This window comes from Vanacampus margaritifer, chromosome 9, assembly GCF_051991255.1.
Source record: "Vanacampus margaritifer isolate UIUO_Vmar chromosome 9, RoL_Vmar_1.0, whole genome shotgun sequence".
In the NCBI taxonomy this organism is placed as follows: domain Eukaryota; kingdom Metazoa; phylum Chordata; class Actinopteri; order Syngnathiformes; family Syngnathidae; genus Vanacampus; species Vanacampus margaritifer.
In genome coordinates, this window is record NC_135440.1 from 9,865,122 (window position 1) to 9,932,231 (window position 67,110).

Genomic DNA, 67,110 nt, shown 5'->3' on the forward strand with positions numbered 1-67,110 from the left:
AGTGGCCCATCGGGGGCTGGGACGCAGCTGGGCCAGCTGGTTGGCAGAGTAATATGCAGCACGGTTTTGGGCCTGAGGACAAACGCCAATATATGATGATCATCTCATTTATAACAGGTAACCCCCAACTATTATAAGACAATCAGCCACACAACACATACAAATCAAGATGCCAAAATGTGTCTCTCTACAGGACTCACCGGAGGTATAGCAGCCATAAAGTAACCGGAAGGTGGAGCTGGTTGGTAAGGGTTGAGAACAGGGTTGGGCACAGCACGGACAGTGGCCATTCTCTGCATGTACTGATTGGTTAGATGGGCCTGACGCTCTTCTTTGCGTTGAGCCAGAGCCACATACAACGGTTTAGTGGCAACTATACGCCCATTCATCTCAGTCACAGCCTTGGTGGCCTCTTCTGGAGAAGAAAAGCACACAAAGCCAAAGCCTTTGCTGCGACCACCCTCCATCATAACCTGGGGAGGAAGAAATTCAAGTCAGGTGCTGCTAAAGCATTGACTTAAACACTAAATGTAAAAATAAATTTAAAAAAAGTGCTCACCTTAGCACTAGTTATTGTTCCAAATGGTGAGAATTCTTTGCGTAGCCGCTCATCATCAAGGCCATCATCCAAGTTTTTCACATACAGGTTGACACCCTGGAAAACAAGGACGTCACAAGTTGTTCTTGAGTCTGAATTTTGAGTTACAGCATACAATGACATTTTTAAAAACAGTATTTCAAACATTTGAGAATGAACAAGAGTTCAAGTTTGAAGAAGGCAAAGACTGCAAGTGTAACATTTTCCTTCAAAACAAACCTGGTATCTGGTCATGCGATCCTGTTTCATCTGCTCAAATTTGCGCTTGAGCTCATTCTGGCGCTCTCCTTTTTTCTGTGCACGCCCCACATAAACTTGTCTGCCATTCAGTTCTTTACCGTTCATATCATCCACAGCCTATAAAGAGATAAATAAATGAGTCAACAAAAAAATAAGTCACCCGCAAACATTGGCAATTTTACCCCATTGCCAAGAGCACTTAATTTCGTCCTACCTTTTGTGCATCTTCATGTCTCTCAAAGCTGACGAAGCCAAATCCTTTGGATTTGCCACTCTCATCTGTCATAACACGGATACTGAGTGCTGGCCCTGAAGAAAAAAAAAACAAATGTTAAAAAAAATAAAGACCACGGGCCTTATGAGGCAGAAAGCATGCTTGTTAATAAATATGCCTGTGATAATCCTCATTCATCCAGGTCATTTCATTTGCAGGAAATTGAATCAATTGCTTCTGAACACTTCTTGTTGACTTAGAAGTGATGTTCTGCCTCTCATCCTAGAAGGCTTTTATCAGTTCATGCACAGAGTAGATAAGAAAGAGTGTTGGTGTACAAAGCCAACTATTTATCCCCTAAGTTAGAGGCACACCCATCACCATGAATAGTATGTATCACTCTTTTGAATGCAAAACAGATGTTAAGATATATTGAAGAGAGACCTCTGCCTGCCTAAGACCAGTCATTTTGGGAGGAATCTCACTCAAGGTTGAATGTTGTGTTCAACACTTACCGTATTTTCCAAACAACTCCTTGAGCTTTTCATCATCCATGTCCTCCCCAAAATTCTTAATATAAACATTGGTGAATTCCCTTGCGCGGGCTCCGAGCTCGGCTTCCCTCTCTTTACGCGACTTGAAGCGTCCAACAAATCTATTGACCAGAAAAAGAATACCATTAGCCAATCATATCAGGATTACACTTTAACCGAAATCTATAAAAATGTTCCTCTCAGTAGATCATACTGGGGTGTTCTAATTTTTACCACAAAGGGTTGCATCTAAAATGTGTTATGTTTTCATCTTTTTCATGTCAAAACTAATCCAGTCAACATATGTTCAGCAATTTGATAAATTTGAAAGCCCACATCTCAGCCTTGTTGTATTTGCCCTTTTCACACTGCATTGAGCATGGTGCATCGCTCAAACCCATTCAGTGTGTATGTGGCAAGGGGCGGGGCACACAGAACATAGCATTGCTGGGCGTACAAAGTGGCACAATAGGACTTCTGTCGCAAACGGCAACAAGATGCCTGGAATTCAAGAATTTTGTATTTGAGGGCATTGGCTTGATGTCAGACAAGCGTCGCTAATTGACAATTCCGAAATGACGACACAAGTCAATATGGCAGTCTTATGCTCTTTTGAATGTACTCTGAGTGTCCCAGTTACACCCTCAAAGTGTTTGATGCAAATGTAAATAATAAAGATGGCTGATTCTGTTACATTGTTTGTTGTTCTGAACATTTGCCTCAAATGCTTTGATGGTGAAACTGACAATTCCGAGTGGGATAAATCTGAGTACTCACTTTCATCAAATGCAGCATTTTTCGCTTTGGTGAAGTGATGTTCGCCGCTCATTGAAAAGCGTTGAATTTTGGATGATTGCAATTTGATTAGACGATTATTTTGATTTTAAAATGTTATTTAACTACTGTAACAATGTGCCTGGTTTGCATGCCAGTCACAGGCAAAAGCAATACGTGGAAATTTAGCATTGGATTAAGGAAATAGCAGAACTGGCTGGATGTTCAAAATTTACAATAAGGGGAGCTGGCGGCATGATCAAGTGTTATATGTTGGGTGCCTCAGCAATACTGTACAGTAGGTTAATTTCCGCAAAGTAGGGGTTGAGGTTTTATTTTATTTTGAGGAGATTTACAACCTCTACTAAGCCAATACAACCCCCTACACAGCTCCCACCCTACACACTTAAGTTGAACTTTTAAATGTTAAAATTAAGAATAAATAATAATAAAGCTGCTGATCAAGTGCCACCTCTGGAGCCTCTGCAGCGGGGGCTCTTGCCTGCCATATCCGACATAGGAGCGCTATGGGGCGGCCTTTCTGACCAAATTGGACCCCCCCCCCCAAATTTTTTCTAAGTCAACAAGTTTTTATTTTTAATCTTAAAATGGCGTACCTTAACCAGAACCGGTGTTACAAATGGTCACAAGATCTGTGATAGAGTGAATCAGCAATAACCGAACCGCAAAGTAGCGAGGGAACACCATCTTGGCTGCATTAAAGCTGCTCGTCTCCTCCCTTAACCGAGTAAAAGGCTTTATTTTACAACGAAAGATACATTTGATCAATTTGCAGTCTAATCAGTGTCACCCCCCCCCAAAAAAACTCCACTTTTACTTACGGAGATGTAAATATGAGCACACTGGCAACCGTGGCGCTGCAGTCATTTTGTGTTTTTGTGCAGTGTGAAAAGGCCTTTAAATGTGACAATGAAAATTGTAAATTATTGTAGTATTTTATTGATTAGTGTCTTCTGTTAAATTATTTCAGAATTAAGTCTACAGATACTTACACTATTCACAAAAAGTTAGGGATATTTGGCTTTCAGGCGAAATTTCAGGACGATGCATTGAAACCTTTGCAGGTGAACTTAATGTGGCGTTCATAACTTTTCCATAAATTTCACCTGAAAGTCAGATATTCCTAATTTTTTTAGTAGTGTATATTAATATGGGAGTAAATTACCTGTTAACTAAATTCACCTAAATTAAGCGACTAGAGAAATCAAGGAATTGACTGGATTTTAATATTCAAGTTTTGTGTACTGCATGTTTTTACTCACAGCAAACTTGACACATTCAAACAAGATACATTTCATAACATCTTGTTAATCATATTAAACACTCATACTGTAATTTCATTAGATTTAAAGATTAGTAAAACACCAGAGTCAATGTGTCAATCATAATCCCACTTACACTTTTCTGTCATTGAGCAACATGCCATTCATTTTCTCAATGGCCCGCTCAGCAGCCTCGTGGGTCTCAAAGTGCACAAAGCCGTAACCCTTTGAGCCATTTTCATCACAAACCACCTTGGAGAGGGAACATTGAGCACTTCAGTAACTATCACAAACACCATGCATTGCAAATACATTTGACAAACAATGGGATTTTGCTGTGGATTCTATGCCATGCAAAGTAGTGGTGAGTATGCAAAACCTTCAAGCCACACACCAGCGTGTGCACAAGACACACGCTGTTCCGCTTACCTTGCAGGACAGGATATTTCCAAATGCTGAAAACGTATCATAGAGGGCCTTGTTATCTATGGACTTGTCCAGGTTTTTGATGAAAATGTTGCCCACTCCGCTCTTCCTCAGCGATGGGTCTCGTTGAGACCACATGATGCGAAGTGGCCTGCCTTTGATCACGTCAAAATTCATGGTGTCCAGGGCTCTCTCGGCTGAAAAGATTTGACCCATACAATCAGTAAATGTATATTTACGGCAATGTACACTTGGCAAATCAGGAGTAATGCGTCCATTTACTGAATAGTGGTGAACATGATTCGTATACAACATTAACGTTTAGCTATCTTACAGTTCAAAATGGAGTCAATCAGTCCTCATTCGCTTTGGACAAACGTGAGACTCACCGTCAGCGGGTTGCTGGAAGTTCACATAGGCGTAACCGAGGGATCGACGGGTGATCATGTCCCTGCATACTCTGATGGACAAGATAGGCCCAGCCGGGCTGAATTTCTCGTACAGCATGGCCTCGGTTACGTCTGGATGCAGGTCCCCCACATACAGGGAGGCCATGGGATAGCTAGGAGCGCTGGGGTTCATGACGGCGACGCGTGGTCAGACACGACACGTAATGGCAACTGACGTTCAATGAAAGGTCGAATAACAGCCGTCTTCAATGTGAAGCGGTTATGTTCTTTATCCCGTCGTACACGACGAGGCGCCCAGACGAGTTGTTCCGTACGGTCCCTCCCAAAGGTGGCAACGTGGGCTAGCTAGCCTGATTAGCAAGCTGTTCGGAGCGTGGCCTAATCAACGCGGCTCGTGGGACAAACTGTGTGCCGTTCACAGGCAGAATTAAATGGTCCGTAAACTCGCGAGGATATGTGCTACAATTAACAAAATCGACTGACACTGTGGTTAGAAGCGTGGCAAACACAGCGATTGAATTTACCACCCACGCTTTCAATAATGGCGGTTATATCTTCACGTTAGCTTGCTTGGCGTCCGTCTAAGGTTCTTCTTCCTCTTCGCGTTGTTTGAATTGGCAAATGAAATCCTGCTTCACCGATTTTTTTTTCTTATAAAAATATGTCTGCGTGTGCGCTCTAGCTTTTGGTTTGTTTCATAATAATAAAATGTGTGCCGTGGCTAGCTACGGAGCACACCCAACGCAGACGGATTACAGGAATGAAAGGAAGGTCGGTGGAGGTTGTTTCCCGATACTAGTCAAAACCTCGGGGCGGTCGAGAGCGGGTATGACGTCACTAGTCTCGCGATATCTTATGTTGCCTTTCATTATTTTCAGCTGCTCACAGAAAGCCCATTGCAAAACTCAGTCCAAGTGCTCAGTCCCACCCAATTACTTTTTTCAATAGATAACACATGCGCTGATAATTGTTTGTACAACTTTGTTGCCGCCTTAATTTAATTTCTTCTAGAAAAAGATTGTAACAACGGTGAAGCCACACACTTTGCAGCATTGTAAATAGTTAAAGAGATACTTTACTCATTGAGCCATTTTCAGCAGTCAATAGTTAATATTTAGTCCTGAATTAATTTGACCAATGAGTCAAGTATCCCTTTCAAAGTTGCTCTTTATTTGCTTTGTCTTGTGTTTGTGATGTCTTGGGAGATGGGAGAGCAAATGAACATTTCAGATGAAAGAGTACACGCAAGGCCGCTTTAATGCACGGGCTTACCTGGGCTGCAGCCGCCAGGGGCCTATCATCACAATCATAAAAAAATAAAAATAAAATAAAATAAAAGACAATTTGTTGATTTTTCTGTTAATCATGCAGGAAATGACCAACCTGCAACCGCAGATGATTAAATGGTAACTATTTGGGATGAATGAAACTGTTAAGCCAATTTGAGCCTTTTATGAAATCCCACATGGAAAAATATGGAAATGTTGGAAGTGGAACACCCTCATGTTTATCTTTAAATGTGTGCAATTAATTTATCGATCTGATGGGTAAAAAAGTGCTATCTAAAATTGTTGGTAAAGTGAAAATGTTGAACTATTTCTCCATTAGTGTTGACATTTCCTATGTTGATCTGACGACATTAATACTAAGATTTGTGTCACCAGATGGTTGCATTGAAGAGCGCAACACACCTAATTCCAATGAACAGGATCATTATATCAGGCTTATGCAAAGCTTGCTGATGAGCTTCAGGTATGTTGGAGAAGGGAAACATCCAAAACCTGCAGGACTCAGGCCCTCGAGGACTGAGTCTGGACACCACTAGCCTAGATGTAGACGTGGAAAACAACTCAGGACAGAGTACCTTTTATGTAAACCTTAAAGTTAATAACATGTAATTGTTGGTGGCAAAATCCTTATTTGCAAGAACTGCATCCAGCTTGCCACAAACTTGCCATCCATTGCCATCAAGTCCTTGTGTTGGCAGTGTATTTTGGGTCATGTCTTGTTGCCACTGCAGAAGTTGCTAAAATAGCACAGCTGAAAAGGAATTTGTACATATTACTGTAATATGCCAAGCATATTGTTTATATAACTGTAGTTCCTACTGTACACATTTTTTGCCGTTTTGAAAATACAATACAGTATAGGACGTAATTAATAGGAATTCTATTTTCAAATTACCTGTGCCACCCAGTGGATATAAAATGAAATGCAGCGTAGCACTCTGCATATAGACAAGACAAATAAGTACGTTTTTCATGAAGTACGATCTCGACATTTATTTATAAAGATTATACAGTAATGTATTATATATTTTGGAGAAAATGTGTTTAATATCTTGTTTGGTTAATAGTCCAGTTGGTAAACGCAGCGTCATCTGAAGATGACTCGACAAGAAAAAAAAACGCATGATGATGTAAGAAGCAAGTTGAAATCAAATTTGTTTACTTCTTTGTATGCGCCATCCATTTATATAATTTAAATCAAATTCGTAAGAAGTGAAGCATGGAGTGAGAATATGCTTATTTTATACAGTATATATATAGATACATACACACGTATATATATACATACATACATATATATATATATATATATATACTGTATATATATATACATACATATATATATATATATATATACTGTATATATATATACATACATATATATATATATATATACATACATATATATATATATATATATATATACATACATACATATATATATATATATATATACATACATATATATACATCTCTATATCTGAGTTATATAATGCTTTCCAGTAGAAAAAGGTGGTCACAAGTTTTTATCTAAATTCTTTTTGTAGCCTTGGCTCATAGTTTGTTCAGGTGTGGTTGCGGCTGATTTTGTTTAGTCTGCATTTGGGTAACCAGTCTTTGATAAGTGAAACTGAGTATTCAACATTTTACATGAAACTACTGATGTCAGTGATGTTAAAATTTTCTGTTTCCAGTATTTTTAATCATACCATTAACTAAACTAAGTTTACAAATAATACACTAAATTACATAATGCAATGTACAACTGAAAATCCTCTTGATTTGAATACAATTATTCAGGTGGACAGAATACTGTGCAATAAAAACACTGCTCTAGTCAACCTTCTGAACTGTTAGTGTATTGGACAACTTAAAACTTAAATTATCTTTATTCTTTATTTTACTTACACATTACCCCTTGAAATAGTACAGGGATTGGTTGAGTGATTCCAAATCAAGGGACCAAAGTCAGACAAACTGACAAAAACATTTTTCTCACACACACACATCTCCACAAATGGCCTTACCAATATATGCAGTTTACATAAACAAAAGGCAGAGTTGTGAAACGTAAAGTAGAATTTTTAGTATTTAGTATTTTTTTTTCCTGTGACAGAAAGAAAACCAGTAAAAAGGTAGAGTCCAAACTTTGTAACTTCTACATTGAAATATAAAAAGGTCGATCATCCAAAAACAATTCAAAAAGTGGAAAGTTCAAGCATTTGACAGTGATGGAATGTAACCCGTGAGCTTTGTAATTTGCTGTTTTAGATTCAACATCTGACGTCTCCTCTTGTCAGAAGATAATTGTGATATTCACCTTTAGCACAAGATAAACAAAACAAAACCACTGACATGAATGAGATACAGCACGCACGCACACGTGCAAGCATGCATGCACACAGTCTAACTGCTTTTTTACTTTTAAGGGTTGAAAGCTTGCTATTGGACCCACCACCATAATAGCATAAAACAGATATCCCTCAGGCAAAAAAAAGTAGTCAGATTAGCAGCCAGTAACAAGCACTCGTTAAATTCCAACTGTAGCCCTCATCCTCAATTTCTAAATAAGAAAACATGTAAACCCTTAGGAGTGGTGAGTTTTAACAGAGATGATGTTATGGTGGTCTCAGTGTTTATGGTCCTGATGAAGAAGAATCAGGATGGCGGCAGGTGGACAGAAAGGACATACAGGGTTTTGCTCCATCTCTGGGTTTCTATACATCCTCACTCTGGCTGTCAGCATTCCACAACTGAGAAAAGAGGTAAAAGAAAATGGATGAAGGTAGGGGGGGTGGGGTGCATATCACATTACTACTAGTGATTTTATTTGCATTATTTTGTTTTACCTGCCTTTATTGCATGACAGATTTTTACTCCATGCACATCACTTGCAGTATGCAGTGATGGTTGTTTTAAAGTGTTCTAAAACTTTAGGGTATTTATTCCATTACCAAAACTACCATCATACCCTCATGTCTACTTACCTCTATAGCTCGTTTTTCAAAGATTGTGAAAAATGTGTGCCTTTGAGTATTGTTATATACCAGTAGTACCCGTCTGTATGTGTTCCTACAGCATTTACATGTGAATATTCATTATTTGAAGCAATACGAGTCCCGTAAGTCAATGCTAATTCCCTGTTAGCATGTCAATGTGATCCTACATGACTTTAGCATTAGCACGAGCAATGTTTCTAAAACAAAGCCCGTTTTGTATTTAAATAAACAATGTGTGTAATTCCTTGCATTGTGTAATTTGTTTTATAGGAAACGTCACCTGGGGTGTTAAACTGCTTAAATCACACTCAGGGAGGGCAGAATCTTATTCATGTCACACGCATGCTGCAAAAACAACATTGTGCGTCCACAACATTGAGAACTTGCAAACGCCCCTCGCTATTTTGGCACATTAATAGTTTTCTTTGATTACAACGTTCGTATTAACAATTTTTCTTCGATTCTAATGTTTTAAAATTGAAAGAAGCCAAAATCGAAAGCAGGATTCAATTTCTGTTAATTGCCCAGCCCTATTAAGTACTGCTGTAAATCACCGTATGTGTGTACTGTATACTCTATTTTTATGACTTGGCAGTGGCCGGCTGTCTGTCTTGCTTGCTTGCTTATAACCAGTTTGGTTGTAACCAGTTCCTTGCTGCATCACTTAAAGAAATGCCTACATCTGTCAACCAATCAAATGACAGTGATGTCACGGCCCTTGATTTAATATCCATTCATGTGTTTAACAAATTTATGTATGCCTAATAAATGCATCTCTGGGTTCAGCATTGCAAATTGAGAAACTCACCGTCAAGTTGTCTCTCAGTAGCTGCATGATAAGTGTACTGTCTTTGTATGAATCGTCATTCAGCGTTTTCAGCTCTGCAATGGCCTCATCGAAAGCCTGCAAGACAAAGCAGCAGTTGGAAGGGTCCTGAGGTCCTGTCAGGCATCAGTCAAACGCGAATGTCTAGGTTTAGAGCCAGCTTTCGGCTCATGCATGCATATTACATATTAGCAGTCAAGTAAACAGAAATCCAAGTCATCGCAATAAAACATTGGTGGGACTGTTGAATCACGTTAACAGCAACAAAACATACATCAGGAGTTCTTACCGTTTTAGCCAGTTCACAGGCCTTTTCAGGAGAGTTTTGGATCTCATAGTAAAACACAGAGAAATTGAGCGCAAGACCAAGACGGATTGGGTTTATGGGCTGCATGTTATCTTTGCTGGTTTCAAAAGCCTCTTGGTAGGCTTGTTCGGACTCTTTGATGATGTCTAAAGTTAAAAAAACAACAAAAACATGTGCATTACAAAACATTGAAAAACAAAATACAACATCACTTTATCATCAACACATTCAACACCACTCAAACAGCAAGGGATAAAACACTGCATCAAAGTCCAAGTTTATATCACTATTGTTTACAATATTACTAAAATGCTCCAGCAAACAGCATGGCATCCCATTTTTGTTATATCTCTATCATCTGTAAGATACAATGGAATTGAACATGCTAAACTGCCGCCTTATTGTGTGTGTGGTTGGTTGGTTGTCTGTGTGTGGCAACCAGCTCAGGGTGTAACCCGTCTAATGCCCAGAGCCAGCTTGGATAGGTTCCAACACCCCCGCAACGCTTGTGAGGTATAAGCGGTTGAGAAAATGGATAGATGAAACTGCCCCCTAGAGGTGGAAACCTGGATCTCCTTTCCAAGTTTTCTTTGGCTTTCCTCTCGCCTTAATCCTTATCAGCATCCAAATTTCTGTTGCCTCCAACACCCCCCCCCCCCCATTGTCCACACAACAGTACTGGTTGTATACCGTCATTTTACTTGTAGTCTTTATTTTCCTGTGTACCATAACACTTGACAGTTCTCTCTACTTTGCCCATGCTGCTGTCACTATTGCTCTTGCTGCTGTTTCAGAGCATCCTTCCCACCTTCGCCTGCTTTGACTGCAGTTACTATTATTCTTGATGTCAATCTCTTTTTATTTCTACTACTGACCATTACTTCTGTTTTGGATGTGTCAACATTTTGACTCCATACTGTTTTGCCAACCTTCTTTGTGACTATCAACCATCTGTGCCAAGTCATCATATATTAATATATTTTGTATTTTGTACTGTAGTTATATAGATTCAAATTCAGTTCAGTTACATTTTTTTCCGATTTCGATTCAATAAATTCAATCTGATATTGATTAATGATGGAACATCAATTCTTCTTAAATAACAAGGACGTGATAAAAAAATAATAATAATAAACTAAATTTCGCAGAGGCAGTAACTGGTTAAATTATTTATTTATTAATGAAAATAACACGTTATAATCACTTAATTGTTACACAAACATTGACATCAGCATGGATGAGATGAAAATGTTTTCATAATTCTAATTAAATGATCGTAATTATAAATTTAAAAAATTCTGAATCGTAATAAAACGCAACAAGTCAAGTCTTTCATAAACATGAGAAATTACTTTTAAATTCACGGAAACGGTATAAAAAAAAAAATTCTATTTTGTTAAGCCACCTGGGCTGATCCACTCCACATGCTGTGGTTCAAGCAATTTTTTATTTTTTAATCTGATGAACGCTGTGCCAAACGTTATCCTATGTCACATTACAGGCATCGTTTGACATCTGCTATGAGAGTGTCTAATGCCTTTTTTTCTTTTTCTAATTTTGAGATTTTTTCCCACCCTCTACATCTGCCCCTCTAAGGCCCCGTCCAGACGGAAGCAAAGCCGGCTTCGTTCCTCAAACAAATCTCGTACACACAGAAGCATTTCAAGACTTGCGCGTGTCCAAAAGAAGACGCTGAGAACGTTTAACGGCTGTAATGTATATGCCAAGTCCGGAATGATGCTGTAGCGCAGCCGCAGGGAGTTAACAGAAAGCGTAGAAGAAGAATCAGTGAAGAAGATGGACACTTAAAAAAAAAAAATACAAAAATAAAATAAAATAAAATAAAAACTATTGCAATCTACAGAACAAACATGGCTTTGCGCGTATCAAAACAAGAAAAAGACGAATACAGGAGAAGTGACAATGGCGGGTGATTCAAGTACAACACCGCTTGTTGAACGTGGGAATAAAGAAGCAAAATATTTTGCTGTATAAGCAAGCTAAGGAGGCTGCGCAAAACAACTATGACACAATTATCCGCCATTGTTGTTGACAGGCTGATGGTTTGCGCGCAGTCACACGAGATTATGTAATCAATCTACAACAACGCGTCGTCATCGAGCTGCAACTATTACATCATCGCTTGGTGAGTATCCTGGATAAGGTGACCAGATGGACGCGTACAGGCCGCAGTTTGAAATCTTTCCACTCTGGAGCCCGGTTTCAAGCTCTGAAACCACGCCGTCATGTGGACGAACGGCTTAAACGGTAAGAAACTTGGGGTACATTGAAACTGGCTTTCAGGTGGACGGGGCCTCAGTTTTTGGTGTGCATTTGCCCCTTTTTTACCCACAGCAAACACCGTATGCCATGCAGACACGAGTAAAACAATTTGAACATTGGATGTCAGCCTGACCACAGTAAGGACCATCCCGTCTCATGTATCATCCCACACAACCCAACTTTTACACACAAATGAATGTGAAATATGAATGTTTAAACAACCACATCCGCAGACGGTATTAAACGTGATAAATCCTCACATACCCTGCTTGTCATCCCCCATTGCCACTTCGGCTTGATAGCGGTGGTAGTCGCCTTTCATTTTCAAAAAGAAGACTTTGCTCTCGGGCAAAGAGGCTTTTGGAATGAGATTTTTCAAGAGATCCTGTGTACACACAAAAATAAACTGTTAAAAAAACAGTAAAATGTTTAAATGATCTATTAAGCATCTACTCTCACTTCAGAATTGAACAAATGCAATATTGATTTGTGCAAACTGAATGTTGTGGTGCTTTATCCAAAAAGATTGCCCCCAATTTGATGAACTAAATAAGCCAACTATCTCAAATACTGTATATTGTTTTGTGTACAGTGCCTTGCAAAGTATTAGACACCTTGAACTTTATGCTTTTTGCAGATGATGTGGTGCTGTTGGCTTCCTCAAGCCGTGATCTCCAACTCTCACTGGAGCGATTCGCAGTAGAGTGTGAAGCGGTTGGGATGAAAATTAGCACCTCCAAATCCGAGACCATGGTCCTCAGTCGGAAAAGGGTGGAGTGCCCTCTCTGGGTTGGGGGAAGAGATCCTGCCCCAAGTGGAGGAGTTCAAATATCTTGGGGTCTTGTTCACGAGTGAGGGTAGGTTGGAGCGGGAGATCGACAGGCGGATCGGTGCAGCGTCTGCAGTGATGCGGACTCCAAGTCAATGATTTGCGTTTTCAGATCTGTTTTGACGCCGTTTAGCTCCTTTGACTGTCCATTGTAGCGTTTGTGGGCATTCGTCTCCAATGAGCACTATTACAATGGCCTCAGAGAAGTTGCAGGCACTCAAAATCACACACACAAGAAGTTAAGCGGCAATGGTATGAAGCTCATTTCGTTGACAAATTTTCTAAGTTACCAAAATTGAAGCAGATTTGGTCACTTTTTCTGTTAACCCCGAATAAAGTCATAAAAGAACAAAATTTCATGAATGTTTTTTGTGACTCAGCTCCTGAGCCAAAAGACGAAGCTCTCGATTTACCAGTCGATCTACGCTCCTACCCTCATCTATGGTCACGAGCTGGGGGTCGCGACCGAAAGAACAAGATTCCGGATACAAGCGGACGAAATGAGTTTCCTCCGCAGGGTGTCCGGGCTCTCCCTTAGAGATAAGGTGAGAAGCTCGGTCATCCGGGAGGGATTCAGGGTCGAGCTGCTACTCCTCCGCGAGAGGAACCAGTTGAGGTGGCTCGGGCATCTAGTTTGGATGCCTCCTGGACGCCTCCTTGGAGAGGTGTTCCGGGCATGTCCCACCGGCGGGAGGCCCCGGGGACGACACGCTGGAGAGACTGTCTCTTGGCTGGCCTGGGAACGCCTTGGGATCCCGTCGGAGGAGCTGGTTGAAGTGGCTGGGGATAGGGAAGTCTGGGCTTCCCTGCTAAAGCTGCTGTCCCCGCGACCCAACCGCGGATAAGCGGTAGATGATGGATGAACTTTCTGACCTTTTGTCATATTTCAGGCTTCAAACAGATAAAAAATTTGATTAAAAAAAAAAATTGAAGGAGAAGAATCAACACCAAGTGAGACACAATCGTGAAGTGGAACTAAATTATGTTATTTTAAACTTTTTTTTACCCACTAATCAGTAGGGTATGCAAAATTATTCACCCCCTTTTCTCTCAGTGGAGCCAACCAACTCCAAAAGTTCCCTTTTGGTTTCTGAATGACCTAATGTTGACCTAAATGACTGATGATAATGTTCACCAATGTATAATCTAGTCTCAGTATAAACGCACCCGTGTCATTTTTCATTTTTAAGTACAGTATAATACTAAATTTGTTGTTTCGTTTTTTTAGCACTGGTTTCCTCATATTCAGTTTCGGCCAAGAATTTTCTAACCCTAACCCTTCTCCATTTTGATGCATCCCTGTTAATCATATTCGTATATAATATGTGAAGACACCAATTATGATAATTTCTCAAAATAATTCTCAACAAATGACTTCCTATCACTTGAGTGATTTATAAACCTGGCGGGCCTCCCAGGCTTTTCTTGTTGTGCTCTATTTGTTACTGGAAATATTTTTGTTGGACATCATGGACATCTTTTGGGTTGACAGAAATATATTGAACAAATTGGCTTGCCATACACGCTTAGTAATAAGTAGGGGTGGGCGATACAGAAATGATTACTGAACAATATATTTGTGAGTAGTGTTTCGGAATAACAGCATTTTTATTGCACACAATAAATAAGCTCTACTTTGTGTTCCCTCTCAATTTTAATGCTAACTGTTTTCCTGCATAATTTGCAAACTATTGTATTTTGCATTATATATGACCTCTTGTAAGTTAACCAAACAACCTCCACATCCCAAAGGTAGCTCTCACTTTAGGCACTAAATGCCCTTGAGGCCGAAGACAGAACTGGCTGCTAACACTCTCCGACATTGTTGTTATGCAGTAGCAAACAGCGCTTGTACGTAAAAAATGGACACAATGACATGTGAGGTTACAAATCACATCATCACATCCCTACAGTGTCAATTTCGCGATATTTCAATTTTTTATCATGCAAAAAAAATTACAGCTGTCAAACTATTACATTTTTAATCAGATTAATCACATCTTTGAATTTTGATTAATCGCTTAATTAAAAAGGCTTTTTATCAACATTTTTTGCCCACCAAATTTGAAGAGCACCTGTTGTGTTAATCTTTTCAACATTTAAATGTTATGAGGACACCGTCACATTTTTTTGATCCACTGCACACGCTCATCCTTGTCTTTTTCTAATCAGTTAATTGCTTGCATAATTTAAAATGGGAAAAAAAAGACCCCAATAGTTTGACATGAACAAATATTGTGAATGTCATACAAACATTTATTAAATGCTCTACTTTAATGCATGTAGTTATGTTTATTGCTCAAACAACCTGTGCTACCTTTAACGTTGCCCTCCGCTGTCAAAATAAAGGAATCTGTGGTCAAAATCAATAGTGCGATTAATCTGCGTTAATTTTTGTGATTAATTAGTTAACGCTTTAACAGCACTAAAAAAAAAAAGATACAACGGTAATATCATAGAAGGTATGATATGGCACAACCCTAATAATGACTTCTCATTCGCAGGAAAAATAAGACATTCATTTCAGAACCATACCAGGTCACAACTGTACCTTATTAGGGGTCAAGCAAAATCAATTTGTTGGCACGAGGATTGCAAAATAAAAATTGTACACCCCCTTTGAAAAGCAAGCTAATGAAATTTTGATTGTGATTCAGTCCTAAAGACCAAGATTTTTGGGGGGTGTATCATTTGTTGAGCACCCTACATACATTTCTATACTGACCACCATTTAACACAAGTTGAAACGTGATTAATTCTGAAAAGTGCCACACCCCAAAATAGACATTTGTATTTTTTTCTGTTCTTAAAACTAATTGTAATTAGAATACAATTGTTGTGGTTTGTATGATGAAGAGAGGTGGGACACCCGAAAAACTTAAGACTTTTTTTTTTTTTTTTTACACCAGTCTCCCTAATGGATTTTGACAGTTTATGCTCTGAAAAATGTTCTGGTTTTAAAAAGTGTGTGTTAGGCATTCATAAATCTCACAGAAATGTAATTTAAATGTTTTAGAAAATAAAGCTCACCAGAACATCCTGGCAGATTCCCTTCAGCTCTGCCTCAATTTTCTCCTGGTAATCTTTGGCCAATCCTTTTTGTCTGTCGCTTTCGGCCTTAGCCGCAATGCTGGCCACAACACGCCAAGAAGAACGACGGGCCCCAACTACATTCTTGAAGGCCACGGAAAGCAGGTTGCGCTCCTCACTGGTCAGTTCTGCCTCATTATTCTCCGTTGCAGACTTCATCGCTGCAGCCATGTCGTCATATCGCTCCGCTTGCTCGGCCAGTTTGGCCTTTTTGATAAAGCTCTCCTTGGATTCCCCACTCATGACGGCTTACTGGAAAAACAAAAGCAAAATAAAACAGAACGTAAAAACCTTATTAATTTATGAATCTAGTGAAATTGTATTGCTTGCCCTCTATTCCCTACCTATAATCATTTTGTTGAGAAGTAGCATGTCTCATATAGCACAAATACAACTGAACATATATTAGCCGAATGACCACCTAATTAACTAGTTTTAACGCTATACGCTAAATCAATAATAGATAACATGATGAGCACCTGCATAGGGTACAACTAATGACGGTGAAAGGAAGCCCTCTGTGGTCCGTGCTTTGAAAAGCATTGGACTTTGGATCACTGTAATTTGATTTGTGAGGATTACTTTGTCTTCAAAATGTGCTGAACTGTCATTGTGTCTGGCTTGTATTACGCTAGTAGTCAATCCAGCAATCCAATATGTTGTTGGTGGGCTAAACATTTGCATGGCCGGGGCTAAACATTTGCATGGCGTTGCATTGCGGAAATATCAGAAATGCCCGGATGTTTGGAATTGTCAATTTCCTGTGATAAGTACCCGTTTGCCTTTGTGTAATGATAACAGCCAGTCTAATTCATTCTCATTCCATTGGTCTGTTTGGTTACAATTGGTCTATTTATTTACTAATTGTAGCATAATGCCTAGAAAGGAGAGGCTGAAAGGGCGGTAGCTACAGCAAACAGCCATCTCTCTGCTCTCTTGGATGAAACCAAAGACACAAAGTTGAAAGGTCAGAGTCAAGGCCAGAGAGAGTCATGTTAAATAGTGTTTAGCACCTTTTAAAGCTCCCATTTTAATATTGATTTGCTCCTTAAGGTTAATTTTATTGAAAAATCTTAAAAGCTGTTCACATTTTATTTGTAAGTGGTTTGTACTAAATCAGCAGGCATGAAGTTATTAGCTATTATTTTGTACAAACCCGAACTAAGTTAGTTCTATGCAGTTATGTTGCCCTAATCGGCTGTTATTAAAACTAGCTGTGGGGTATTATTAATAATAATATATGTGTGTGTAATTTTTTATTTAGTTTTTAAAAAAAACTTCTATTGACATTTTTGAACATCCGGGCATTTCTGACACTTCACTAATGCAACGCAATGCAAATGCTTCCTTTATACGGTAAAAGCAAACAAACAGATTGTATATGCTTTTGCCTGTGACTATCATACAAGTCACAGCGATCGTTATAGTAGTCAAATGACATCTTATCACATTTTGAAATCAAAATAATCCTCACAAATCAAATTACAGTCCAATGCTTTTCAATGAGCGGATAGATTTCGTTCACCAAATTGACCTCCATCTTGACTTGTGACGTCATCTCGGAATTGTCAATAAGGTTTCCTACATGCAAAAATGCGCCCTTTTTTCTCCCCAGAGCATTTGCCCCCAAAAATGTCTGTGCACGCCACGGCCAGAGGCCACCGTGCTGCTGCTCTTAAACATGTTGCAGCTTGCATGTTTGTTGAATTACTTGCAATCACAATTCGTCAATACCACTAAATTTTTGAATCGTGTATGGCCGATGGGCCACATCCGAGCGGCACATCTCGACCGTCCCTCAAAGTCAAGATCAAATGTAAAATATGGTGCTGGTCCTGTAGGATGTTGCGCACTCTACTCAAACAGCGAGTGGAGTAGATGGTGCAAATCTCAGGGAGAGTCGTTCCCAATGATTCTCCCAGCAGTTTTCACCACCCGCTGGAGAGCCTGCTGGTCAGCCTTAGTGCAGCTGGAGAACCATACTAAGAACCCATATGTTAGAATGAGTCCCATTTGTTGGAGCTTGGACCGGAGTTTGAACGGCTGGATGGTATTAAAGGTCGAGCTATAGTCCACAAAGAGGAGCCGTGCATAGTTGTTTTTATGCTCCAGGTGCTCTAAAAGTAAATGCAGCACTGTAGCAACAGCGTTCTCAGTTGACCGGTTCGTTCTGTATGCAAATTGGTGCGGGTCCAGCGATGGCGGTAGGGCAGCTTTAATGTGTTTGATGACCAAGTCTGTAGTCATTCAGACATGTGACATTGGACTGAACAATTGCAGCTGCTTTAAAGCAGGCAGGCAAATGAAAGTTTTGAAAGCTATGAAACAACCAAAACATGGACAAAAGTAGTCAAGGTCGATTAAAATATTGAATGATGAAATTTGCAGGGATTTGCAGAATATATTTAAAATAATTTAGAATACTTTGTCGAGTTATTTAAAGGGGAAGCCAAAAAAACCAACTCTTTACAATATATTCTATGTAGCCCCACTAGTCTAAACACGGCATCCTGATTAATATTGTATCTGTGGAATGTAAATTAATTAGCAAAAGCCCCCCATGTTTATTCATCTCAGGGGGCGGCCATTTTGCCACTTGCTGTCACTGAAAATGACATCACAGTTGCTCAGGTAACGACCGATCACAGCTCACCTGTTTTCTAAAGCTGAATCATGATTGGTTGTTACCTGAGCGACTATGATGTCAGCGGGGACAGGCTGCATTTAATATGAAGGCTGCATAACGTGTGCTCGCCAGGTTCGGCATGAAGCATTCACGCGTCATGCATAATCCAACCTTTATTTGGTCCTGACCTGGGAGCTGATATTATTCATTTACCTGATTTATAGAGCATATGCCTGTGAAGTGTTGTATGAATGCAACATGACAGTTTGCTCAAATACCTTACTTGCATACATGCCATATACATCCTCATTCTAGTTCTAGTCTTCCTTACAAACCTGCAGGGCAAACAGACCTTCCCCCGCATACATCACCACACCCTTTTCCATACCTGCATCTCTTGCCCAACAAGCCATACGTGCCAAACAGAAAACGGTCAGGATCAGGCTTTAACCTGCTCGAGGGATAATTATCAACGATTACACCGCACATACCTAAACTACCCCCCTGTTCAAAAGCAAATTCTGAAAGTCATCGATAGTGTAACGTACGTGATAATATTAGCCCACGTGAAAAGTTTTCAGAACTGCACCGGCATATTTCCTGAAAACGTTATCTAACCATTTCAACTACTGCCAAAGCAAGGTATTCATCAAAACGTAACAAAGGTTCTAGAGTGCACTACTTTCCTGTTGAGCTGGCGTTAGAATCCCCACAAATAATACTAGAATAATTAAAGCATTAACGAGGCAATGCCATAAACCACCACAACCAACTTTGGTTTTCTTTGTAGTTAACTACTGTTGGACAATGAGCAAACATAGTCCAACAGGTTTAAGTTAGTTGGTAAAGACACATTATATCAGTTTAGTTTCGACGTGACACGCCTTCCTCGAGTCCTATATTGTAGTTGAAAGCAGCTAATAGACACATTTCATTGTAATTGAGCTAGCCATTGTTCCTGGTCTGGTGATTGTCGGCATTATCAGCAAACCCAAGGTCAATTGCAATTTGTAGCTATATGTGTTACACGACTAAAATCGAGCTAACGCGACAGAGCAGTTGTAATGCGTTTCTGTCAATTCCTACCTGTGCAATGGTAGATAGCAGCGCCTTTAGCTTTCAACTTCCAGCTGATTCTCTCCGCGGTGTCAGCGTGAACGTGAACAGTCGACGGGGTTTCCTGGTTAGTGGCTAAAGGCGCTGCCCGTGCAAGGGTGGATGACGTCATCGTCACCATGGTAACCACTGGTAGACATCATGGGAGTTGCAGTTTCAAAGAAGGGAGCCACTTCACGTTATTTATGAAACGTGATTTAAAAAAATCACGATGCTGTAGTTCAAGTAGATTAAATGTAAGAAAAACATCCTTTGTGTTAATTTTAAGAATGTGTGGTATCTTGTTACATTCAAATAAAAATATAAATTGAATAAACTAAGTGTGATACCCTTTTGCTTTCAAATGTATTCAAAATTTTTTATTTAAAAAAAAGCGACCCCCCCATTACATTGGACCCCAGCCTACTCGCGGTTTAGCACCCGTAGAATCATCATTTATTCACAGCATTCCCCCCAACCCAACAAACTCAGTTTTTGTTTTTATGACGGCAGGGAAGAACCACATCTGAGATTTGGGTCTTGAAGTGAAATATTTATATTGAAGATGAAGAAAAAGCATTTCAGCATTATGTCTAACCTGTAAGGAGAATGTGAAGTTAGTATTTGCTATATACCATGTGCCTCCCACCTCCCAGGCAAATATTTAAATGCAGCATCTTGGGTGTGTGTTTTTATTAAGCCGGTAAAATAACCCCTACTCTCTCTAGTTTTCTTTTCAAGGTGTGGTTCCATGAGAAAGCAAAGGAATTTCAGATAGCAGCAAAAAGGTTAAACTCAGGTAATGAGATGTCTAACCAGTTAAACCAGTTAAACCAGTTAAAAGAGAGACACTCAAATTACTTTTATTTCCCATTTTATTATCAAGTTAAATATACTGACTAATTCATGCATTACATGTATGGATCTTGGAAAATCTGAGTTGCAGGAAACAGTCACTGAAGCACAGCAAGAGAAATAGATGGGGTGACAAGCAGCAAATAGGTAAAGTTTGCTCATCTAACTTTATTTATATAGCACTTTAGAACAACTGTTGCTGCATACAAAGTGCTGTACATGGAGTAAAATGGAGTCTGTTGCATTACCAAAATTGTAATGGAAAGCTTCACGTCTTTTTGTTGTTGTTGTCTTTTTGTCCATAAACATTGAAGTGAACTGTCCAGGCCACACCTAATATAGTAACTGACACTTGTTCATTTTTTAGGTTATGGTGGTTGCTTGCAGGCTACAAAAAAATCAGTCTAAATTGGTTTAATTTTCAAGTTGTGATTTTTATCATGTGGTAAGAGGTGTAAGCAAACGGCATTTGTCTTCAGGGTGAAAGAGAAAATTGCAGTTCTTCGCAAAACCTGTTTGTCCACTTGCACATCTGCAGAGCAGATTGATTACATTACAGTCACAAGATGAGCTCAAGGTTTTTCTTATCAGCTAACACTGTATGTTGGTACACAGAACGACGATGAATTGGCTTGTGACTGTGACAGCATCTGCTTTGTCACTGGTTACAAACACAAAATGACATTATTCGGTTGATAGCCCGTGTGTTCAATTACCATCCTCGTACAGCCTAGTCAACATATTTTCACAGCTCCCAATGAGGATATGGGCCCAGAATAAAGTGTAGATCCACATTTTACTGATTTAAAAAAATATACAGTAGGCCTACATAATTTGTCCTCATGTCCGTGTTTTTCTTCCATTTTGAGCTGTTTGAAGGTAGGACTCTCAGCACTGGCCGTGGAGCATGAACTCACATGGGCAAGTACCTACAATCACGGACAAAGGTGGTCTCCAAGTGCCCACTTCACTGAACTGTTATCTCCTTGGTCAACTTTATATCATCCACCGGTGGATGTCTGCTTGTAACGTACGTTACGTGACCTGCCGCAGGACACAAGTAAAACAGTTTATTCTTTCGCCATATAAAGGACTAGTACAGCTCCTGTGTGCAGCATTTCAAGGGAATGAGAAGAGCCTCGATTGGTGGCACCTACTTGCACGGACGGGACAGCGAAAATACCAAGAAAGCGAAAATACCAAAACTTACTTCAGCCCGCCACTGTGCAGATGTAGACCCTATCCCGTGCCAGATGAGCACTGGGCATGAACATATAGCCCTCAGTTAAAAAAACAAGTTGGTGACCCCTGCTGTAATTGTACTTTCTGACATCGACCGGAAGAGTAATAAATTGTTCTGCCTGTCACTAAATGTCACTGATAAAGTTGAACAAATGTGTTGTAAATAAATAAGGATTTTTTTAGACCAATTACATGAAAGTGGATACTTTTTTTTAGCACACCTAATGACCCCTCACAGCTCAGTGGTTAGGAATGCCAAACATTTAGTACATTTAGTAAATGTAGACTGCACGGGTGGAGATTAACTTAATCACTCTATAGTTTGTGAAAATTGTCCTTGGTCTTGAGGAGTTGCACGCTGCAAAACCTAACACAAGCGCATGAAACTTTGTCGTTGATTGTGGCCACAATTTTTATCCACCATGTCATGTATGGGGCTCGGTACAAACCTGTCAAGGAACAAAATGAAACCTGAACAATCTGTCAAAATGGCAGGACTGAAATGACGTCAAATTATTTTTAGACGTAAATCATATAGAAGTTGATAAGACTCAAAGTCTTAGAAGAGTCTTAGGGATTGCTCTCAGGGTTAATCACTACATATTTGTTTGCTCTCAGCAAAAATAAAGCTGATCAAAGTATCAACCGAGAAAATGATAATTTATTATTGCCATTTGTTTCCAAAGTGCCATCACATCTATTAAAGCAGTTACACTGGCCAGATAAACTTTCATGCATTGGTTTTAATGTTTTTAATAGGGCAACAAAGTCAAAACAACCAATTTCAGATAATATTCTTATTAGGTCGAATTTCTGGGAGAATGCCCACAAAGAGAATACACAAACTCCTCACAGGAAGGCCAGAGCCTAAATTTGAACTCTTTAACCAGTTCATCGTGCTGTCAGCAACCCTTTGTATATCCTTGAATTTAACTTCAAACAGGAAAAACAAAACAAAAAAACCCCACCATTCTCTCCTTTTTAGAAGTTTCAACTTCACTTCATATTCTTCACTCTAAATTGACTGACACTTTAAGTCAGCTAAAGTGAATTCTTATGTACTTGACTATATTAAGTGGCTTATTTGTCAGGTCAACAAAAGGGCCCAACTATTGTCATGGTCTGATAAATTCTTCCCCAAAAGACCAAATTACCCAAATAAATGTCTTTCATCTCACGTATTTCGGGTTTGCACACACCTGAACCATTGTTATTTGACTTGTTTAATTTGTCGATTTGAATTGTACAGGTTATTGGTAACATTTTTAAAGGTCTTGAATGAATGATCTATTTATTTTTGGGCTTACTCACGTTGAAATAAAGAATCTTAATGCCCAGTGGCCAGTGCAGTTCCGCCTGATTGTGCTGCTGTCCACACTAGAGGGCGCACTTGCTTTAAATTGCTAGCTATACGACGCTGTGATTATAATTGTCTTTGTTTGGCAGCATTTCCCAGTATTCACATGTAACATTAGAGGTAATTGTAATTGGCAGAATTTTGGGGAGCAAACGTGTGCATCAAAACAGTATGTGCATGTGACTTTTGCTGAAACAAGTTCGAATTGATCTTTTTCTCTCTGGGAGGCGAGTGAGACCAGCCTGGAAAGGTTCTACATACAAACCAGATATTTTGCCACGGATTTTCTGTTACCCAGCAACAACCGTTAAAGGGGCCCTTCATTGGACTCAACATTGGCACTTATGTAATGGGTGTGTATGTAAAAAAGATGTCAGCACTAGAACCCCCCCTGACATATTTCAGCACATCTGTTTGATTGACACTTCAGCCAGTTGTCAGTAATAAGATGACGGCAGCATTTTACTAGTGTTTCCTTGCTTGCTTTGTCCGCGTTCTGTTTTTGAACACATTTTGAACATTTAAGCAAATATGCCTAACAGTTGCATTGCGCGTTGGTTGACTCACAATTTGGAAAACAGCTGTAAGGATTCCGAGATCAGTCCGTAAACAAAATCACAATAAGACCAGACACAAGAGACTACATTAAATTGTAAATTTAATTTTAAGGCTGACCAAATTCAGAATCCTGTATTCCTCCAACTTTATCCATTTAACACAGGATACCATACAAAACCTACAAAAATGCAACAACTACAAACATTCCATTGAACAAATCACAAATATACAGTATACATTTATACAATACTGCTTTTGTTGATAATTTGGTACTTGACCACATTTTTTTTTTGCATTTAAAAAAAAAGTTACACCTGATGCAGCCCTGACAAAAAAAATAAAATCTCACAAATACAATAAAAGCAACCCATTGGGGTTATCATTGCAGTAGTTTATGGAGTAATTGTTTTTTTTTTAAATCTGCATGGTATGAAATAAAAACAGCAGTTCTTCAATATAGGACCCAAAGCCTAGCCTTACTAAAGTGGCTCCTCCATGATGAAGGGAGCCAGGCGCCACTCGGGGTCCAACTTCTTTTTAAAAAAAGAACTCAAACAGTGGTTTCAATAATACTGACTAGTGTTAGTACTGATCCTGGCAATATACAGTACTTGAGAACCGAAGCAAAGAACTGCATGTGTGACTGGCCATTCAGCCACTCATCTGCACACGACAGTCATACAGTAAATACACACAAGCATTTAAGCTTCATGCATATGTGTTTTGAGTAGTGATTCCATCTGACATGCGGCATTTAAAAACATCTAAAATTAAGTGTCGTGTTTTTTTGTAATGCTGGAAATTCCACATAAGCAAGAATACAAAGATGACAGATACTACAATCATCATGGGCTGGATCTGCTTTACAAATTGCTCTTTTTTTATGTCCCTACATTGTAATCAAATAGTAGAGAGATCAAAAATTCATTTGTGAGAGCTTGCAAGTGCTGGAAATGCAAATAGGAGCATTTTGGTTTTGGTTTTTGCAACCAAACACAAATCTGTGGAAGTCACCATATACATCAATATACATTCTCACACAATGTAGCAAAGAAGAAATCAAACAATACGTGTTCTCAAGTCTGCTCTGGAGATTAAATTCTCCTGTCATTTTCATCCCAACGCCGCTGTGGTTCTCATTATTGTACACCCTTGTGCAGTCCACTGATACGGAAACACCAGTGTATGTACAACCTAGTGGAAAATCTTCTCTATGAGCGTGTTGATAGCAATCACTGGGCTTTTCAAAAGCAGGCGAAGGTCTGGCAGTTGGAGTTTGCCTGGAATTAGAAAAAAACTGCAAGTGGGTCGAAAGTTGTGCGCAGCTTTTGACGTCTTCAGTGGATACTGAAGGCCTGTCGTCTTCATCGTCACGTGCTTGACATTCTTCATCATCAGTCTTCTCCGTAGTGGAGGGTGAAGGACATTATGGATCATCACCCAGAGAAGTTCTAAAGGAGACACAATGACCTGCTGAGAACTGACAGTGTGAATAGTTTCATCAAATGAAAAATTGGATAGGCTTAATGTGAGCCTTACAAGTCAAGTGGATGCTTCTTCTTTAAAACTGGCCAGCGCTGCTGGGGTCACATTGCAACAGGCGTACGATGGAGGGGTCACTTTTTGCCCCCTTGATGAACTCCTCCAGGGACAGCTTTCCTAAAACACAGTAGGGGTTAGAACAGTCAGTTTTAACGTGACTATGGCATGAATTTTCAGGTGATGCTTTTTTAAAAGCAAATTTCAGTACTGTAACATTTTGAATCCACTCACCAAGTGTGGGCAGTTTAACTAAAAAAACTTATTTTAAGTTCACTAAGCTTGTTCGATTTCACTGACCGGGTAGTAACAAGTTACATTTACTCTGTTATATTTACTTGAGTAACTTTTTGAAAAAAAAATGTACTTCTGAGAGTAGTTTTACCACGCAATACTTTTTACTTTTACTTGAGTAGATGTGTAAAGAAGTAACGCTACTCATACTCCGCTATCTTGGGCTACACTAGAGTCGTTACCCGTCGGCCGATTCATACATTTGATTTGGCGTATTTTCACGTAAGCGCTCCGCTTGACTGACTGTGTGGGAACATTTCCGCGGACACTAGTGATGTGGCGTTCACGAACGAATCGAGTCTTTTGAACGGCTCTTCAATGTGAGAGCCGTTCAACAACATAACGCCCCCCCGACCCCCCCCACATCCCCCACGCGCCACTGTTCGCTTTTGGAGGGAGCGTCTCCTTCGCATATTAGCGTCAATCAAACAATTAACTTGCCAGCTTTAGCACCATGGCAGAAGATAGAACACAACAGGTCACGGAGAGTCGGAGCAAAGAGGAGAGGAGGCGTAAGTTTTGTCCCATTCAAAATTTCCGTGGGAATTTTTCTAGGTTTTGTTGTTGTTTTTTTTAAATGATTTGAAGATGCCAGAATTTGCATATAATTGAATGTTTTTGTCTATCTGATGACATTGTTTTAAAAAAATAAATCAGACTTTATGTTCTAGCAGTTACTCAGTACTTGAGTATTATTTTTAGCGAATACTTTTTTTACTTGTACTTGAGTGATTAAAAAAAAAAAACTTGAGTAATATTATTTTGAAGTAGCGCTACTCTTACTTGAGTACAATTTTTGGCTACTCTACCCACCTCTGATTATTCAAACAAAGTGTTGAATGTCTACCCTCGGATTCAGATTTGGAATTTGCTTGTGAAGACTACATTTATTCTAGAATCAGTTAAGTACTTGGAAATCAAATCTAATCTCTTGTCTCATATTCATCTTTTGATGTTTTAAAGCCAAATGTTTTTAGTTTACAGCAGAAATAAAATAATCCGACTGTTCCAATACTTTTGGTAGAGAGTGAGTTTCCCAATACTCTCCGTGTTAGGTTCACACAGAAGGTCTTCAATGCTCAATTCGGATCTTTTGGTAAAATATGATTTTAATTTTTTGTATAATCATTCACATTACATAATTGCAAACTTATTTTGTGTTTACAGACTTATCTTTTTATCTTCTCATATCTACAGAGCAGCGATGCGGCAGGAGGTAAAAATATCTTCGGGAAATGAAGCAAGGCTTTTTGATTTCATCTCATGGAGACGTTTACTAAAGATGATGTCATGTCATTGCCGTGTGCAATAAATGAACCGTCTGCGTGGCTGAATGACTATTATCAGCACAAATGTCCACTTTATGCTTCAAGTGGGATTAAATTCGAGTCAAATATGAAGCCAACACTGTTACTCGAAACAATTTAGCAGTTTCACGGGGATTGACGGTGCAGTAGTCTCTCGAGTACTCTCCCCTGCCCACACAGAGCACATATTCGGCTTTTGATGACGTATAGGTCGGATACATGTGACTTGGCCGTTCGGACAGATGTCCAGATGTCACAATGCAAAAATCGATATTGAAATATATTGTTGTGCTCTCTGTTACAATAAATATATCGATACACTAACGGCAGTATCGATATTTTATAATGGCACACCAGCGCAAAGCATAATGGTTTACCCCGTCATTCAAACATGTCAATGAAGCTGTAAACATATTCAACGTAACGCGCCGCCTACACTAGGGCTAACTTAAAAAAATAAAGCTTTACCAAACAATACATTGATGCCAATGCAATTGCCTTGTTGGGCTTTTACTTAGAAGTTGGCCTGCATGGCACCGTGACTGCCAGCTTGACTTCCTTATTCGACGTGTTGGCTTACATATCTAAGTTTTTATTTAAATTACATATTTTCTACCAACATTTTCACAATGTCATCCTGAAAGTATATTTAATCGCTAATTTAGGATGCTAAGAAACCGCTGGTTAATTGTATGATACGCCGCAAGTCTCCGACGTTAGTGGCTAGCAGCTAGTGTTAGCATTAGTGCCTGGCTGGTACGGTGGCCCTGAAGTGCAAAAAAGGGCTGGCAACAGTAATGAGTGACACCTACCTGGTTTGCTTTCGTTAATTTGTCAATATCCTGGGCCTAAGCTACTTAGTAATTCACTTTCCATGTTTAAAGAAAGGGAATGTGCCTTAAATTGCACTTTGTCTTTTTCATTATATATAAAAAAAGATAATAGAACTTTGTCTTCATTTATTTTATAAAACACATTTTCCAATAAATAAGAACATTCAACTCAAAATGTCAAATATTGATGTTTAGATTTTAGGAAAACAACTTTAAGCCATTAACACCTTGTTATTTTATACATGGAGCAGGTATAAAATAAGAATGTAACTGCCTCTTCTTGCACTTAAAGTTGTGTCCCTAAATCCTAAACGACCAAATTAGACATTTTGAGTTGATTCATTATTATTATTATTTCATGGGCAAAAGTGTTTTATAAAATAAAACAATTTATCTTGTTTTGTTTTATGATCCAAAAAAAACGATTCAATCTGTGCCTCAAATTCGTGATCCAATCCGAACCGTGACTTTTGTGATCCTTTGCTGTCACAGTCAGTACTTGATCTCTCCTGTCCTGTTTGTGGGGGCGTTTGGTATGGTTTGGTAAAGCGCTTGAATGCAACAGATGAGTCTGGTTTCCAGGCTACACAAAGGCAACGTGAGACTGTTTTTGTAAGCTACATATCGGGTAGTAGGGGTGTTAGAAAAAAATCAAAAAATTTAGCGCGCAATTCTCGAATCGATTTGATATGCGGACGAATCGATTTTTACACATACATTTTTTATGGAAATATTCAACAAAATGTCTTACTTAGGGTTAGGATTCACACATTAAGCATGGAAGAATGTTATATTAATGGAACATTAAGCCTTAATATTTTATTTTAGTGCTGTTCAAACATGAAACAGACTGCAACCTGTTTGTGGCTCAGTTATAAGCCTGAATTTTCAGATCAATAAATACATTTTCAAACAAATCTTACAGTGTGCATGTACAAGTTTACTGATTAGTATTTTCTAAATGTGAGGAAAAGAAAAATCGCAATAATCAATTTATAGATTCGTATCGGGATAAATCGGTATCTAATCGAATCGTGACCTATGAATCGTGATACTAATCGAATCGCCAGGTAGTAGGCAATTCACACCCCTACCGGGTAGGGTGTTGTTGTCGTCTATGGCTGACATTAATTGTTAGAAATTGTCATTAGAGAGTTGTTGCTAGCTCGCCCGCCGCTTGCCCTGATTATTTGTACAGCGCTGCAATACTTCATAATTATGTTACGAAGCCAACCGGAATTTGTTTGCTGACGTTGGCACAATTAGCGACCATTAACTAAACAGATTTGCGGTGGTCGGCGCAAGCTACATAATAAGTCTAACATTAGTGATGGTATTACCGTACACCCCGGTGTAATGAGGGGACGATAAAATGGTGTCAAAAAAGTTGAATACCGCCCAACCATAATGTATTACATGCGCATGCCTAAACAATACCATAGTGATAACAAAAAAAAGAGGTAACATTAAATTAGACCATATTTAAATAATTGTGTAATTATACACTACTGTGCATAATTAGGCACATTTTGCATGCATCACATACACTGACTTAATTAACAGGTCTAATTTGACAGCTAGTGATGAATTGCTTTCTCTGCCTTTTGGGGACTTCGCTTCGCAGTTGCTTTTTTTTGTGGCTTGATACGTGATCTTCGGAGGTATTTATTTTTGACGAAAGCATGTCAACACCTGGGAACTTTGTTTCCTTAAAAAAAAGAAGAAGCATCAAATAAAGCAATTTTACCATCTCTGTTGGTGTCCATTTGCCTGAAGATCTTCTCCGTCCTTTTCTCAGGCGTTGACTCATCCTCAGGCATCTTCATCACAGAGGACACCATCTTATAAATAGCCTGCATGAAGGCAAACACACCATTGGGTGGTCATTAATTTTCCCAAATCACTTTGACCAAAGTAAACAGTTTGCTTGTTTATACTAAATAAGCAATTTACAACACAAATGAAACTTTGACCAACTATTCAACTTTTGGGATTACATTTTTTTCTCTCAACCAAACTGATCCTATTCATACAGAGCTGGAGTCAATCTCAGCTGACTTCAAGCAAGATGAAGAAAAAAAATCACTTAAAAGGAACAATCACAAAATATTTTAGTTTTTTTATTAGGTAGGAATGCGTTTTAATATCTCTCTCTATATGCTTTTTGAATCGAACTACACTTTTAGATTTGCGAAGCACTTGTCTGTGCAGTATGTGTCAGCTTTCTTGTTTATCTCACAAAAGATGGCTGAGGTCACTGCTAATCAGTGTCTGCAATAGATGCCATTTGTATTCAAAATGGACAGCCCTTACTCAAAAGAGGTTTTCCTCTACATCAAGATAATTGCTGATAACACGCACAGTACACACACACACACACACACACACACCAAACTATTCGCTGTTGTCTGATGCAGGCAGCTCGGTGGTAAACACTGAAATCATCATAGCCGCACTCTTGCTGTCTCTAATAAGGAGGCGGCCTTGAGGAGAATGAGAACTGACGTGAACAGAAGAGGGCTGATTGTGATTACAGTGCTTTAAATAGGTGATGGTTATGCTTCCCTATTACAAAGTGTCAGGGCAGCTCATCTTCTGGGTCACAAAAGATCTGATCGGCAGCACATTTGCATCATCTGTTGTAAACAACTTGTTTCGATATTTAGCCAGTAAGACGCATAGGCGTAATTCTGAGCTACACAGAGTGCCAAGAAAAACTAAAAAGGTCAAATGTACAATTCCATGTTCCGCCATTGACGAGGCCACTGCTTTTACTCAATTTTTAGGTTTGTGAATGTCTATGTTACGGTGTGGTCACGGAGCGGCGTGATGTCTGTCGGCGTGTGAGGTGGAGGACCCAAAATGCAGGGAGGCAGGAGAACCACAGCAGGAGTGCAGGCGAGACTGGCGTGCTTTATTTTACAGAAAACACTAACCGAGGAACTGGTTAGTAGTGATGTGCCCAACTGTGCCGAGGCGCCGATGCGTGTGCCGAGTAAACCGGAAAAAGAATCTGCAAAGCGCGCATCGAGGCATGTGTTGGTTACGCGTTGGTTCAGAAGCCTCGGAACGCTTGTGGCCACGCCCGAAGCCTCGGAACGCGCGTTGCTAAGCGTCGCGAGACGGGCTTCCTACGTCATCGCCAACACATAGTTTCGCGGGTGATTCGACATAAAATGGCGCACCGAGACGACAATGAGCTCACAGGTGACACTGACACAACTCGCATCTTCAAACCTCAATTCAATCGGATTCGTTTTGCAATGTCCAGTCCACAACGAAAAAGAAGAGAACATCCCCTGTCTGGGATCATTTTGAGCAGATCTCTCCTAAAAAGGTACAAATTATAATAACCAGTGTGAATAAATATTGTAAATTATTGTGACAACACAGTATATCCCTCGTTTTAATGTCTTTCTTCTACTTAAAAGGTGAAGTGTAAACTTTGTTCTAAAGAACTTGGGTACCAAGAGAACACTCTTTAGCCCCAATAAAGCACAAGAGGCTGAGAGGAGGCTCACAGCTGAATGTGCGACAGTGATCCGGCACAGGGCCTCCTCCTCCTCCTCCTCCTCCTCCTCCTCCTCCTCCTCCTCCTCCTCCTCCTCCTCCTCCTCCTCCTCCTCCTCCTCCTCCTCCTCCTCCTCCTCCTCCTCCTCCTCCTCCTCCTCCTCATCATCATCAACACAACCGGACACATCAGAAGCTTCCCAGCCTGTGGAGCAAGGTAATATTCAATACATTCTTTTTTTTTTTTCCTTTTTCTTCTTCTCCAGAAAAATAAAAAATATTCGATACATTCTAATGGTGTTAATTAAGCAATAGGAAATGAGCGGCAGTGCATTATTGTGGGATAAGGCATTCTTTTGTTCCCCTCTCTACGATGGGCAGCCAGAACTGCCTGTTGGCTGTTAGTCGGTTTGTTGTGTCTTAGGTGACAAACTGTGGCGGCGATTGGACCACACAGTCATGCAGAGGAGGACCCAGAGTGAGACCGCAGATGCGACTGTGGAGGTCCACACTTACCTGGGGGAACCCAACATAAGCAGGATGTCAAACCCCCTGGACTACTGCTAGCTGCACAAACATGTTTACCTAAACCGCTACAAACTAGCAATAACCTTTCTCTGTACCCCGGCCTCATCCGTCCCTTGCGAAAGAATATTTTCAAAAGCAGGAGAAATCCTATGTAAAAGAAGAAACCGTTTGAAGCCCAAAACTTTGGAAATGCTAGTTTTCCTAAATAAAAATGAATGAAATGTGTTCCTTGTTTATATGTCAATGTCTAAAAAACAAAACAAATAGAGAAATCATTCTTTCAAGTACCACACGCACATTCATTCACATCACAACTCCCTGCCCTTTTGACCCCATCAAATCTATGGTATCATTTTAATCACTCTGTCATGAAATTTATTGTCCACATGATGGCGCAATAGAGCAAATGAAGCCTCATGATGCTTCGGCCCAGGAGCGAAGCAGTTGGATGGAAGGCCTCATTGCTTCATGATGCTTCATTTTCCCATCACTACTGGTTAGCATAAAATAAACAAGGAACTGAAAAGGTACAAAAATCAAAATGACAGACAGAACTCCGGGGGTGACCGTGGCAAGCGGCAATGATCCCACACGGACTGATCACCACCCGGGAACTAAATGCACCCACACTAATTGGGTAACTAGCCACACCTGGGGCCAGGCACAAGTGGCTGAGGGCCCGGATTGGTCAACCCGCGGAAGGGCGGGAACCCACTCAGGGCCCTCAACCAAAGCCAGATCTCCCCAGACATGACAGTCTAAACATTTATAAAAGTATTGTATCAGAGTTAGAATTGTGGTATTGTGACAATGATTGAAAGCACAAATGAATAAGTTCCTGTTCTGTTTTTTAATGATTTGGACCCCCAAGCAGCAACAGAGCGTCGGAAAACACAAATAGTCTTTGTTACAAAAAAAACTAAAGGGGCAAACAAAACTGCAAAGTACAAAAGAACAAAAGGTGCTACCAATTGGGTCGGACCATAAATTACAAAGTACAATCAAATCATGAATAATGATGACAAAACTAACTCACTGCCACAAACGGGAGGACCGGACTGCAACCCAAGAAGACAAAAACCAGAATGCAAACTGCAAACAGAGGAATGATCCGGCAACCTGCTGGTATGCTGGGGGAGCCTTAAAACAAGGAACTAAAAAAAAAATAATAATAATAATAATAATTTAAAAAAAAGAGAGAGAGCAATGATGATGACATGTCAAATCGATAAAATTACCGAATGAACAATACTGAGCTCTCCAAAGAGAAAACAACAACCAAAAAAAAGGAACTAATTGCCAATTGCCTACAGGTGTGCACCTCCGTGCTCAGCTGCCCTTCCTATGGGCCACTAACAGATCATATGAAAAATGCTGTCGACGGTGGGGAACTGATTATTGATTAATTTTACTTGGAGTAACTGAAGCAAAATGGAGTCAGAATCACTACTGATTCACTTCCAACACATTTTCTGTCAAAAGAAGACACATTTTGTACTGTAAAGATGTGTACTGAGCTCCCTTACTCTTCACAACTGGAACAACAATTTTGTCCGGTACTTCAGTCTTGGCTGCACCCAGGCATGCTATTGAGCTAGCCGGCCACACAACATAACCTCCATGACAGAAACATTTATATTAACAACAAATAATGTACAAACACCAAGACTAAGTCAATGTTCCTCTGACTTGGAATGTTAAAGTAGACCTACTTACCTTTCCTGTATGTTTATTGTTGTCATGGTAACTGCTTTGCATTTCCATCTAGCGATCAAGCCTGCTGATTTAGCCTGCTACATCGTCATACATAGTCCGAATGACAAATCTGGCAATAGATCATTACAAGTAACCCTGGCATAGACCTATCTTATGAGAAAAAGATTTTCCGGTCATAAAGACTAAAAAAGTGGCCTGGGGAATGAACGCTTTGCCACCAAGACTGCTTCGCAATGTTTACAAAACACTACAGACACTTATGTTCATGCTTTATGGTTATGTACTCCGGTTATGTATTTCTGGACTAAAGTCTTAGAAAAACTTTCCGCTATTTTGGACTGACCTTTATCTCCAAACTTGTGTTTGCTAGGTGACCTAACAACAACTGACTTACCACATAAACAATTTCAATCTACACTTGTAGCCCTTACTATCGCTAAAAAAAACAATTCTTGTTAACTGGAAAAATAAACAAACTCTGAATATCGACCAATGGTCTAACCACCTCATAAATCACATTTTAATGAAAAAATATCTGCCTCAAATAAAAACCAAATATCAAAATTTATACAAACATGGTCTACGTATATAGAATTTTTTAACCTAATTCTGGTTACTTAATTCTGTCTGTTAGCGAGAGCCACTATATCGTGATAACTTACATTGATGTTTCTGCATTTGGCAATTTATTATTATATTATATTATTAGTATGGGATTTTTTTTAATGGGCTTTAGGTGAACTGATGAATATATATAATATATTCATATTCATATATATATATATATATAAAATGACATGTCAAATCGAATGGACAATACTGAGCTCTCCATAAAAATGTTTTTAAAAAAAGACTGCTTCGCAAGACTGACACGAATACGCTTCCGATGTGAGTCACTATTGAGGAACGTATCAGTGTATATCCCATTAAATTCCAGCCAGAGGTTTTTACACCATGGCTGCCATAGTAGTGATTAGTAAACTCAGCCATCTTTAAACAAGTGACTAGTAGGAACACTGATGCGGCTGAAATATCAGAATGACGTGCTTTTCCAGAAAAACAAACCATCTTTGGGCACGCTAGTCCAAGATCTCAGTGACTTGGCCTAATTGGATGTTATTTGGGCTCATATGACATTCTGCCATCAAATGCATCTTTTCAGCTCAGCTCTCCTCTCGCCCCCGAGGCTGTGTGGAGTCTTATTTGTATTCAGCTGCTACTTCTTTTGTCCCGTCTCCATTTTCTATCTTGGTCTGTTTTCACCAATAATTACAGTTCATAAAGGTATGTAAGGTACCATATTTGGTGTTGAACTTAATTCCACTAAAGGGGTCACAACTAATCGATTAATCGACTAATTACTAATCGTGATCACCAAATTAATCAAAAGCTATTTTGACAATTGATAAATCATTTAGAGCCGTTGTTAACCTTAGCAAATCCAAAACCTTAGCGTTCAACCTCTCAACAGCAAATATTGCCTGATTTCTGTCATCCTTCATGAAAGCAGACTCATTACCCTGGTCTGCATAAAAAATAAAACAAGAACATAAATGTTTTCTTCATCATTTTTTCTCAATGAAGATAGGGGTAACCATTGATTTTAGCACATATGTTCGAGTTTTTCTGTTACTCCGTACGCTATGTGCTATTTTTTTTAAGCTGTTTTGGGAGGCTACTAGGTAGCTTAAATGGAACACTGGCACTACTAACGTTTAAGATGGGTTCCAAGAACAACACCTGAAGTGCCAAGGGATTCATACAACAGGAGATTTCACCTCACTTTTTTTCTGCAAGCATATTTGTAGTTAAAAAAAAACAAACACTTTTCCTCACAGTCAGTGGCTTTGAAACAGGCGAATGTTTATCAGGAGCTTTCAAGATTACTAGTAAAAAAAAACTAGTTTTCATTTATACAAGTGTAACTAGAATTCTTACATGCACACAAATAAGATGCACAAAAATACTAAGACTTAACAAAAGTATCACATCTTCCTTTTCATAGGTTACACGGGAATTGTGCTTAGGTTTCCTTTTTTTTTTTCTGGAGAGCTCAGTATTGTTCATTCGGTAATTTTACCGATTTGACATGTCATCATCATTGCTCTTTTTTTAATTTTTATTTTTTTATGTGGCTGAGTAAGTGTATGTGCGTGCGTGTGTGTGCGTGCGTGCGAGTGTGTGTGTATTCATTAGTTCAGAGTCGTGAGACTGTCAGGAGACCCGAGGAAGGACCAAAGAAAAGAAAGGAAAGTGAAATCCAGCACCGACCAGACACCGCCCACCAGGCCACCAACCAGAGTCCTTCACCAACCCCAGAGACATCTAAATTCCAACAAATCAGGGTTGCTTAGGTTTCCTATTCCCGCCCCTAACACAAACTTAAAAGGTCAATGAGAATGAATGAAATTCTCACAAATGAGCCTGATCTTTATAGTGGTCGTTTTGTTTTTACCAAAAGCAAAGAGTCATAATAGCATTGTGACAATTGTATTTGGATAATCAACATCATGTTTTGAGATGACAGCATTAAAAGTTTAAATGTTTATGGTAAACTGGTAATCATCATGAGGTTTGGTTTCTTGTATGAAAACCTTTCATCTTGCCATTAACTTGCACGCGCCAGATGGTAATGGAGTCCAAGATGGGCGAGTAAAAGGGCACCATCACTGTCACTGCCTTATTTAACTAGGAAAGAATGTAAATATTTTTGCTAATGGTTAATTGAATTAAGGCGAATTAATTAATAGCGCCACAACTGGAAATAACTTTAAATAGCCATTTATAATGTAGTTCATTTGTCACAAGGCTCAGCAGAGTTACTGCAGTTTTGATACAAAAAAAAAGACCTTTGGAATTCTTTTTTTATTTTTATTTTTTTAAGGAGAGCTCAGTATTGTTCATTCGATTTGACATCATCATTGCTCTCCTTTAAAAAAAATAAAAATAATTTTTTTTTTCTCTTTTCTTTTTTTTAAAAATGTTTTTAAATATATATACACATATATATACACACATATATATATATATATATATATATAATTTTTTTTAAATGTGGGTGAGTATGTGTATGTGCGTGTGTGTGCGTGCGTGCGTGCGTGCGTGTGTGTATTCATCAGTTCACCTAAAGCCCATTAAAAAAAATCCCATACTAATAATATAATATAATAATAAATTGCCAAATGCAGAAACATAAATGTAAGTTATCACGATATAGTAGCTCTTGCTAACAGACAGAATTAAGTAACCAGAATTAGGTTAAAAAAAAAGACCTTTGGAATTCATCCCTATGTGTACTTGCTGAACCATAAATCCCGCTCAATAAATGACGCATCCAAGGTTTGACTCAAATCTGTGCAAATGAGCGTAGCCACTCATTCATCAAGTAATTTACCACTTACTAAGTTGGGGGACAGTGTGACATTTTAGCTGTCACATGTTGGTATTTAGGGGTAAAAGTGCTACCATTTCACAGAGAGCGTGGTTTAATTATACTGGAAAAGGAGAGATATGCATGACATTTTCCTGTGTCACTGTGGTATAGGGAGACAAATTTAACATTGAAACTTTGTCCTGTATATATAAGGCATGATATTGTCAGTGGCTCAAGTACAAATAAAATGCACATCATTTCAGTTTCAAGTTCTGGCATGTGCAGTGCGGCATTGCTGCGGGGGCAGAAATTAGTGCTACATAATTTTTTTTTTTTTTCTTCTTTTTATTTTTATATTTTTTTTTCGTGGAGAGCTCAGAATTGTTCATTCGGTAATTTTACCGATTTGACATGTCATCATAATTTTTAGGTTTTCTAATGTGTAATGCTATGACATATCAATCATTGCGCCATTTGTATGGGGGGGGGGGGGGGGGGGGGGCATTTGTGGAGTCAACCTCTGTAGAAGAGATGCAGCATGCAGGTGACCCTTAGTTAAGTGAGCAGAGTAAGTAATAACCTCGGGAATTTGTTATGAACTGAGTGCTGGAAGTACTGAACAATGCGGTTAACAAATCTTTTCAATTAATCAATTGTAGTGAAAAGTACAAAAGAAGTACAAAAGAACCGCCATTCAAAGACACTGTTAAATTGACGGTACGAACAAAAAAAAAAGGTAACACACAGTACATAACTATAACTACTAGAAACATGAAATATAATGCTGAACACTGATGGGAAGTTTACAGTATGCAATTATGCACTAAGTGGAAATCGCTGATAACCTTTCATAATGTAAAGACGATTTCAAAGGGAATGAGAGGAGCAACTTTGATTGGCAGTGAATCAAGTCGGCTGTGTTCATACCCAGGATGGTGCAAAAATAGCCATTTTTAACTGCGCTATGGCATATGCATCTGCAAAAACACCAAAACCCTGTCTAACCTGCCCCTGCACAAAATTACACATCTCACTCGAGATTTGCACATGGCACAATAATAAAGCCCCTTGTGTCTCTTGACTTAATATGAAGCCAAAGTGGGTCACTTAGCTGCTGTTACAGTGTGTTTAATATGCTTTCGGGGAGGACTCTCACATGTGACGGTGTTTACATTTGGAGCTCAAGTGCAGGAAATGCCATTCAAGCTCTCTCCTTTCCTTCGCTTTCTTGATCAAAGGTGAGTGGAACACTGCTTTCTTAAGTTTCCGTATTAAAAAATAATAATGAAACACCTTGTAACAATCCAGGAATGTGAACGAGTCAGTACTGTACTTTGCCAATCATTTCCCTTTGGGACCCACAAGCCAGTCTAGAGGGAAACTTGGAAAAAATTGAACATCCCTGGACATTTACCTTCAGTATTATTTGAGCAATTACAATTGCTTTTCTAACCCCATATGGAATCGGTTTGTAAGACAAGAGCCCATATTTGGTTACTTCAATTTATGACAAAATGGAAGACATTTGCCTCATCATGGCAGGATAACCATGTGATTTATCCTAGCCAAATGAATGATTGATTCTAGTGTATTAATCGAATGCACTTCCACAGATATAAAATAGCCTCTTAGCATCTTGGTGCAAAACCGTCCTCTTTTATCATCAGCATTGTTTTTCCTAATGTCAAAAATGTTTTATTATAGATACTGCACTGTGGTTTACTATTGCTGACGCTACTTTTTAGGGGTGGGAATCTTTGAATGTTTCACAATTCGATTCGATTCCGATTTTTGGGTGTGCGATTCGATTTTAAATAAAATCGATTTTAGGACATTTAAAATCGATTCAGAATCACATTAAAAGAGAATCTCGATTTTTATGAGAATCGATTTTTGGGCACACCCTTACTACTTTTAGTGTATCGGTGAACTACGTCTTAGATAGACTATAATGAAATAGGAGCTGGGAATGCAAATGAAAATAGTAAATTCTGTATTTTAGCCCTTGTACACAACATAGAGACGGCTTACCTGTACAATCTCCAGCATCTCAGATTTACTGATGTATCCATTTCCATCCAGGTCATACATACTAAAGGCCCATTTTAGCTTTTGCTCCAGCTTGCCTCGTGACGTCACACTTAGAGCAATAATGAACTCCCGAAAGTCTATCGTCCCATCGCCATTAGCATCAAAGGTGCGAAAGACATGCTCTGCAAACTTTGAGGCATCTCCATAAGGGAAGAAGTTGCCATAGATCTTCTTAAACTCCTCCATGGACAGGTTTCCACTGGGGCAATCCCGCAAGAAGCCTTTGTACCACTCCTGGATCTCATGCTCGGTGAAGTCGGTGCTCTCCAGCAGGTCCTGCATCACTTCAGGACGAAGCTTGCTGTTCTGCTTCCCCATGTCTGGCAGTCCTTAAAGTCGTAGATTCACTGCTGGAGGACAGAGAAAAAGGATATCAACACAGAGGTTTGAAATATGAAATGTGAGTTCCTTGATCCCAGTTTTATGTGAGGCAGACTCAAGTACAGTACTGGGAAGTCTTTTTTTTTTTTTAACAACCATGTAAGCAAAGTAAGGTGTGCCAAAAGAGTGAATGACATACAATAAAGTTAAGTCAGGTCAAAGAGATGACTAAATGGAACAGGAGAATTGAACCAATCACATGCACTGTATGTGTCTATATGTATTAGGGGTGGGAATCTTTGAATGTCTCATGATTCGATTCAATTCCGATTTTGGGGTATGCGATTCGATTCAGAATCGATTTTCGATTATGAACCATTTTTGATTCAATCTATAGATGTGCAAGGAGTTGTAATGATCTACTCCAGTCTGACTCGCTAATGCTAATTAGCGCGCTACTCGCGGCACTTTTATCACTCAAAAGAACAGCTCCACGCTGAAAAAAAAAAAACTTTTATTGGAATAACTTGATCATGACATTTTCCTTCTACTCTCTAACGTGGCTACAACTTAACAGTGTATTAGACCACGTGGAACCACACTGCCCCTCAGTGGTCAAACCGGGTACAACATGAACAGCGCTCCTAATAAAGGCACACAAGACAAGACAGTATAAAATAATTTAAATAAAATCGATTTTGAGACATTTAAAATCGATTCTGAATCGTACTAAATGAGAATCGCGATTCTTATGAGAATCGTTTTTTGGGCACACCCCTAATATGTATGTATGTATGTATTGCTCGGGAAAGCTGTTAGACAACTATAGTTGTTTGTTTCCTTTCAAACTCATCTTGTGGAACACGTGAGTGACGTTATGCACGTCCTGATCGCAATATTACAATTTCAGCGTCGACATCCATCTACATCTGTGCTGCCGGCACCCTCGTAATAGTTGTTGGAATCTTCAATCTTGCTCCTCTTGCTTAACAGCCTCACACAATATGTGCAACTGAGTATGCAAGCACTCATTTTACATTGGCAAATGCTAATATAAAGCAAGCTCTTATGTGTTTTAATTGGAATTTTTTTTTTTGCGTTTTATGATTGTATTGTTATTATTATTATTACAATTTTTATTTGAATTAATGTATTTTATTTGTATGTATAGCAAATGTACAATATCATTAAGTAGCTTTAGTGAAGTACTGCCAAGCCAACTGCATGTTTAAAAAAACAAAACAAAACTTGAAAACAGTGAACTGGAAAGATGTCACTCCCGTCCTTTTTTATTTTAAATTTACAAACCAACTGCACATTACTTGGCAACTAGTTTTGTGTACAGAGTACACTTAGCACCATATGCCCAACACGAGCTTAAACAGTCTATAAAATCTCTTGACACACACTGCAGTGTTTCCCACACCATGTTAATACTTGGGTGGGCCACCCGAGTAAATTGGCCACCACCCAAGAAGTTTTCAAGAAAATTTAATAAAAATATAATTAAAAAGAAAAATGTGTCGCGACAGGATATATCGCATGTAACGTTAGTTCGCCGTCAGTCACTTGTGGATCGTGAGGCTAGAGGAGACGTAGTAACAGAACTGAGACCCACCTCCCGTCCAACCCGCCTCCGATCCCCACCGCCGGAGTCCACCCACCCAAGTAGATTTTAAATCTGTGGGAAACACTGCACTAATCTTGGGTTTAAATTTGTGATCAGAAGTTTACATAAACTAGTGAAGAACATAATGGCATGGCTCTCCCGAGCTTCCAGTTATTTCTATCACTCAGATATTTCTCTAATAGAGTAATTGGAAGGGATACTTTCTTGTCACAAAAATGATTCATAAATTTTTGTTCTTTTATGACTTTATTCAGGGTTAACAGAAAAAGTGAGCAAATCTGTTGGGTCAAAAATATACATACAGCAATGCTAATGTTTGGTTACATGTCTCTTGGCTATGTTCACTTCAATTAAGGCGCTTTTGGTAGCCATCCACAAGATTCTGGTTGAATCTTTGACCACTCCTCTTGACAGATTTGGTGCAGTTCAGTTAAATTTGTTGGCTTGCTGACAGGGACTTCCTTTTAGTTTGGGTCATTAGGCTGTTGGAACACCAAACAGTGTCCAAAACTCAAACTATGAGGTGATGATTTTTGAGTAGAAGAAGAAGAAACAAAAAGTTAATCCTCCCTCTTCAATATCCCATTTACTCTGTGTAAAGCACCAGTTCTATGGGCAGCAAAACAGCCCCACAGCATAATACTATCAACGCTTTTGGAGCAAGAGCTTCCTTCTTGCACGGCAGCCTACCAGTCCACGGCGATGCAAAACACGCTTGACTGTGGACACTGACAGATGTATCCCAGCAGCTTCTAATTCTTAACAGATCTGCTTTTTGGTGGTCCTGGGTTGACTCTCCTCCTGACCAATTTTCTCTCAGCAGCAGGTGATAGCTTGCATTTTCTTCCCGACCATGGCAGTGATAAGCAGTGCCATGCACTTTATACTTGCAAACAATTGCTTGCACTGTTGGTCTTGGGACCTGCAGCTGTTTTGAAATGGCTTCACGCGACTTTGCTCACTTATTCAAGTCAATGATTTGCGTTTTCAGATCTGTTTTGACACCGTTTAGCTCCTTTGACTGTCCATTGTAGCGTTTGAGGGCATTCGTCTCCAATGAGCACTATCACAATGGCCTCAGAGAAGTTGAAGGCACTCAAAATCACACACAACAAGTTAAGCGGCAATGGTATGAAGCTCATTTTGCTGACAAATTTTCTAAGTTACCAAAATTGAAGCAGATTTGGTCACTTTTTCTGTTAAACCCGAATAAAGTCATAAAAGAACAAAATTTCATGAATGTTTTTTGTGACTCAGCTCCTGAGCCAAAAGGCGAAGCTCTCGATTTACCAGTCGATCTACGTTCCTACCCTCATCTATGGTCAGGAGCTGGGGGTCACGACCAAAAGAACAAGATCCCGGATACAAGTGGCCGAAAAGAGTTTTTTCGGCAGGGTCTCCCTTAGAGATAAGGTGAAAAGCTCAGTCATCCAGGAGGGACTGCTGCTCCTCCGCGTGGAGAGGGGCCAGTTGAGGTGGCTCGGGCATCTAGTTCGGATGCCTCCTCCGGGCATGTCCCACCGGCGGGAGACCCCGGGGACGACCCAGGACACGCTGGAGAGACTATGTCTCTCATCTGGCCTGGGAACGCCTTGGGATCCCGCCGGAGGAGCTGGTTGAAGTGGCTGGGGACAGGGAAGTCCGGGCTTCCCTCCTAAAGCTGCTGCCCCTGCAACCCAACCCCGGATAACCGGTAGTAAATGGATGGATGGATGTTTTTTTTGTGACAATAAAGTATCCGTTCCAATTACGCTATCAGTGAAAAATTATAGTTATAGAAATAACTGGAAGCTCGGGAGAGCCATGACATTATGTTCTTTACAAGTGTATGTAAACTTTTAATCACGACTGTACACGGAGGTTTAGGCTTAGATGAGAAAATCAGAGAAGAAAATTGTATTTAAACGCAACAAACACCACTGAGGATTACAACAATTAGCCAGACAATTTAAAAAAAAGAGACAAGTACGTATTGTATGTCATGCCAATTTTTAATTGGATAGATTTTAGTCATGCAGTTTGCAGTGATGTGTTCAGAATAATGTGAAACATTTAAATTTATTAGCAGCCATTGATATGCTGTACATTTTTTTTTTTTTTTACAAATTACAATGAATAATGACTATCTTACTTTATGACATAAATATGGAAAGATCAACCGCTCTAATGCCTTGCAGACATACTATGTTACCACATTGGCATTTACAGAGAAAGTATTTTGCTCTCTGGGTAGTAAGTGAGTAAGGTCTTTAACTCATTCACTGCCGTTGACGGCTATAGACGTCAAAAATTAATTTGAACTATTTCTATTAGTTTAATGTTTTCCCACACTTTTGTTAACAAGAGTATGAAAACCTAGAAACAAATATACAGTGGTACCTCGGCTCACGAACGCTTCAGCTCACGAATTTTTCGCCTCACGAACATTAAATTCGCGAGCATATAGTCTCAGCTGACGAACTAGTTTTTGGCGGACGAACCAAATCACGCGACACGAGAAATCACGAGAAGCTGACAAACGCTCACGGCGTCCCAAGTTCGTCACCCCCTTTCTTTGAGTGCGGACGTGGTTTGTGTTTGGTAGACATTTTGGACCATTTTCGAGTGTACTTTTGCTATCATGGGACCTAAAAAGACCCCACCACAGGCTAGTGTTAAGCCTAAGAAGACATTAAAGAAAATTACGGTCGAGCAGAAGAAGGAGATCATCGAAAAACACGAACGAGGTGTGCGTTTGTGTGACTTAGCGTCCCGGGTATTATCGCCGAGAAAGCACGGCAACTTCACTCGGATATCATCAAGAGGCAACCTGGAAGTTCATAATGAGGTCCTCAACACAGAGGATTTGATTCGCCTTCAAGAGGACAAGCAGAAGGAAGCCATTCAGGAGTTGTCATGTGAGGACGAGGAGGAGGAGATGGCTGCAGCATCAAGTGAGAGCATCAAGACCATGTTAACTAAGTGGAGTGATGTGCAGGCTTTTATTGAACAGTACCATTCAGAAAAGACTGTGGCTATGAGAATCATCAACATGATGAATGATAATGTGATGCCTGAGTTTCGTAAGACCTTACAACTCAGAAAGCAACAGGTGTCAATTAAGAGGTTTTTAGTCAGCAACAAGGATAAAGAGTCTCCTAAGAAGCAAAGAAGAGAAGCCACACCGGAGGACTCGCCTTCCAAACAGTAACTCCCTCCCTCCCTCCTCCTCCCACTCCATTCCATCAAGCCTTCAACTACTGTACCATCACAAAGGCAAGTTGCAAGTTTTGCAAATAAAAACACTTTATTATACAGTACAGTGTATTTCTTTAATTACAATACAATAGCACATTTATTATACCTAAAATAAGGTATATTTTGTGTAGTTTTAAGGCTTTTTTTGTAGAAAATTGTGCTTTATGGGGACCTGGGAACGGATTATTCTCATTTCAATGGTTTCCTATGGGAAATACTTGTTTGGAAGACAAACTTTTCGGCTCACGTTCTCTCTGTGGGAACCAATTAAGTTCATGAGCCAAGGTACCACTGTATTACATTTAGAACAGATATAAAATGTGTGATTAATCGTGAGTTAACTAATGAAGTTGTGCAATTAATTACAATTTAAAAATGTAATCGCCTGACGCGATAAAAAAAGAGAAAAGATTATTAAAAATTAGGGGCGTCAGGCGATTACAATTTTTAATCGTAATTAATCGCATGACTTCACTAGTTAACTCACGATTAATGATAAATTTTATATCCGTTCTAAATGTACAATTAAAAAAATCTAGGTTTTCATACTAAACACACAAAAGTGGGAAAAAATGTTAAACTAATAGAAATAGTTCAAATGAATTTTTGACGTCTGTAGCCGTCAATGGCAGTAAATGAGTTAATGACAACTTACTAAGATACGCCCAAAGACTATTAGACTTGTATACAGTATAGTATTGACCTTAAAACTATACGATAAAAATAAAACTCTTTTGTAAGAGTAGGGTAACTCTTTCAAGTGAGCTGCATGCTGAAATGTTTTGTTTATCATATAGGGAGTGTTGGAAAGCACCCACTCCACAGTTTTGTTAGAGGGGCTGAGTCTGTGTACCTTACAGACCAGCTGTTTGATGCAGGGAAAAGAGAGATTTAATTGCCTCTATATAATCCAAACAAGTCTTCCAGAAGCTACTTTCATCTTGATATGAGCCTGACTACAGTCCTGGGTTGTGTCCTGTTACATTGTATAAATGGTCAAAAAAAGATGTTCCCATTGAGATTACTGGTTTGGAATCATTTGTTCAAGAATCCAAATTGTCCTCATCAGGACAAAACTTGTATTTACTTTGCAGACAGGTCTCTCCATCCATTTTCTACACTTGCTTACCCTTTTTCCTAGCCTACGCCAGCCGATTCGGGTTCAAGGCAAGCTGTAACCCGGAGTTCTGGACTAAAGTGACGTTTTCGATTCATTCCGGAAGTCGGGCTCATAATTCACACGACTCATGGTGCGTAGGAATAAGGTGGATAGCACTAATGATTGAAAAATAGAAATTGGCAGAACTGTTACGTGAGTGTGTGACTGTGTGTGTGAATTTGTCCGTCAATGTTTAATATAAAAAGAAAAACACTCATCTCTGCCTGGCGACCCAACATCTTCCTTTAACTTGAGTCATATAATTCAAAAGCAACAGTGCTTTTTACTTGGGTAAAATTTCTGGCTACTCTAACCACCCTCTGTATCGAATGCCACAGTAGCTGTGGTATTGAGGTAATAGGACAAAATAAATTGTTGGCGCCAGTCCGCAGCATAGTTTCACACGGGGTCACTACCATGATCAGCCACTACAAGGGTTACAAATGTGACAGCGAAGGATTCCTGGCACGTTTGAGCTAGCCCTTTTGCACCATTTCCTGATGTTGACTCACAGTAAGAGACACCCATTTGAAGAATAGGGAACTGGAGATTGTGCGATGAACTGTGCGGGACAAGCTTTCTGTTTGAAAAAGGCAGATGCCGAATGTTCATGCACAACAGTGAGGAAAGTATGGCTAGCAAAGAACTTTGAAGTGTTTCAACTTTCGGATGAGTTTATCGCCATCTAGTGAAACACTAACTTTCATCTGGAATATTTCTCCCAATTTGTGAACCTGAGGCTTGCATAGTGACAAGTTGCATTAATAGAATTGCATGTAGCTCTCTTGTGATCTTAATTCAGAAACAAATTACACATAAAATCCAAGCCAATGCACCCAGAGATAGTTGCATATTTGCCAAACACATCTGTTAGTCCTTCTCGGAAGCAACATCTAAAGGGAAATTTACTATTTGTCAAAGTGCATGCTAAGCAGCCAAATATGGTCATGTTTTTGTTGGTGAAATAGCTTCCAATGTTACAAGGGAAAATGTGATGTCATCGCAGCGCTGATAAAGTATGGGTAGTAGATCAGAACAGGACACTTTTATTTCTTTGACAAATACTTGTTAACAGAAACGTACCTGCTAAATCAATCACGATGCTTCAAATCAAAACGTAAACCGAATGGAATACCATTCCAACTGCGAGTTAGACTGTAAGAAAAGAAGGAAGATAGCATGACCTGACTGCTCACATTCGCACATTCACCGGTGAAGCTGATAATTTAAGGATGTGAAAATGATGGTAGAGCATGAATACAATTAGTAGCGTTCACTGTTGGCTGAGGATGTTAGCGTCATAGTACAATAATTGGAAAAATGTTAAATTCTCGGATTCACACTAAAATAACACAAATATGGAGGTTAAACTGTAAGCATGCATCATGTTGAATAATACTACAGTCAAACTGAACGCGAATTACAGAAATGTTTCACACTTGGTTTAACTTGACTTCACCTCACTTGAGCACAGTTCAGCCTGCATGAAATCATCAATAAGGCAAAGCTGACTCCAGTGATGGTGAAATGGAAAAGGCCAGACTGTGGGGTCGACTACTAACGTTTCAATCGCAAGATATAATGACATTCTTATCACTGTTTTATTTATTTATTTATCTATTTATTAAATCCAAAGAAATAGGAGGTCGACCAGCACCCCATAAAAGACAATTACAATTTTAGTTTACTATTCCACTGTAATGAAGTCACAGATGCGTCATTTACACATGGGACGAAAAAACAATACAACCAAATACACCTCCAAAACAATATTAAGAACATAGTGAAATGTGAATATAAGGCCAACAGGAGTACATAAGGCCTCTTGAACACAAACCATTCTAAAATCTCAATGCTACTCTTTTTTTTCTCACATCTATTCCGTACACTTTAGCCCCTTTACTGCAATGTACGCTCTCTTAAGAAGCATTAAAAAAAAAAAAAAGCAGTTACCATAGCAACATATTGCCCACATCACATAACCATTCTGGCCGAATGCACAAATATCCACTGTCCATCCACTTCTACATGGATACATACTTTACTCCAGATAAAACAGAGGCTGGGACTGCGTGATGCGTGTGTCTGCATGTGTGGGTGCTAAGGCGATGTGTGGGTGCTAAGGCGATGTGTGGGTGAAGGTACGTGAGGTGAGTAGCAGGCAGCCTATTGTGATGAATACAATACTTATGACAGCCGAAATGAAAAAAGGCTCTACAATGTGAGAAACTAAATGCTTAAGTGACAAAAAAAAAAAAGTCACGTTGTGTAGCTACATTAGTGTGTTTGCTAGAGCGTTAGCTTTTGCAGCATTAGCAAGCCATGCTAGCGACTGCTCACGGAGTGCCACGGGAACAGTGACACTTTCCAGTGCTTTATGACAGCACCATCACTTGTACTTTTCATTTTCACCATATTGAGGGCTAATTTAGAGACGGACAGTGAAGCCATGCTATGTCATATTTCAGCTTTTTGCGGATTTTTAAGTAAATGTTTTTACGGGTTTTTATAGTATAGAGGAATATAGCCCACTTCTAATTGACCTCCCCTACACACACTTACAGTTAAAAGATACGTTTACTCTTTACTAGTTTTATTGACCTTTTTAAAATATGCTAATGAACCTGGGAGGTCCCTGAACTTTTTGTCAGAATTTTAAAACAAAAATGTGTTTTGACTAAGATAAAAAAAAGCAAGCAAGCAAATCTTAAAAGTTTTTCAATAAACATGTGGTTAAAAAAATCAACAAAGTTAAGCGATGGAGTTAAATTTTGACAATATTTATATGAATATTTTCTTTTAGTGAAAATTAATATCGCTCTAAATATCGGTTATCGGTCTCCTTGACTTGTAATAATCGGTATCGGTCGATCTCTAATGCTCATCAAAAAAGCCAGCAAATTAAGTCAAACTGTTACATGTTGATAATGTGGACAACTGATGGCAAATTAATTGGTGACAAATGTAAACGTTGAAGGATAATGTGGATTGTGGAGTGAGCTGGTCATTGTTGTGAAATTGACTGCGGTCCAGCCCTAATTTAAGATCAAACGTTATTGATATATTATGAGTCATAAAGTCAATTCGGAGCTTTAGCGCAAAAGCTTATATCACTCCAATAAAAGATGATTCAATACATATCTTGATATATTTTGTAGTGGAATTATTTCGATTTGATTCAATTCAGTGCACTCTCATCTTTTAATCAAAACTGCTTTTCCCGTTCAAATCGGTTATTAATAATAGCTTTTTTTTTTTTTTTAATATGGTCTGGATATTTTCACATATCACAGATGGGTCTGTCACATATCTCACATGATAAATGGGGGTTCATTGTATACATTTGCATGTTTGTTTGCCATTTTGTGATACAGACAGAGGAAGTCCTACTAAGTTTACATTTTTATGAGATCCGGTCCTTTTTTTTTTTTGTTTACAGAGGCATGCTTATTCGTCCACACATGCCAAGGGGGTTGTACAAGTGTTATATTCTCTCTATCGTCTATCATAAATGTTATTAAGAGTACATGTTTCTTTTGCTGTGATATAATACACATCTCTGATCTAATGTGAGTGCAGAGCCATGAAAGAATGACGCACATCCATAACAACAAGAGCCGTAAAGAAAAATTCTAAATTGTGACATTTTTGTCAGACATAATTCTGGCTGTCTCACTTTTCTGCCCACCATGTGAAATTAAAATTGCTAATAATTTTATACTGCGGTGTTTGCATCTGTTCACCAAGACTTGGACAATGATGTTTTATTCAGATGTGCTCTGGTAGCCTGGCAATAGCTGGACAGAGGGTGAACATACCTTTAAATGTTGTCCCTCCTTCATTAGGTTGCCATAGTAACAGACCTTGCAAAAGGAAGAGTAGGCGATAAAGCCTCATTGATTCAGGAAAACAGAGGGAACCAGCAAGTCGACAAAAGTCAATTTTATCACCACAAAAAATATTACACTGCTAAAGATGATGCAAGAACCCCCCCCTCCTCCCCCCTCCATAAAACAATACTATAAAAGATGTGTGGTATTTGTATTTTCTGCACAAATGTATGTAATAGGAAAGAAAAAAGGGTGTAAACCGATGTATTCAGCACCCACTCAGCTGAGTCACACTTCGGCTCAGCGAGAATCGGCTCAGCTTCCTCGCTGCTTTGCATTCCCAATAATGCTAGTGATGAGTTTGCCGTCCATGTCTTTGTGGCCCTGGTCAACCTGACAGGACAATCAGGCCTGACAAACACTGCTTGGAATGATACAACATTTGCTGTGAAGATGAGTGTGAGTTTAAACTGCTAAAATTCACAAAACAATGTCTCATTGGTTTCTTTGTGAAGATTGGGAGGGTCTAAGTTGTTGCATATTTCAACCACATCTTGAGGCCTCCATAAACTAGAATGTAGTTGGTCCATCAGTTTAAAATCCTTAATACGATTGTTGTGAAATTTTCATGCGCTTGTTTTTTATTTCCAAGTGTGTTCTGGTCAACGGGACAATTAAGAAAGTTACAGATGAACAATTACGAAGATAATATGCTGCCATGCACGTATGAAAACATCACCATAATCCAACACTGACATAAAAGTGACCAGCTTCTTTTTTTATTCAAAAGAAAGGCAGGATTTGATTCTGAAATAAAATCCCTTCATTTTTTATTTTATTTCTACCAACTGCTGTATTTGAAGAATGAGAGAGATTTGTCAACCAGAAGGCCTATATACCTGTAACATATGTTTAGCTGTGGCATTTAGAACATGCTTTTTAGTTTAGTCTGTACTCACATTTTGAATCATAAAATTTATTCTGGATGTCATTAAAAAACAGTTGTAATTGGGCAAATGACTGCAGTACAAAGCTGTGTCATCAGCAAATAACTGAAGCTTTGCATTGCGACAGTTTTTTGGTCAATGTTATTGACGTAAACAGTAAAAAGTAAAGGCTCCAGAACTGACCCCTGATGCACTCCCTTCGTTACACAAAGATATATCCGACTGCTTGCATAATCAGTGTTCTCTGTTAATTAAACAGCTGTCAAACTAGCAAACACTTTCTGAAGAAAGACTTGCTCTTGGTAAACTTTGCATTAGCAAATTGCGACCCACTTAGTAGAACTGTTCCTTTTCCTTGAATATACAAAATACATCAATTAATTTGAAAAACAAGTTGACTTTTTCTCCAATCCAGAATTATGCATACACTAATAAATATATACACAATTAAAGTGCACTAATAGTTGGTAAATTTTGTTTTCAGTTTGGGTGACCGGGCATGTGATTATGCATTAGAACTCATGCTGTGGTCAGGCTGACCGCCACCAACTGCGTTGCCAGGGAAGTGCTGACACTAGTGAAAGGAACTTATGATGTCAAGCGTGCTTGGTACCATTATTTGAGAGTGCCCTTAACACCTGCTCATAGACAAAACAATCAGTAGTGTGCAAAATGTGGCAAGTTAAAGTCTGAGACTTAACAAGAACAACCATAGCAAGTGTACACCCATAACTGAAATAGTAGGCTTGCGGCAGACAGTGAAAGCAATCTGGAGGCAAAGCCTGAGCTTAGAGATGGCTCTCATTAAGTACGCCCCCAGGGATGGACCAGAGCTCGCCTTGCTTCCTGTGCAGAAAAATATAGAAACAGGATAGAGTATCACGGAAAATAACCAATAGAACGGAAGTCCCATCAGGGGAGGTCAGGAGACAGGATGACTCAGAGGAAGTAGGTCGTGTCTGAAAGGTTTTTAATAAAGTCTTTCTCAAAATACAGACAGCTTGACTTAGCATTATGAGCTTTTGTGTGCTAACCACATAATGATTAACATCTTAACACAGTTTACGGACGTGCAAAAGCAGACATTTATTATAAAATAAGGTCATAATAATAGTAAATTAAATGGTAAATCAATATAATCAACGATTATATTAGAGATAGCCTATAAGACACTTTCTAATGAGCGCAAACTAAACTGTCCAAGCCTGATGGAAATATCCTTAAATTCCAGCTACAGCTGAGGCTGCGATATCAACAGATGTGAGTGAGTTTTCCAGTGCAAAATACACTATAGTGGCACACATCTAACATCATCTGGGGCATAGGATGCACTGCACAATCCACATACTACACATTCGAGACAAATTAATGATGCTATGCTAACGTACATGTTTTGAAACGTGGGAGGAAGCTAAAAGAGAATACTTAGTATACAACAATAGTTGCACCACCTGTCATAAGGAACGGGGGAGTTGGTGTGTGTGTGTGTGGGGGGGTATGATTAAAATAATCAGTGGCGGCTGAGCACAAGTGCCATTCATTTGCAATGTGGGCGCAGAATGGTGAAACACTATCAATGCCAAAAGGTAAGCAAGGTTATATTGACTTTGTCGTTCGATGCAGAGATTAGCATAAGCTAACAGCATTTGCTTCTGATAAGCGACACATACTTGATGAAGTTGTTTCAAAGTGCTTGTGCATGTGCGGTTAATGTACAACATGGGAAACATGGTTCTTGACCTGAAATGACCTGTTCCTTTTCATTTTTGTTGTCAAGCAGGATTGTACCTAGATAAAATGGAATTGAACTAAAATGGAGGATAAATAATAAGGCCAACATTTTCTATAAACTCCTACTGACTGAATGACTGACTGACCAACCCTGCAACCAGATGTGGTATTGTGGTCGATAGAAAATGGGATCAAGAGTAGAGGAATGTGAAGTATTACAAAGTTAGTTATGATGTTATTCCCCCCAAGATATTGATGGCAGAGGTTTCCAAGGGTATGGAGTAGAAGCTACGAGAAGCTGGGTAACTCAGTAAATCAGTATACTGTAATATATTGTTATTAGGCCTTTATTAGGCTTAGTATTTATTACTAAAACAGAAAATCTAATGGTAGCCAGTCATTTGCACAGTATTTGAGGTAACCCGTGGACACAACAGAAAAAAACACTGACAATATCCTCCTTATCAGTCAGTGCATTCAAATTAAACAAATTAATTTTAATTTTAAAATAATTAAACAATTAAACTGAAATTAAACATTAAAATTCATTGCAAAGCTATATCTTTTACATCAACAAAATGTATATTATATTGGAGATGGTGATAGGTCTCGAGCTAAAAGATGGCTCATATCATACGGCCATGAGAAAAATGGCTGATTACCTTTAATCATGCTTCACTCTAGATTAAATTCCTGGGTAGAATTGTCGGGTTACAATTTCATTTTTTGATTATGAGATTTGAACGATTTATATCAACAACAGGAACAAGGTCAGCTGACTAAATGGTATCACTTTCAGAATGTAGCAAAACAGACACTATCTTCCTTTTTATCATTCGCTTGTATCCAGCATGACATTTCAGTGTGTGGGAATTCCAGTCTGTGGTTAAAAATAGAACATCTGCTTCCCATAGGTCCTGCAAATGCATGAGGGCCTATAGGCCAGGCAGGGTTAGCCTTTAGAAATGAGCCATGTCACTGTGTGACACCCTGCATGGAATCTTTTAGCTGCAGGCGACCCCTTTGAGCAGTCTACACCCACTTGAAATAGGATTTCAGTTAAATGAGCCATGACCCCCTTTATAAAGAACCCAATTGCAAAGTGACAAAGAGTCTGCGGCAGGCCAGCTGTCCTTTGCATCCATCATAAACATGTCACTCTGCATGCAAAACTCCTCAATTATAGATTACGTGGCAAAAAGCAGAAAAAGTGAACACGTACAACAGTGCTCTGAGGTACTGGTTCTCATGTCCCCCTATCCAGCCTGTCTTCCATGTATCTTACATCCAACACAGCTGAGGATCATTATCAGGCTTCATGCAGAGCTTGCTGATTAGCTGATCGTTTGAAACACCTGTGTTGGCTGTGGGAGACATGGAAAACAGGCTGGATCGGGATTGAGAACTACTGCTCTGAGGAATACTTGTTTAATTAGTGGCACATGCATGACGTGATAGGGTCTCAAGAAGTTCTCAAGAACCTTCTGCAAAGATGGCCATTTTAGCTTGGAGCTGTCCATTTGGGGTCAATATGGATGTTTCTACGGGTGCTTCAAAGTTGAACTTTACATCGGTCTTTATTTTGATTGCTACCAAATTTGAACGCAAAAAAACAGATGGCAAACTCAACAGCTGTGGAGGTCCTGGACATGAACCATCGACTTATATACATAGAGATGAAATGTAATTTCTAGACATAATAAAATAATGAATTTCTTTTCCAAGAAAGTTTTTAGCGAATGCATCAGGTCTAGTAATATTCTCATTATTCTTGCGCGTCACATTTCTTGAAAACTAGGCCTTGATTTAGATCAGGGGTTCTTAACGATTTTGACCTTCTGGCCCAATTTTTTTCTGTAAAATACATAAAATTGTACATTATTGGTTAAACTGATGTAATTATGGCTTGCTACGTTACTGAATCAAATCCACTTACAGTTTAGCAACAAGCTAAAGCCTTGTAAAATAAATTACATTTTACAATGTGATTGGCACGGTAACATTCATCACGATTTGTATATAAACCTTCACGTTTAACAAGATAGCAAACAGGCTAACAATTCCTGGAACAAACTAAGCTGTGATATGATCAAATTTAAAGTCTCGATGCTCAAGTAAAAGCTGTTAACACGAAAATGTGTAGTGATTCAATTTTATCACAGCAAAAACGGATGCACACTTCAACAACAGAGCAGGTAAAATAGAAATTAGTTAATAATACATAAAAATAATGAAGTCCCAAAATTAAAATAACTATACTTAATAACTTTATTTGTTTGACAAGCCATATTTGTAGCCTATTTCATTTGACAAGTGTTGGATGCATAGTTTCTAAACACTGCAAACATTTTGAAGGTTTCAGTATACGGCGGTCACTAACAAATCCTTTTATAATCAATTATCCTGTCAATTCTAAATCTAATCTAACCGGTTACTAAAACCTTGGGTATAGATTTTATTTATTTATTTAATTTTGAAGTATTGTGCCCCGAAAGTCGAACATCTTGTCTGTGTGGTAAACACAAAAGTGGCCAAAGAATGGTTCCGGGTGTCACAAATTATAATAATGAATTGGAGTTTCCAGGCAAAAATTTTAAAGCGGAGAGACACAATGTGATAAAATGGGCCTCTACACTGCAGAAGTAAATTGAATAATTTCCAAGTGGTTAAAAAAATCTTCATTTGGGGCCTGTCATCATAAGGCATAGAGACACTGATCAGCATTATGTTTCAATTCTTTGACCAGGCAACATATTCAGGCAAAGGGGATGAACATTTTTTTACGGCATAATTTATCAAGGCCTCCATGAGGTGTGCTGATCGCTAGACCATAGATATGATGCCATCTGCATTTAAAGGCTCACCGATATTATTGAGGAAGCATAATACATCCCTTGCGAGACAAAGAGAATAACTTGTCATGATTCAGATTTTTTGGGGGAATTACTTGTATGCAGGATGTTTGACTTTTACTTCAAATCACCTCACACCAATGTCACTTTTGAAGGTGTCAGGATCCATGTGACTCACAAACAAACGCCATCAAGCAGGCGGAAGTTGGTGACGTGAGTGACGTGACGGAAGTTTGTGACGTTGGTGAGTAAGTGACTAGTTCAGAGCTCTCAACTTCTGTTGTAGCCATCATTTTTCCTGTCTTGACCAGCAGATTTGAGCTGAGCAGTTCATCAAATGTGCATTTCTTAATGTTCCCATAAATTCACCCAATGTCCTGATAATTAATTGCATTTTCCCTTCTGTAGAATCCCTTTCACCCCAGTGGAGAGTTACGTTTTCGGGAATCAACACATTCATTATTCTCTTACCTCAAGCAAGCAAATTCCAGCTCATGTCCATTTATTTTTGAAAATGGATTTGAACTGACATCCACAGAGTTGATGTGTAAAAGCACAGAAGTTGAGCAACACTGCAAGCTTGTGATGCAACTACACCTAGTAGTTCTTGTCTCTAAAAGGTAGAATAATAATTTAGTATTTGGCAACCCACATGCCCCAGTGGCTACATGGAGCTCCAAAAGTGCTTAAAGAAAAGATGACCTTGGTGACTAAGGAAGGAAACTACGAAAGGTCAGGGAATTGTGTTGAATTGTGTGGTTAACAAAGAGCTACATTAAGTAACTCACACAATGGCAAACAAGTAAGTTTTGACATTTGTGGAATGCACTGCAAATAGTCTTAATATGAGGGATGCTGGTTGATCAATACTGGGTTCTTAAGTACAAGTATTTTATTATTTTTTTAATATTATTATTTTATTAAATTTCTGACATAACGGAGTGGCCATTCCAGATGAGTAAAGACACTTCTGACCGCATGTGTACTTTTCTTACATAATTTAAATTATTATTATTATTATTTTTTAAGTAGATCATACTACTACACCTGAATGTACATTTATCACTAGCACATTGCAGCATAGAGGTTCAGTTAGAACTGAAATCACTTTCATATTAAACCTTTGTTATTAAAGTCTTGAATGATTGTTGTTTTTTTACACAATGCCAACAGTGGTTACTCTATTTTGTTGTATGGAGTATTGGTCTGTTCTCTTATCTGTTTTCTTTCTCACACATTTTCTTTCCATCACTTTCTTCCTGACTGTGGTCATAAATCACTGGTTACATAAACTGCCTTCAAGTTAGTTTCCGCTAGCGTTACATGAACCCTCCTAAGTACAAAACGGGATGTTAATAGATACCTTAAGAAGTTTAGATGAACTTGTGGTGTTTTTGTTGATATGATTTCAGAATTTCAACTACAATAAATGTAGCACCCAACTCGTATTTGCAGTAAATATTGCAGATTTGCATTATGTGTCATGTGTCACTGAAGCTGTCATTCACTTCCTTTTAGTTTAGTTTCCACACATAAAATACAGTAGACTCTCCGTATTCACAGGGGAAATGGACTGGGTCGACAAAAGAACAACAAGAATCCACTTATAATTGATGGCCATTATAAATGCGTAGGGGAAAAAATCTATCAAAGCCAAAAACTTCTTGGAAAAACTGATAGCGAGCTTTTTGGATGTTGTTTTTTTTTTGGGTTGGCTTACCCCCAACAAAAAAACGTAATTTGATGGAAGAGGGTGTGTGCAGGGTGTACTGAGTCCTTGATGATGCAAGGGGGTGTCTGTTCCTCCAGAAGTCCACAACTATCTCCATGATCTTATTCTAATTATTGCAAAGTTTGTCATCTTTGCACAAGTCCACCAGATGTTCCACCTTCTCTCTGTACTTTGTCCTTGTTAAGTACCGCTGTGTCACACAAAAATGTCACTAGGAGGACATGGTGTTGTGGATCCTGACAGTTTGTGGGCCGTTGGTCAGAAATTCCAGGACCCAGATCCCCAGTGATAGACTCAGCCCAAGAAAATTCAGCTTTTGCACCAGGAAATTGGAATTGGAATTGGAATTTAGATGTTTCTGGGGTTGGTGAAGGACTCTGGTTGGTGGCCTGGTGGGTGGTGTCTGGATTTCACTTTCCTTTCTTTTCTTTGGTCCTTCCTCGGGTCTCCTGACGGTCTCACGACTCTGGCTGAAAGTGTTCGGTTTAGGTGAACGGTATGGGATTTTTTAATAGGTTTTAGGTGAACTAATGAATACACACACACACACTCGCACATACACATACTCACCCACATACAAAAAAATAATAATAATAAAATAAAAATAATAAATTAAAAAAAATTCTGCTTTTGCACCAGGTTCTGTGGGATGATGGTGTTGAAGTCAGAAGAGAAATACATATGGGCGAGTCCTGTGTGGACCACTGATGAGATGCCCATAATCAGTGGAGCGTTTATTCCCCAAGGCGAAGAGTCCACAGTATTGATGTTTTGTTTTTTTTATCTGCACCATGACTAACTTCTCAAAGCACTTCATGACAATTGGAGTGAGGGCTACTGACTGATAGTCATTCACACAGTTGTGAACTCGCGAGGCAGGTCCACTGTTTGCGTAGCAACCTCTGTTGAGCCTCCACCCCGATGTTTCTTCCCCGAGCAGGCATCACAGTCGACAAGAAACAGCTGTATACCATCAATCTTGAAGGGTGAGCTAGGCATGTTGTCCTGTGGTCACGTTTCCATCAAACAAAGAGCAGCATCTCGCTGGAGCCACATAACCTCAGGTGAAGTAAGTCCATTACATTATCTAGTGAGCGAATGTTAGCTAGGAAGAGTGATGGTATAGGCAGAGATGGGCAATTTACAACATTTTGCTGGTACGCTATTTATCATTTGTTAGCGCCCTGGGGACCCTTTCGTCATCGTCCGGCATTTTTGCAAGCTGAACCAAACTGTAATCATTAGTCCGTCATTCTATTTGAACCAGGCTTTCGTCATCACTTCATCAAGAATATTTTAGGACAAACATATACATATGTGGGCATTCCGTCAGTCAGTCATTAATTAATCGTCAAAAAAACGGGCATCCATCAGTGACGAACGCAGAGGTCCGTCAGTACTGACGGAATGCCCACCTCGGGTTATAGGTGATTTGTTAGCCTTTAGCTGAGTTAGACAACCGACACGTTTACCACAATTTTGTTTGCGCGAGCAACGCAGCTGCAGTCTGCTGAGAGTACTTTTCAATGTTGAATAAATAGTTGTCATTGAACTCTGTCTTAGTTATTATACTGTAACTCATCCCAGCTATACTATACACACGCAGTATTAGCATTGAGATGGTGCTAAAAACGTCTTTGATGTCATTGCATAAGAGCTTAATCCTGGGAGCTCGAGAAGCCGCTACGGGGTGCTGCCAGCTTGACTATATTTGTATACAATTACTGTATAGAGAAAAATGAAGTCAGAAATTATTATATTCTTTCAACATTTTTTTTTCTATTCAGGAAGGTAAGTAGTCAGGAAATAACTATTTGCTTGACTTTTCTGTATGATTACTTTTTTTTGTGCAAAACTGTACATTTGAAATACAACAATAACATATTTTAGCATTAAAGTAAGCGGTACAGAAAATGGACAGATGGATGGATATAATTTTGGAGAATGAGCTTGTACTCACTGGTGTATTACCAGAAAAATTTAAAAAGCACTTACATGTTTTAACATTTCTATACTGACTTAATTTCTGTGCCTAATCATTAGAATTAGGAAAATTGTCATTAACTGGATTTTGCGTTTACATAAGTTACATAAGCACAAATTACATCATACTCGTGCACACACGCACGCACGTACACATACGCACTTGTTGCAAAAGGGTGCAGGATGTCTGATAAAGCTACAGTATGCTATCTGTCTGTGGTGGTGGTCTGTTCAGCAGAACAGCTCTTTCTATTCTTAAACACAATATATATATATATATATATATATATATATATATATATAATGTATTACTTAAAGCAAACTCCTTTACTGCAGTTAAGTAGTTTAAATAGAAGCATGTACTCAGTCCATTGTCTTGGTGAAAATATTGACAAGAATCGGTGATTCTGAACAACTTGCTACCTGCAATTAAGTGATAAAAACACTTGTAGTCAAGTGGCTATTATGGGACAAACCCATCCAACTACAAGCCATAAATCTCCTCTAATAGGGGAATGTAAAAGTAAATGTAAACCTTCAACATGACACAACCTGCTGCATGGTCTGGGCTCATGAAGATGGAGGGGGGTGGAGAGAAAGAGATAAAAAAAAGTCTCACAGAAGATGAAGAAGCAAAGAAAAGAGTGGGGGAGTTTTATAAGAAGATTGCAACCACAAGTTGTCAATGTTTATCTTTTCTTTCCGCCTTCTCTGGGCAAAATGTAGGCCGGTGTGCTTTTGTTTAAGGCGTGCAGCGAGACGGGTGGGTTTGTGTGTGAGCCAGTGAGGGTCTTGTAAAAGAGGGAGGAGGGGTTCTTAAGCGAGCAAGACAAATTCAGGGGAACTCTTCCCCTATTAGTTGCCTTTGAAATCTGAAATATTCAAATTGACATGACGATTATGAAACATGCACTCCATGCCGCTCATGCTTTGCTTTCCCATTCTCTCCAAGGGGGGCAGGTGGCAGCTGCTCAGCCCCCCTCCTGGCAGGCAGAAGAAGAAGCAGCTCCGGCCCACGACTACCACTAACATTAGAATGCTTGGAGAGGAAAAGCCATGTGGCGCAGCCCATCACTCGTGGCTAGAGAGCACATAACACTCTCAGCCCCCGTAATTATCACACTCGCCTTGCATTGCCCCCCCAACTTCCTGCAGCGGCTTTGAAAAAAGATACGCTGTGTTTGCTAAGACAGAAAGCAACTTGTCTTGTAATCAGGAATTGATCTAAGATCTTTTATCATCACTAGGTATTTCATAACATCATTGTCTCCAATTTACCAAAAGCAGGCTAACATGGATTACAGTCACTTAATGCATTCATTGTCTCCCCCACTGAACAAGTATAGGAATCTTGCTATGCAACAAAAAGCAGAAACCTTTCGAGTGTTCAGCTGTGGTTCCAGAAGCAACCACTGCTCACTCCAAAAATGCATCATACAAATACAGATGGCGCTTACCTCACTTTGTAGCGATGTACAAGTTGTTTAGCAGTCCATCACCCAACAATGTACACCAAAGTTTGCGGAGGGTGAAGAGGAAGCAACAGGCGAGAATAGTAACGGGGAAACAAAAAGAGATTTAAGACCGTGGACTAAACGAAAAACGGACACACAGACTTCCAGAGACTCCTCGTTGAAGCAAGAGGGTTTTGTTTAAAAAACACTCATACACACACACGCGCACACGTACGCACATGTACACGCATACACACGATCGAGCTAACTCTCTCTCTCTTGCCTGCCTCTCCAGCCTTGACGTCAGCACAGTCACATGACCTCACTCTGGAGTGGAGGGGAAACGCAATGGGAGGGGAAACACTGAGAGAAAAGAGACGCAGAAGCCTGCATTGCCATGGCAACAGGGACACTGCTCTGAAATGATTTCAATAGGTCAACACATGCACGCACACACACGCACTGAGAGGAGTTAGGTAAGAAGACGTGAATCAAAAAGGGCATTAAAATGGCCTTTTATGTATTCAGATTCCAAAACAAAACATATTAAACTGTCCCTATGAACACATAATAACCCGAAAATTACAATTTTTGTTATTAAAGCTCTAATCCATGCCACTCTTTTGACTCAAAGGTTTAATGCAATGCATCATAAATTAAAAAAAAAAACATCAGTAACACATAATGTAGAGCAGGAAATGTAGAACACAGTAACTTCTCAAATGGTAAAATACCCAATAGAGTAATATAAAGAAATAGAGTGCATTACATCCCCCAAATTCTATTTCTAATACACGAGACCACTAAAACATATCATTATCCCATCCTCAACTCCAAAAAAAAAAAAAAAGCTTTGTCAGACGCTATTCATCTGAATAGCATCTGCTGGTCAACTGAATGTGGTGAAGGGAGGGAGGGGGCAGGTCAGCCATGTGAACACTACCCCCACTGAGAAACTGTGTGAAAGACTCATCATGCAAAAAGACATGAGATGGAATGCCACGCAGGGCAGAGAGAACGGACAGTGAAACATTGAAATGAACCTGCAGCTCAGATAAATAGTATGACTGCCAAGTGTCCTGCTCAATGCTAAAATAGAGTCATGGGTAAAAGGTAGCAAGAGGTGGATGAAGTTCAAAGTGACTGAAGTCTGTGGATGAATTCTTGAGAGAAAAAAATCTGGGATCTAAGATGCTTGTATCATGTGAGGACATTCTACTTCTGTGACACACTTGTTTTCATGATTGTAACATTCTCAACAGTTATACATACAGTATGTGCAAAAAACAATTAATAATAATAATAATAATAATAATAAGAATTGTAGGAGCATGAGTGCATTTAAATGTGACATCCCACACAATTTTTGTGTAATTTGTTGTGTTGGAAATAATAGCAGTCCAACATGACTCATCAAATCAATCAATCACACGTGTTGTAAGAAATTATTTTATTACATGGTAAATATTTACCAGTGAGAGTCATAGAAAACCAACAGCCCCAACATTCATGATACTGAAAAGGCCGTGTTGAAAATACAAGCAAAATCTCTGCAAACAGGTGTCAATCAGATGGCACTAATTTCAGGTTGAAGCCAGTAGATGTACAAGACCAGAGAAAATGTGGTCACGGTTGACATTTTTTGGGCGTAGGAGCAGAGCTTTATGGGTGCTACAAAGACAGGGTGCAGGGGCTTTATGTGGGGGTTGTGGTCAAGGGAGTGGGCGGTAGGAGCTGTGCATCGACCAGCGGCTGTGGTGGGGGGAGAGAAGACTTCTTACCACTCCAAGGATTGCAATTAGAACATAAACACATTCATAACTGGCATTTGTATTATTTTGTTTTCTATATATTTCAGACATTAAAGTTGTTCAATGCAGGTAATTGAATTTCAAATCGCTACTGCTACTGTACGTGTGGCCGGAAAATGAAACTACACACTCACTTCTTCACATACACACTGTGTGCATGATGTCACATCCTCAGATAGAGGGTGCTAAATTCAAACCCAAATCCAGTCTGAAAACTTTTGGCCAGAAGCTTGCAGGAATACCCATTTTGAACACCAAAGGTGTTAATCTGGGAGTTACAACATAATGTGCAGTACAGTATTCCCAACGTACTGAAACAATAGCTATTACGTACAAGTATAAAGATTTTGACTCACCTTTTTACAATCTTACAGGCTTTTTTTCAATGCACCTAATCCTCCATATTCCATTCATTTGTTACTGTGTGGTAAAAAGTAGGAGAATTTTGTTGAATTTGTACATTGAATGACAATAAAGCAAGTATAAACCTTCCATGTCTGTTTTGAATGCAAATCTATTATTGCTGAAAATCTGTTATGTGTTTCCAATTGTACATTTTCTGTACCAATGTAACTTAATGTAATTAATGCATCAATAAATAAAATGTATAACTAAATTTTTCCTGCCTGCCTCTGTGCCTGTGTGTGCGGGCGTATGCCTTGTCTTTGCAACATTGTGGGGCCCATACACACGTGTTTTTCCAGGTTTAACTACCATTGTGGGGACCGACTTGAAGTTGTGGGGACATTTTGGTGGTCCCCAAAATTTCAGACCTCTTTTTGTGGGTCAAGACTTGGTTTTAGAGTTTAGGTTTGAATTGTGTTATGATGGTTGGGGTTAGGGTAAGGGGCTAGGAAATGCATCATGTCAATGAGATGTCCCCACGATGATACAAAGACAAGTGCGTGCGTGCGTGCGTGCGTGCGTGCGTGCGTGCGTGCGTGCGTGCGTGCGTGCGTGCGTGCGTGCGTGCGTGCGTGCGTGCGTGCGTGCGTGCGTGCGTGCGTGCGTGCATTCGGAAGGAGAGTAGGTAGCAGGCACAAGAGGGAATTCCTCTCTGCTGAAAATTCAGGAAGCAACAGCCTGGGCGGAAGAGAAAACAACTTCTCTCTCCAAAGCAAATCATTTAGTGGTTCCTTTGAAACGGAAACAGTCTCACACGGCGTCTTTGTTAGAAACACACGCCTAAGGAACAACAACATATTGTCCGCATGCAACTGAAATCAGCTCAGTGGGGGGAAAAAAACGTCATCAAGTGTGAAACCTTGACTCTAATTCAACATTTTTTAGGCATAAAGAACGTGACCTAGTAAGACGTAAAAAAAAAAAAAAATTGGCTGCGTTTATGTAAGCTTGTAAGCTGGGTAGTGAAAAGTAAAACTGCATGTTCAAATAAATCCAGATCATAAATATGAAATATTTATTCAATCATGTAAAATATGTGTGTGTTGTCGTGCACTGTTACTTTTGGTTTTCAAAAATGTTATCTTGGTGACCAAGTTGACTTTTGTTTTCACAGCTTTAACAAACAGTATTAGTAAAAGTAGCATCCACACATGAAGACCTTTTTGAACCTTGAACCTTCTTGCTGTGTGGTAGCACTGCTAAATAATCACTCACTGTGTCCTAGCTAAAAATGTGAAAACTGCCCAACAACTTCTGCCATGATACCATCCTTTAGCAAGGATGTGGGTGTTCACTGTTCAGGGTTTGGTTATTAGCCAAGGAAGCTTCCTACTGCATGCTAAAAATGGGTCTGGCAAGCAAAAAATGTAGTAATCGTCAATAAGAATTCTTACTTTGTGTAATTGATTGCTGGTAACAAAATAGAGCGCACCACTTGGCTGCAACCACTGGGGGTGCTGTTGATTAAGTCTCAACTAATTTATGAATGTCATGTTTGGATCTGTTTTCCTTGTGTGTCTTCCTTGTCTTGTTAAGTGTGATCCTGCCCTTCCTCGTGTGACCCAATCAGTGCCCTCAGCCACTTGTGTCTTGCCCAGGTGTGTCTTGTTGTGTCGTTAGTGTCTGTGTATTTAGTCTGCTGTCTCCCCTCTGTCTGTGTCGGTTCATTGTTTTTCCCCATGTCATGCTGCTCGTCTTTTCCCCATGTCATGCTGTTCGTTTTTGCCTAGTTGTTCCCCCATGTTTTGGTTCTGGTTTATCTTCGAATTTGGAAGATCACCTTTTGTTCACCTTTTTGTTTGTAAGTAATTAAAATTCCTTTTTTTTTTTAATTGAACCTCTGCCTCCTCGCCCTGTCTTCCCGCATTTGGGTCCTCAAGCTCCCCCATCCTGACAGAATGAACCGACCTGAGAAGGACCCAGCGGGAGCGCTGAAGACCGAGTTGTGGAATCAGGAGGCACGCCTGTCACGCCATGAGAAGCTCCAGCACGCCATGGCCGCCCAAATGGACCTACTGTCGTCCTTGGTTGAGGGAGTTGGGCGTCGAAGGGCTTCGGCTGGTGGCGCTCGGAGTCACCAGCCCCAACTCCCCGAACCATGTCTGTCGCAGTTTCCAGTCCCTGAACCACGTCTGTCGTACCTTCAACTCCCCGTGCCTCGTCGGCCGCCTCCACGGCAGCCCCAAGCCCCCGTGCCTCGTCGGCCGCCTCCACGGCAGCCCCAAGCCCCCGTGCCTCGTCGGCCGCCTCCACGGCAGCCTCAAGCCCCCGGGCATCCTCGCCGTTGCAGTCCCTGGTCTCTTCGCCTCTTCCATGGCGGCGTCAAGCCCATGAGGGTGGACAGGAGGTGTACGTCTGGGCGCCCTCTGGTCCGGCGCCGCCGGGCTCCCCTCGTCTGGTGTCCGGGACGCCCCCCGGACTGGCCCTGATGGATGTGTCAGGTTCGCGCCTCCGTGCCCCCCTCCGCCCGCCCTGTTTTTTAACTTTTTTTTTTTTTATAGGGACGTCTGGGAGCCGTCCCTTGACGGAGGGGTTCTGTCATGTTTGGATCTGTCTTCCTTGTCTTGTTAAGTGTGATCCTGCTCTTCCTCGTGTGATCCAATTGGTGCCCTCAGCCACTTGTGTCTTGCCCAGGTGTGTCTTGTTGTGTCGTTAGTGTCTGTGTATTTAGTCTGCTGTCTCCCCTCTGTCTGTGTCGGTTCATTGTTTTTCCTCGTGTCATGCTGCCTGTTTTTTGCCTCGTCTTTTCACCATGTCATGCTGTTCGTTTTTGCCTAGTTGTTCCCCCATGTTTTGGTTTATCTTCGAATTTGGAAGATCACCTTTTGTTTGTAAGTAATTAAAGTTTTTTTTATTTAATTGAACCTCTGCCTCCTCGCCCTGTCTTCCCGCAGTTGGGTCCTCAAGCTCCCCCATCCTGACAATGACCGGAAGGAAAAACTCATAGGACTCCATCCACACAGTGAAACATGCTTGAAATTAATGCCTTACTAATTTAAGACGTTACTTCTCTATAGCTACTTCTTCACAAAGACACATTTGATTACAGAACATTTAATAATGCTGGCAATCAGCTCACAAAACTCTCACTGACACTTTAACATTTGACAACCATTGAATAGGAATCACATATTTTTTTTAATCACTTTTTCCGCATTATGCGTGTACATGTAACAAAACTAATAATTCAGCATAAAACATAGTACTAAAGAACCAACGCCAAAAACAAAAGTGCTGTACTTGGATTAAGAATTAGTCATACAATCACAAAGTTTCATGCTGTGTTATAAGACAATTTTTAAAAATGGACAGAGATGGGGCTTGCCTAATGTTTAGTGGTAGGTCGAAGGAGAGATATCCAGTCACTATTTTGAGTTTGTGTCAGCCAAAGAAAATATTACGATACATTGCACACTCTGTGCTGTTGACAAAGTGTTATCTAGCTTCAAACACCTTCTAGTATGTCAAATTAAAACAACATAACAATCTCAGCACATCCAAGCTTAAAGAGAAAGACCCTGCAATCATTATGCAGTATTTATAAACAACGTATATTATCCATCCATCCATTTTCTTGACCGCTTTTCCTCACAAGGGTCGCGGGGGTGCTGGAGCCTATCCCAGCTGGCTTCGGGCAGTAGGCAGGGTACACCCTGAACTGGTTGCCAGCCAATCACAGGGCACACAGAGACAAACAACCATACTCACAATCACACCTATGGACAATTTGGAGTGTTCGATTAACCTGCCATGCATGTCTTTGGAATGTGGGAGGAAACCGGAGTACCCGGTGAAAACCCACGCAAGCACGGGGAGAACATGCAAACTCCACCCAGGAAGGCCGAAGCCCGGACTCGATCTCACGTCCTCAGCACTGGGAGGCGGACGTGCTAAACAGTCAGCCACCGTGCTGCCCAACGTATATTATAAATGCTTTAAAAAATATTTATGTTAAGTAAAGTCTAAAAAACCCTGATTATTTATTATTTTAATAAAAACAAGTACCTGGTTTATGTTAAAGCAATCCAAAGCAAGATTCAGTTTTCATTGATTATGGCGGCACTATATGGACAAAAGCGGTATTGTTTTCCCTTGAATGAGGACCACATTTCCCATGAGGACCAGCGCATAACGTTGTGAAATCCGGATTTCTAAGACGCCCGCAGTTGGACTGAATTCAATTGTTTCCTGTGGCTATTTTCTTTTTTTTCTTCATACAACACTGCAACGTTTTTCTCAAATGTGTTAACAGCAGACGCTGGTTGTGATCTTACCTTCTTTATTATATACACATGCGCTCCCCTTCCCTCCCTTCACACATGCATTTATAAGCACTCGTAAACAAGAAGGAACACAAAAACTTGAGTGTTGCGTGGCTGGTCGGGTCAGTATGAAAGGGACAACTATCAAGTTGATGGCTATTAATTGCTACCGCACAATTTTCCAATAGCTAACATTAGCATAATAATTTTGATTTGAGCATGGAAAGCTACCTACTAAAAAGAGCCGAGTCCCTACGCCAGCGAGTGAAATCCTGTACTGTGCTTTTATCCAGGTAGGATTATTATTATTATTATTATTGACTCTTCAGACAAAAATCTTCGTAGGTAGACGTTTGACTCTACTTCCGTCTGGAACGACCGGGGAAAAGACATAAGTCGGGAAGCGTTCTGCACGTTTGTATTTTTTTGTGTGTGGCAGACTTTACACCCTCCACCTCACAGTTGTTTAGTGCCAGTAAAAATGATACAGACCCCCTTAGGCCATGACAAAGGTTTAATTAATCTAGCTGTTAATGTTTCATCAGAAGATTTATGAAAATATGAATTGAAGGTCGCAAAGTAAATTAGAAGGGCTTTAAGTGAAATCCATTAAACCTATTTTTTTTAATGAAAATAATAAAAAATAATTAGTTAAGTCAAAAAAGTTTGTATTTTAATTAAAAATAATCTTTATTCTTAAATGTGACTGTTAAAAATACACTTCTTATTAA

General features: G+C 39.6%; 3 protein-coding genes across 4 annotated transcripts in view; all 3 read right to left on the reverse strand.

Annotated features, from left to right (window-relative positions):
* LOC144058501 (polyadenylate-binding protein 1A) overlaps positions 1-5,286 on the reverse strand; it is a 7,094-nt gene extending 1,808 nt beyond the window's left edge. Inside the window, exons 1-9 of the mRNA XM_077577001.1 lie at positions 4,458-5,286; positions 4,072-4,265; positions 3,779-3,894; positions 1,568-1,707; positions 1,053-1,147; positions 818-955; positions 560-655; positions 201-473; positions 1-72 (exon numbers count right to left, since the gene is read on the reverse strand). The exon at positions 1-72 is cut by the window's left edge and continues 19 nt beyond it. Of these exons, the coding sequence (XP_077433127.1) occupies positions 1-72; positions 201-473; positions 560-655; positions 818-955; positions 1,053-1,147; positions 1,568-1,707; positions 3,779-3,894; positions 4,072-4,265; positions 4,458-4,650 (1,317 nt within the window). The 5' untranslated portion in view covers positions 4,651-5,286. The remainder of the gene's footprint in view (positions 73-200; positions 474-559; positions 656-817; positions 956-1,052; positions 1,148-1,567; positions 1,708-3,778; positions 3,895-4,071; positions 4,266-4,457) is intronic.
* A 2,351-nt stretch (positions 5,287-7,637) lies between these two features.
* Positions 7,638-19,967, reverse strand: LOC144058502 (14-3-3 protein zeta/delta-like). The gene is made up of 6 exons (XM_077577002.1): positions 19,814-19,967; positions 16,042-16,353; positions 12,447-12,567; positions 9,882-10,045; positions 9,575-9,670; positions 7,638-8,520 (listed from the first exon to the last, which is right to left on the reverse strand). Exons 2-6 carry the CDS (start codon positions 16,342-16,344, stop codon positions 8,485-8,487), a joined length of 720 nt encoding a protein of 239 aa, XP_077433128.1. The 5' UTR covers positions 16,345-16,353; positions 19,814-19,967; the 3' UTR covers positions 7,638-8,484.
* Positions 19,968-23,917: 3,950 nt separating this feature from the next.
* On the reverse strand, positions 23,918-60,205 carry ncalda (neurocalcin delta a). 2 transcript variants are annotated; one of them, XM_077576551.1, is made up of 5 exons: positions 59,905-60,205; positions 38,966-39,372; positions 29,555-29,660; positions 25,374-25,493; positions 23,918-25,285 (listed from the first exon to the last, which is right to left on the reverse strand). In XM_077576551.1, the coding sequence occupies exons 2-4, from the start codon at positions 39,341-39,343 to the stop codon at positions 25,396-25,398; spliced, it is 582 nt and encodes a 193-aa protein (XP_077432677.1). In that variant the 5' UTR covers positions 39,344-39,372; positions 59,905-60,205; the 3' UTR covers positions 23,918-25,285; positions 25,374-25,395. The 2 variants fall into 2 exon arrangements, with proteins under 2 accessions (XP_077432677.1, XP_077432675.1); XM_077576549.1 differs by having other exon boundaries at positions 38,966-39,375.
* Between the last annotated feature and the right edge of the window lie 6,905 nt (positions 60,206-67,110).

Coding starts and splice junctions, on each gene's coding strand:
- LOC144058502 (XM_077577002.1), bottom strand. CDS start 16,344: ATGAGTGGGGAATCCAAGGAGAGCTTTATCAAAAAGGCCAAACTGGCC. Junction 10,046..12,446: donor AATGGGGGATGACAAGCAGG/GTATGTGAGGAT, acceptor TTTTAACTTTAG/ACATCATCAAAGAGTCCGAA. Junction 8,521..9,574: donor TACTGAGAGACAACTTGACG/GTGAGTTTCTCA, acceptor CTCTTTTCTCAG/TTGTGGAATGCTGACAGCCA.
- ncalda (XM_077576551.1), bottom strand. CDS start 39,343: ATGGGGAAGCAGAACAGCAAGCTTCGTCCTGAAGTGATGCAGGACCTG. Junction 29,661..38,965: donor AGATGCTGGAGATTGTACAG/GTAAGCCGTCTC, acceptor GCCTTCATGCAG/GCTATTTATAAGATGGTGTC. Junction 25,494..29,554: donor AATGGACACCAACAGAGATG/GTAAAATTGCTT, acceptor ACTGTGTTTTAG/GAAAGCTGTCCCTGGAGGAG.